This window comes from Urocampus carinirostris, chromosome 20, assembly GCF_059441175.1.
Source record: "Urocampus carinirostris isolate Australia breed hairy pipefish chromosome 20, RoL_Ucar_1.0, whole genome shotgun sequence".
Taxonomy (NCBI): domain Eukaryota; kingdom Metazoa; phylum Chordata; class Actinopteri; order Syngnathiformes; family Syngnathidae; genus Urocampus; species Urocampus carinirostris.
In genome coordinates, this window is record NC_142368.1 from 23,378,959 (window position 1) to 23,450,714 (window position 71,756).

General features: G+C 40.5%; 3 protein-coding genes across 13 annotated transcripts; 1 reads left to right on the forward strand and 2 right to left on the reverse strand.

Moving 5' to 3' along the window:
- The first annotated feature begins 247 nt into the window (after positions 1-247).
- On the forward strand, positions 248-27,751 carry ylpm1 (YLP motif containing 1). Of its 6 annotated transcripts, none has more exons than XM_088324902.1 (23): positions 248-1,050; positions 4,268-4,468; positions 4,552-4,740; positions 4,832-5,364; positions 5,500-7,301; positions 7,386-8,127; positions 8,198-8,318; positions 8,387-8,495; positions 8,572-8,652; positions 9,007-9,178; positions 9,263-9,286; positions 9,363-9,544; positions 9,696-9,853; positions 9,928-9,990; positions 10,086-10,205; positions 10,424-10,600; positions 10,667-10,750; positions 10,819-10,902; positions 10,967-11,041; positions 20,637-20,688; positions 25,936-26,063; positions 26,939-27,118; positions 27,528-27,751. In XM_088324902.1, exons 1-22 carry the CDS (start codon positions 526-528, stop codon positions 27,083-27,085), a joined length of 5,769 nt encoding a protein of 1,922 aa, XP_088181028.1. In that variant the 5' UTR covers positions 248-525; the 3' UTR covers positions 27,086-27,118; positions 27,528-27,751. The 6 variants fall into 6 exon arrangements, with proteins under 6 accessions (XP_088181028.1, XP_088181027.1, XP_088181023.1 ...); XM_088324901.1 differs by having other exon boundaries at positions 5,500-5,870; positions 5,952-8,127; XM_088324897.1 differs by having other exon boundaries at positions 5,500-8,127.
- Positions 27,752-32,037: 4,286 nt separating this feature from the next.
- Positions 32,038-39,734, reverse strand: LOC148346641 (prospero homeobox protein 2-like). 5 transcript variants are annotated; one of them, XM_088324907.1, is made up of 6 exons: positions 39,194-39,734; positions 38,581-39,094; positions 38,431-38,508; positions 35,902-36,003; positions 35,572-35,769; positions 32,038-32,281 (listed from the first exon to the last, which is right to left on the reverse strand). In XM_088324907.1, exons 1-6 carry the CDS (start codon positions 39,202-39,204, stop codon positions 32,120-32,122), a joined length of 1,065 nt encoding a protein of 354 aa, XP_088181033.1. In that variant the 5' UTR covers positions 39,205-39,734; the 3' UTR covers positions 32,038-32,119. The 5 variants fall into 5 exon arrangements, with proteins under 5 accessions (XP_088181033.1, XP_088181030.1, XP_088181031.1 ...); XM_088324904.1 differs by having other exon boundaries at positions 38,173-38,508; positions 39,194-39,733; XM_088324905.1 differs by having other exon boundaries at positions 38,173-38,508; positions 38,629-39,094; positions 39,194-39,729.
- A 4,848-nt stretch (positions 39,735-44,582) lies between these two features.
- On the reverse strand, positions 44,583-58,244 carry LOC148346642 (jun dimerization protein 2-like). 2 transcript variants are annotated; one of them, XM_088324909.1, is made up of 5 exons: positions 58,060-58,244; positions 57,088-57,131; positions 47,276-47,493; positions 45,670-45,774; positions 44,583-45,564 (listed from the first exon to the last, which is right to left on the reverse strand). In XM_088324909.1, the coding sequence occupies exons 3-5, from the start codon at positions 47,468-47,470 to the stop codon at positions 45,373-45,375; spliced, it is 492 nt and encodes a 163-aa protein (XP_088181035.1). In that variant the 5' UTR covers positions 47,471-47,493; positions 57,088-57,131; positions 58,060-58,244; the 3' UTR covers positions 44,583-45,372. The 2 variants fall into 2 exon arrangements, with proteins under 2 accessions (XP_088181035.1, XP_088181034.1); XM_088324908.1 differs by having other exon boundaries at positions 47,276-47,496.
- Positions 58,245-71,756: the final 13,512 nt, after the last annotated feature.

Sequence of the window (71,756 nt, forward strand, 5' to 3'; positions counted from 1 at the left end):
CAATATTTAATTTAATTCACGAGACTGTACTGGTAATTCCATTTGACGTTACGCAGTTTCGGCGAATTCATTGTACTGTATTTGCTTTTAAATGTTGTTCGCTATTGATTTGGGTCCATTAAAAAAAATAAACATCAGAAAATAACATTTGCCTCCATTCCCATGTTTGTGTATTGCTAAGTGAAAAATAATAAATTAGTTTGTTATAATTTCGATTACCGGAAGTAGCTCTGATCGAATACGTGACGACACTTGCGGCTGTGCGGGACGCAGCAACATTCACAGCCTCTCCAAATGACGGATGTAAAAAAATATACATTCTTAACATTAAAGTTCAACATTCCGTGTTTGGGTGAGACATAAGCGTGGAACTTGTCCGGAAAAGTCGTTTTTATATCTATACGTCGTCCTTTTGTGTAATAGAATGTAGTGTCTCACGTTTTCACCAGCTAGCTAGCAAGCGTTAGCATAGTTCGCATCGAGGCCCTGGCTGAATGTGAACACAAAGGCTATAGTCTACACGCCATGTACCCGTCTTGGGGAAACTACGGCGCTCCCCAGTCGCAGAACTACGGGGGCAGTGGCCCACGAAAGATGCCGGTCGGAGGCACCCCGGGTCCGACATCGAATTTCGGCGCCATGTCGGCCCCGACGAGCGGCTCCATGTTCTTGAGCCTGGAGGAGCAGCACCGCCAGCAGATGCAGCAGCTTCAGATGTTACACCAGAAGCAGCTCCAGAACGTGCTGCACCACGGTAGTGCACCGCCGGTATACGGCGGCGCTGGGGGACAAACTGGGGTTTACCCTACGCCGGGTTGGAATTTGGAACGCAACGCCGGGCCGCAGCCTCACGCAAAGGGGGATTCCGTCGCGAATCAATCGGACCACTCGCAACCTCCGCCGCCCCCGCCACCTCAGCAGTCGGATAAGATTGAGACTAAACCGGCACCACCACCACAGCCTCAGTCATTTATATCAGCCAACGCTGCCCCCCAAGCGAACAACGCTGAAGATGCAGCCGGTAAAGACGAGGACCATTCCAACTTGCAGGTAAAACCCTACAACTATCAATTCGTTACATTTTTAATCAGGTAAATTGTTTATATCAGCAGCATATGAAATTATATTTTCACATTATTTTACACTATGCAATTAGCGCATGTGCGGCACAGTTCATGTCATGGGTACCTCCTGCGTGGGTTCAAATCCAGCTCCAGACTACCTGTGCGGAGTTTGTATGTTCTCCATGTGCTTGCGTGGGTTTCCTCCGGGCACTCCGGTTTCCTCCCACATTCCAAAAACATTCATTTCAGGTGAATTGGCCGGTCCAAATTGTCCCTAGGTGTGAATGAGCGAGTGAGTTGTCTGTCCCCGTTTGCCCTGCGATTGGCTGGCAACCAGTTCAGGGTGTCCCCTGCCCACTGCCCGATGATTGCTGGGATGGGCTCCAGCACTCCCGCGACCCTACTGAGGACAAGCGGTGCAGCTAATGAGATGAGAGATGCAATTATTGCATGTATTACCTAAACTTATTTTGCTGTTGATTTTTGCAGAATTGCTTGTCCCGAATTTGGTCCTATTGAGTACCATCTCTCAGCTCCTTGGACACTATCCTCTTAAATGACCTGTATTGTTATTGTTTTGAAGCCTCAATGTGTAATGTTTGACCACTAAATGGCTCTGCTGTCAATTGCGAATAAAAACCAGTGCCACTGCAAGCAAAATGACAAACATTGCAGCAACCTTAGGTGTGGATTCCACTATATAGAACAAATAAAATTTTCTCGGCGTATGATTAGTTTTTTTTTTTAGATACAAATAAACATTTCTATAATTATTCATGTATTTTTGCCTGGTATTCAAATCAGTGCCTTGTTTTTTTTAACCTAATGAAAGTGTTTATACCAATAAGATGCACTAAATATTACACACTTCCTTTAAGTAAGAGATCCAAACTAGAGGTAAGATCGGGCCTAAAAACCCCGACCCAGGCCAATGGATATTAAAGCTCGATCTCGCCTGATCAATTGACTTGAAATGACAATTGCAGGAGTGCCTAAATGTAAAATGTAGTATTTTCCAGAAAAACACAATCAATTAACACTTCTGGATTATTCACAGAACATAAATCAGAAAATAAATACTATCAATGAAATAAATAACAGCCAAATAACCCTCAATGGATTCTTCACAGAACAAAAACCACAAAATGAATATCACTGTTTATCAAATAAATAATAACGAGATAACGCTCCTCGCTCTTACGTGGGTTTTAGATCAAAATAATAATACTAACAAGTTAGTAATAATGGTCTGTGGTCTGTGCAGCCCTTTGAGACTCCTTGTGATTAAGGGCTATACAACTAAACTTGACTTGACCACATGAGGGACCGAGCCTGAAGCAAACCAGAAATGTCATATTTTATTTGTAAGGACACAAGCCAACTACAACAATAGAACAATAAAAAAAAGTGAGCGGGAGATACCCTGCCCAAACCCGAATGCAATTATTTACATTTGAGGCCATATTCAAGGTTGGGCTCGAGTTTAAAATTGTAACTCTATGCTAAACCAACAAAAAAAGCACGAGGAGATTAATTGAAGAGATTGGAAAAAAATACACAATACATCTCCCTCAAATGCTTCCACTGTATTTGTAGAGTCAGACATTTTTAAAATTGTACTTGACTCAATTATTAAAGGTGGGGTGTGTTGGTGTCCTTAAAAAGTTGAAAGTTAAATATTTTAAAAGTCCCCCCCTTTTTTTCCACTGCACCTAACTTTTATCCTAATTTTAGCATAGCTGATCAGGGCAGAACACATTAGGTTCGGGAAATGGGGTGATGTTGAGTGACGTCATGCTCTGTTCTAGGTTCTGTTTTTATTTGTTTAAGCGGAACCTAAACACCAACCCAAACCCCGGGCATCATGAACTAACTGATTAAGCCTGCAATAATGGCACAAGCCAGGAGTTGTCGTCAACGAGTAAAAAAGTTCCAAATTCTGTACAGTTCCTCTTTAAGCATATCAAAACTAGTTATTGAATTTTGTTTTTTGTAGAAATATTTTTATGACCTTTTTCATGCTTTTATGTATTCTTGAGAGCCAAACCACTAAAATAATCATCATGGGGAGACGAAAACAAATACAGTGGAACCTCGGTTTTCGAACGCCTCTCAGTTCAAACAAATCGGTCTCCGACAAAAAATTTTGAGAAATTCTTGCTTCGCTGTTCGGTCAAAAATTGGAATTCAAACGCCGGTAATGCGTAAGTGCGTACGCTAGGGTGCGATGCTGAGCGGCGTACGGGGGTTTTAGCCCCTTAATATGCCTCCGAAGAAAGTCAGTGCAGGCAGCAAAGTTGCTACAGGTGAAAGAGGAAAAGTAGTGCGTACAACTATTGCATTTAAGAAAGAAATAATAGCCAAATATGAAGGAGGTGTGCGAGCGCCTTCTGCTGACCACCACAAAGGTAAAAAAATCCTATTCATAAGGATACGATAACGCGAACGTACGATTAGCCTGGGTTAGCTTTATGTTTACGTTAAACATTCAAGGTAAACGTTCAGGGTGTTGGAACGGATTAAAACGAGTTACATTATTTTTAATGGGAAAAATGATTTCGGTGGTCGAACAAATCGGTTTTCGAACAGGGTTCTGGAACGGATTATGGTCGAGAACCGAGGTTCCACTGTACTATATATAAAGCTCACGCAAATACTTCTTGCCTTCCTATCTTTCAGTGTCCATCCATCCGTTATCTGCACCGCTAATCCTCAGTAGGGTCGCGGGGGTGCTGGAGCCCATTGCAGTTATCTCCGGGCAGTGGGCAGGGGACACCCTGAACTGGTTGCCAGCTAGTAGCAGGACACACAGAGACAGACAACTGACTCGCTCATTCACACCTAGGGACAATTTGGACCGGCCAATTAACCTTAACATGCACGTTTTTTGAATGTGGGAGGAAACCGGAGTGCCCGGAGGTAACCCATGCGAGCACGGGGAGAACATGCAAACTCCACACAGGAGGTTAAATATCATGACCTCAGAACTGTGCCGCACACGCGCTAACCACTGCGCCGCCGTGCTGCCCTTTCAGTGTCCAATATATTTTAAATGTTGTTAAATTTAATGTTTAAATGAAAGAAAAATTGGGTGGAAATAAAAAGTTTTCCTGAAATAATTAGTGTGACTTTTTTCACAGATTATTGTTTTGTCATTTAATTTATGAGCTTGGTAAATATGAAAGTAGTTTATTTTCACACAGGATCAGCAACAAGTTTGGTACAAGCAGCATCTCGAAAATCTGCAAAAACTCAAGCAAGAGAAAGCCAAGCAGGATCAAACAAATGCCGAACCTCCCAAAAGTAATGCGAGTCAGCCTCCTCCTCCACCAGAGCCTCCAAAAGGTGCGCCTCCTCCGCCTCCACCGAAGGAGGAAAAGCCCGCCCCTCCCCCGCCTCCTGAGGTTAGTTTCTTGGCAATGTGTTTGTGGATTGCTTGCTTTTGCTTGACAGTACTCACATCGTGGGTCTTGGCATCTCTTTGAAGCCCAACAAAACTCAAGACCCAGAGGAGACTGCCCGACTCCAGCAGCTCCAAGCAGCAGCAGCTCAGTGGCAGCAGGTTCAGCAACAGAGAGTCAGCTTACATTATCAGGCACTGATGGCGCAACACGAGAAGCTTCAGCAGATACTCGAAAAATATCAGCCACTCATTCAGCAACCTCCAAATTTACAGGTAAGGGGAAAAACCCAAAACCAACTTCTATGATTACCAAAACTTTATTCTCTTTTGGGAAATCAATCAAATGCTATTTTTGCCTTTGCAGTCAATGCCAGCTGAGATCCAGCTGAGGCATTACGAAATGCAAAAACAGCAGTTCACACCTCTTTTCCAAGAGTGGGAGCTTACTTTTCGACTGTGGTCTGAGCAGTTTCAAACATACCCGCACAAAGACCAGCTGCATGACTACAAGAACCAATGGAAGCAGTGGCAGGATCAGATGAATGCCACTAGTGTCCACATTCATGAGACTATCGCCACCCTCTCTGCAATGGTGCCATACGCTGCGGTGCAATATAACAATCTAGCTATGGGGCAGTATGGCGCTTACCCTGGACAAGGCATGCAAATGCCACCGCCTCCGCCACCTTCAATGAACCAGCCACCAACACCTGCTGCAGTAATTGCTGGTACCACATCCCAAGGTCCACCACCTGGAACACCATCTGGTCCACCACCAGTTCCTCTGCACACTTCAACTGCTGGACCTCCACCTAGCGGAGGTGCCACCCCAGGAATTGGACCCACATGCCCTGTCAATATTCCGCCACCAAACTTCAACAATATGGGGGGTCCAAGGTGAGTAATTGTTATCAAAAACACGAGTAAATATATATCAGTCACTTGTTTCATGCTCATGATACCTAAACCTCTTTGTCATTTGTTATTAAAATATATTTTTTACTCCACCACCCCCACTCCCCAAAAAAACAGATTCAACCAGTCTTTTGATGGGCCTCCAAGATTTGATCAGCGTTTTGATCGACCCCCTCCATTTCCGCCACCTCAACAGGGCTTTGACGGTCCACCAAGATTTAATCAACCAGGGATACGCTCACATTTCGATGGGCCTCCAAGATTTAACCAGCGCTTTGATGGTCTTCCTGGGTTTGAGCGTCCTCCGTCACACCTTCCATTGGGCAAGCAGTCGAGATTTGACCAGCCACCGCCTCCCATTGAAGGCCCTTCGGTGCCATCACAAAAACACGAAGAAACCCCACCTCAAGCCAAACAAGACCCCAAACAACCAGCCAACAGTGGGGATTCTTCATTGAGTCAGACTAAAACTGGTAGCGCTAACGCAGGTAAAGATATGAACGACGATTCTTTGAAAAGTGTCGGATTCGTCATTCCCAATGAACCAATACCTCAATCTAACACTACAGGCACAGTGGTAGACAATTCTATGGATATTGGCAGTTCACCCAAACAAGCTAACAGTAATCCTGCCAAGCCTCCTGCTATTCCTTTGCAATTAAAACAGGTCCATACACCGAATTACCCTAAACCAAATGGCCCACCCAAAAACGGCACCCCTCCAACTGTGCTTCCAGTCTCCTTCCAAGAACAAAAAGAGATGAATCCACAGCTGCAGTCAAGACTGGAACCTGTAGGTCCCCCACCGGGTAGAGGACGAGGTCAACCCCTGGGACCTATGCAAGGTAGAGAACACGAGCAGAGAGGAGGTGGTGACTTCAGAGGACTAAACACCGGGCCACCTATGGGAGAGTTGGAGGAAACTTCTCATGATTTTATGCCCCCCAAGGAAGAAATTTACCAAGAGCAAGAGGAATGGCAGGGTGAGTGGCAGGATGCTTCATATGAGAATTTTGGTCACAATGAACCAACTGAAGAAATTTGGATGCCAGAGGACCCTCAGTACGAAGTAGAAGAGGAGTATTACGACGAACCTATAAATGGACCCCCTACTGGTAGAGGTGGACCAATGATCAGAGGATATCCTCGTATGAATTATGGAGCTGACCCAGATTTAGGCGAACACCCATTAGGCCGAGGCAGACTGCCAATGGGAAGGGGCAGACCGCCAATGGGCCGTGGTGGACCGCTAATGGGCCGAGGAGGGCTGCCAATGAACCGAGGTGGGCCTCAAATGTGGCGGGGAGGGCCACCATTTGGCCGGGGTGTGCCTTCCATGGGGCGGGGGGGGCATCCCATGGGCAGGGGAGGTCCCCCCATGGGCAGGGGAGGTCCCCCAATGGGCAGGGGCGGTCCCCCAATGGGCAGGGGCGGTCCCCCAATGGGCAGGGGAGGTCCCCCAATGGGCAGGGGAGGTCCCCCGATGGGCAGGGGGGGTCCCCCGATGGGCAGGGGGCGGCCACCAATAAGCGAAGATGAGCCACCTTTGGACCAAGAAGGGCCACCGATGGGCCAAGAAGGACCACCGAGAGGAGGTCCGCCCATGGGTAGAGGTCGTCCACCATTTGGGAGAGGGGGTCCACCATTTAGGAGAGGTGGTCCGGCAATGGGTAGAGGCTGTCCCCCCATGGAAAGAGGTGAACCTATGGAAGATGATTGGGAAGAAACTGAGCCACTAGAGTACTATGAAGGAGAGGAAACTGGTTGGCAAGATGGTGGACCTCCATTGAGAGGAATGAGACCGCCATTTCCACCTGGCCGTGGTCGTCCACCACGGGGCAATCCAGGTTTCATGCGTGGTCGAGGACATCCACCCCGTGGTCTGCATGGGCCTGTAGATGGCGAGTCATTCAGTTACGGTATGGACTCGGGCGATATGGGCAGGGATGAATCTGGTAGTTTCATGTATGAAAATGAGGATTCTCCTAACCGAATGCACCCAGGTGGCAGGTGGCCAACACCACAAGAATTCATGGATCCTGATGAAGAACCACTTCATCATGAAGGCATGGAGCGTGAGCACGATTGGGAGCCACCTTATGGCAGGCGTCCTCCAATGCCGCACGAGATTATTGAAAGGGACAGTGAAATGAGAAGACGACCTATGGGCCGTGGGATGGCAAGAGGCAGGATGCGTCCAGGCATACCCCATGGTCAGGAAGGAGGACATGGTTTTGATTTTGTTGAGGACTACAGCCGCGGGGATCACCAAAGGCCATATCCGTTTGATGACCCTCCTCGTGAAGGCAGATTTTTTGACCCTGAATGGGACAGAGAGCGTTCTCCACATGACAGGGACTATCCAGGACCACCACCCCCAGAGCACTATCGGGGTGGTCGGTGGTGTGAAGAAAGAGAACCAGGTCCCCCGCGTCCATTTGATGAATACGACCGTAGGCGAGGGGAAATCCGGGAAAGCGATTACACGGACGAGCCACCAACCCGACAGGAAGATTCAGCAGGTCCTCCACACTGGGATCGTCCATCAAGATATGACACACAACCAGAGAGAAGTTTTCCAGCCTATCAAGTTCACAGAGACAAACCTATGGAAAGAATCCCGCTTCAAAGTGAACCGGGCCTTAAAGAGAGTTCAGGAGACCATTTGGGTTCAAATGTGGTCGCGCTTTCCCAGCAGCAGCATGAAATAATCTTGAAGGCTGCCCAGGAATTAAAACGGATGAGGTAGGCTACTGTTGGCATTGAAACAAATTGGCATATTTATTTCCCAACCTTTTTTCGCTTTGGTTATTAGGGAATTGCAGGAGGTGAAGAGTGATATTACATCACATCCCACACATGCCGACACTTTATCAGAACTCCCCGCCGGACTCCTTGGTTTGGAGATCCCTCCTGAAGTCAGAAATGCACTAAAGGTAACTAATTAATCACTCATCTCACAATTTCATGTTTACTTTTTTTTTTAATATAAAATGTATTGCAGGGCATGAACGCATCTGCTCAACCTGCAAAAACGCAGTCTTGGGATACGAGTCGTATCGCCACTGCGTCTACTCTGGCTCCAAAGACTGTCGATTATTCTCATGGTCACGGTATGCGGAGGAAAACCAGAGTACGTTTCGTCTTCCTAAAGGTTGTCATGTGTGACGTAATCATGTGATGTTTTAGAACCTGGTAACACTGTGGAAAGGATTGCTTATGGCGAGAGGATTGTTTTGAGGCCCGACCCTGATAGGCGCTATGAAAAAGGTGGGTTTAACTTTGAAATACAGTGGGACCTCGCTACTTCGCGGTTCGACGTTCGCGGATTCAGAGCTTCGCGGTCTGTAATGGTAAAAAAAATATATATATTTTTTTTCCCTTTTTGAAGGGGCGTCGGTACTTCGCAGATTTTCAGTTTTTGCGGGTGGTTTTGGTCCCCATTAACCGGGTCTAAAAAATAATTTTAAAATTATTTTTATTTTATTTTTTGAAGGCGCGCCGCTACTTCGCGGATTTTCACTTATCGCGGGTGGTTTTGGTCCCCATTAACCTCGATAACCGAGGTCTTACTGTACATAAGTAGAATTTTCTATTTGATCATTTGTCCCACTGTGCCACTAGAACTTCTTCGAGATCCATACAGCAGGGATCCATATTATGACAGACGGCCAGATCCTTACAGGGAACGGCGAGAGTACAACAGGGAGAGAGAATTTTACAGAGAAAATCATCCACCAGATTACGAACAACGTTTTTCAAGGGAACGATACCCTCCAAGAGAAAAAGATGAAAGGTAATGTATTTTTACAACCTGTTAATCAAGTTTGTTCAGTTTATAAATAATCAATCCGTTTAATATTTTGGGGTCTTTTTCAAGCTCTCTATTGATGATTGACGAAAGGTACTTGGATCGTGGTTATGTGTAGTTTTGATTAAAACAAACCAGTGAAGCAAGTTTTATTTTTCTGTTGATTTAGGCCCCCTCTTCGCCCAGGCCAACGGGAAAGAGGCCACGACATCCAAGAGAGGGATCGAAGTGGCAGCCGCGACCAGGAGGATCCTTTCGGAAGACATGGTGGTTATGACAGGCCTCCCAATGAGCGCCAAGGACCTGAGCGTGGAGGGCACGAGCGCTATGGCCATACTTCATCAACTTTTGGTAAAGGCCTTTCCTACTGCACTTGGCACTCAGAGCACACGGACAGAAAATATATTAGTTTAGTATATGTTGCGAATGGTAAAAAAATATTTAGTTTAGGAGCAAAGTTACAGTTGCATTAAGTACTTGAAATTTTCAAAATATGTTCCAGAAGACAGAAAAAGTTACTCCACGGAGCATCGAGGGCTCCCTACCGCACCACCAATGGTGCCCCCTCCACAACCAGTGCCAATCGTGGAGAAGAAGCCTGAGATCAAGAACGTCGATGATATTCTCAAAATGCCCGGAAGGCTGTCACGGCCCGAGAGGGTATATATCGCCGCAATCTCTCTGGCAAAATTGCTTTCTTTTTATCTCCCATTTTGAAACTGTTGTCATGACAGATTGTCGTCATCATGAGAGGGCTTCCAGGGAGCGGAAAAAGTCATGTGGCAAAGCTCTTACGGGTGAGTAGTGTCATGTTTGTTGGTTTTTCATTCCAAGATCAATTCCAAACTGTGATTTTTCTTTAAAAATCAATTAATATTATTTTAATCTTTAGGATAAAGAGGTGGACTCTGGTGGTGCTCCTCCGAGAGTTCTGGTTCTGGATGACTATTTCATGACTGAGGTTGAGAAACTTGAAAAAGACCCCGACACGGGCAGAAGGGTCAAAAAAAGGGTGAGGTTCATTGGTTAAAAAAAAGGATGCATCTAAATAATCTATTTCAATTCAGGGTATTTCCTCATTTCTGCTATGAATACCAAAATCTGCCCACATTTTGACTGCTAAAGCAAAAACATTTTCTGTAATTTTGTAATGTATGCCAACTCAATTTTGTAATGCATAGCATTTTTGACCATTTTAGAAGCTTAAAACAATAACCTGTTGATCTCCAGGTTCTTGAATATGAGTTTGAGCCTCAATTGGAGGACACTTACCGCGCCAGCATGCTGAAGACGTTCAAAAAGACATTAGAAGATGGCTTTTTCCCTTTTATCATTTTGGACACCATTAACGAAAGGGTCAGCCACTTTAATGGATTTTGGAGCATTGCCAAAACAAAAGGTTTTGAGGTATGTCTATTTAAGGGGCAAAAAAATGTCACTTCCTATCCTAATGTTGATATTTCTTCTGTCAAGGTCTATATTGCTGAAATCACTGCTGACACTCACACTTGTGCAAAAAGAAACACCCACTCGCGCACACTTAAGGATATAATGAAGGTATGAGATAAATACATACTCAAGTGTTGTTCTGGATGAAAATAGTTAACAGTTAATCCCTAATGCAGATGTCCCACCACTGGGAACCAACGCCTCATCACATGGTCCGTTTGGATGTGCGAGCCCTGTTGCAGGACGCCGCGATAGAGGAGGTGAGTTCTTCAAGACTGCCTCTAGTCTTTGTTTGACCGTCAACTAAACTGGCCTCATCTTCAGGTGGAAATGGAAGACTTAAATCCGGAGGATGAGCCCAAGGAGGTCAAGAAAGAAGAGGAAGAAGAGGGTGATCTGGTAGGACATGATTTACATTGTAGTTGATGGATAAAGTTGTCAAGGAAAGAAATCACTATAAGGGTCACTGAATAGAAGAATATTTAAACACTGCAAAGTGTTAAATCCAAAATTGGAAACCTAAAACTTTAGACTAGTGGCAACATTATACCCTCATTTATATTATCACATTATAGTATGAATAAATTCCTGCTCTTTTCATGCAAAATAATAAGTTAAATATAGCGAATAGCTTCAAAAGGTCCTAAACGCATCACACATCACCAATATCATGCTTTACAATGCCACCACCTTGTGGCTCTTAAAGGCTTAATGTCAGACTCCAATGTGATTGTTAACTCTGATGGATTAAAGTGTGTTTTAAGGGGGTAAAAAGCTAAACATGAAACAAGGCAAAGAGTCACAGTATATAGAAAATATGATGAGGCAAAGAGCCGCATTCTTATTGGTCAAGAGCTGCATGCGGCTCTAGAGCCGCGTGTTCCCCGCCCCTGGACTAAATGATGACAATTCCATTAGTTGCTCATATTAAGCTTTTAAACCGCAGTACCAATTTGACTGTCAATGTTCAGTTATTTCAGGGACCCTTGTTGGCTTTTTATTGACAGAAAAGCAACATCACTTTTTTTCCCCACGTGTAGAGTCATTATGACTCATACTAATATTTGTCTGATGTTTTCCTAGAAAGTTTTGCATTATTATTCATGTGGCTATGACGGTTTTATTCAGGTCATCCAGGACTTAAGAGTTTCTTTAACAGCTATTGAAACAAGTGAATGACATCAACTTTTTTATTCACTACTTATCACTTGAAGCATGATTATTGTTATTTGTATTTAAACTATTAATTTGCCTGTTGTTGTGTTACTGTTCCCAGGTAATTATGTGTAGACTGGTAGTGAGTAATGTATCTGTAGATCTTTTAGTTCTGTTTTACACATGCAAACACGCTGACACAAAACTTCTATGTTTAGGCAAATACCCTGCTTCTTGTAATTGGCATCAGACATTTCAGCCCTTACTTATATATACTAAAAACAAAATTAGGATCCAAAATATGCCATCAATGACTAAAATCCATGTATGGTTTGCATCTTGCAAGGGCTACGAAATCAGGAAACGATTTTTTGCATAATATTCCAGCAAAAACAATCCTGATAAAATATGAAAATGTGCAATGAGCTAAAGGACGTTGTCTGAAATTATTTTTTCATAATTTAACAAATGTTACTGTCCATTAGTGATAAGTGCACTAGGGCTGGAATAGTTGAATGATAAATAACACTTAAGTGTCTTACTCTAACAATGAACAGCTCCCTTATTTTGTAGCCTTTTGACAAATTAAGTATAGTAATGATACAATGGTGGTGAATGGAAGTATGTACAAAAAGTAATGGAAATCAGTATTTGTTTCTGTCATTTGGAAGAACTACTCAATAACTACAGCTTAAGTGAAGGAAACCAATGCGAGAAATATAAAAGGCAATACTCTGCACAGTTCAATTGTATCAAAGATGTGTACTTTTAGTAACTTGTTATGACGTCATTAGCCTCAATTTGTGGACAAGCTTGTACATGTTGTTTGCGAAGCCTGGCCTGGCAATATATGAATGCAACCTTAAAAAACACGCGCACCCATTATCAATGCTCTGCCCCTCGATGCTCATTGCACAGTGTGTTCAGGCAAAAATTACTCCCAATGGTTGCTATGTCATTCACCTGGCTTTTCTCAGGTAGAAATGTCACCAAATATGACATGGGTCAATGTCTTGCTTAAATTATGTACCAAAGAAACAAATTGCAACATGAAACGTTATGCTTAAAAAGTTATTTAAACAATTATATCGGTCACGCCTATTGTATTTACACTTTCTGGTCAGACTGCATTGTTGATGCATGAGCAGACAATTACACAGAGGATGAGAAGTGCTTAAGCAGCTTTAATAAAAACTTTAACACATTTTTTAATTGGAAAAATCTCAAGGCACACCTCCCATGCTAAATGTTTTAATAAATGTACTAGCTCCAGTTTATTTAATATTTTAAATTGTAGCCTTAGTTGAATATATAAAGTTGTTCTCCTCAAAATGTCTTGAAAATAATTCATCATTTTTTTAAGGATATGGGTTATAGCTGTATGGGTGAGTTTTTTGATATGTTGTTGTCTTTTTTTTTTTTTTTTTTTTCTCACTATGTATTTTACCTGTTTATTTTCTAGTAAGATAGCGAAAAATACACTTATAATTTGCAAATGTATCTGCCTCCGCAACCCTTTCTTTTTTCTCATAAAATGAGATAAAAATAATTACATTTTAAATGGGATGATTTCCCATTTAAAATGTAATTTTGTACTTTAATTAAATTTTTTTCAGGACGGCAGTAGCTCAGGAGGTAGAGCGATCGCTTTAGGATTAAGGGATCCCAGTTCGAATCCCGGCTTGTCCGTGTTACATGTCGAAGTGTCCTTGGGTAAGACACTGAACCCCCAATACCCCCAATAAGCAGGTTAGCGCCTTACATGGCTGCACAGATCACGGCCGCTATTGGGAAATGTGAAGCACAATGTAAAGCGCTTTGGGAAGTCATTGACTTGAAAAGCGCTATATAAATGCAGATCATCTAATTTCATTTCTAAAGTGCAAACTCTTTTAAAATGCCTGATTTCAAATTCAGGCATTTTAAAGCACCTCTTACTGCCACACAAGGTTGTGCTTTTGACACAAACTTGATTATTGTATTAAGATTTGTCTTCTATATATTTGCAATTGTTTGTTCAAATACAGTGGGACCTCGGTTAACGCGGTTAATGGGGACCAAAACCACCCGCGATAAGTGAAAATCCGCAAAGTAGCGGCGCACCTTAATTTTTTTTTTTTTTTAATTCTATTAGTATTTTTTTAGACCTGCGAAGCTCTGAACCCGCGAACATGGAACCACGAAGTAGCGACGCCCCTTCAAAAATGCTTTAAAAAAAAATTATATATATTTTTTAATTATTTTATTTTATTATTATTATGTTTTAGGCCCACGAAGCTCTGAATCCGCGAACGTCAAAGCGTGAAGTAGCGAGGTCCCACTGTAAAAACATTTGAATCCTTAAAAATCATTTGAAGTATACAGTAATCCCTCGGTTATCGCGGTTAATGGGGACCAAAACTACCCGCGAAAAGTGAAAATCCGCGAAGTAGCGACGCCCCTTTAAAAATGCTTAAAAAAAATTAAGCAATTTTTATTTTAATTTTTTTTTTTTGGGGACCCGCAAAGTTCTGAACCCGCGAACGTGGAACCGCGAAGTAGCGAGGTCCTACTGTACTACGAATAGAGCAGGTGCATTTTAATATTTTTTATTGGAATCAAACAGACATTGATAACTAAAATGGTGCCTAACCTTTCGAATGTCTCCAACTTCGACTAATTTGACTTTCAGCTCAAATTTTCAAAAATTGCCTTTGCTCTCTTCTTAATTTCAGCTTTTGAGTCAAGCTGACCCTGCAGAAAATATATTAGAAATCTATTATCTTAAAAAAAAGAGGCAGCAAGGAGAATTTTGATTATGAAAACAAGGGCTTTGCTTTTAAAGCCAGTAGTGGGTTCTTTAAAACGTTTAATCAAAGAATTGGTATCCGTCATAAAAGACCCATTGTTCCACCTATAAGTTGTTCATGTCTGGAAGAGTAAAGAAGCACACACAAGGCTATTGTTACAGGTGATAAGAGAACTGACAGAGCTTGTTAATGACGAGCCTAGGCCAAACAAGAACAGTGTACCCCATAGCACTTGGTGTGATTCCGGCTGGTGGACAGTCTGGGCGTGCAAAAAAAGAAAAAGCTTATTTTGGAAACATTTTCATATACAGACGCTGCTCTATTTACTAACGAGACGATCGTTCGTAAGTTGAATTTGTTGCTTCAGTGCTATATTTTGTACGGAATGTATGTTTAAGGTTTATATAAGTATGTTTAAGGCTTGTATAAGTAACCTGTATTGTTTTGTACTAGAAAAATAAACATTTCATAAAATAATATGCTCTATAAAGATCAATAAAGTTAAGTTTAACTTACTTTTGAAAGATGGGCTTTAACAGTTAAGCGACTTCCTCCTCCAAAAGTGGCCGAAAAAAGCATTATAATGATTTTTCTCAACCACATAAAGCTTTCTTATTCCACTTTTATTTCAAAGGAAATGGCTAGCCTCTTCTTTACACTTTACAATAACCATGTGAATGTATGCATGAGATATTAAACTATAAAAAAATTCTTATTGTGCTGGAGATTGAGTACAGTATTTTTACACACAAACTAGGAAGAGGAAGCGGATTTCTTTTTCGGGGTGGATGCTGGGTGACCACACATTGGTAGAGGCGGAAATAAGCCCTACAGTAATGTCCTGTACTCGAAAAAAGGTGCAAACAATACAAAAATCAACTTACAGCAATGTCCAAGTATTTTTCGATATCCCGAAAAAATGTTCGAATCTACCTTTTTTCGTAACTCGAATGGTCGTAAGCAGGGGAGCTTACGACGCAGGGAATATTATGCAGCGGGCACAATTTGAAATGATCAAAAAACTTAAAATGTGGGAAAAACGTATAAGTCGACAGATACAATATTGTTAAGCACAACTTATTTTTTCCATTAATAATTATGTATGTAATACATAAATATCAAATGTATTATACTCAGGGATCAGAATGGAGATTTTCATTTTCAGCTGAAATAGCCAGGGTCCAGGAATAAAGCAGGGCGGAGCCTAACACAACAGCGGAAATCCGCGGAAAATTCTGATCCCTGTATACTAGCCTTTATTTTTTCACTCAACAGTGAACTTTTAACTAATTTAAACTTTTTTATATTAAGCAACTTTAAAGTCAAGCAACACAGACTCCCTGAAAAACAAACTACCGTAAAATCCGGACTATAGAGCGCACGTGATTATAAGCCGCACCCACCACTTTTTAAGTGATTTGCCCCTTTTGTACTTACACAAGCCGCACCTCTGTACAAGCCGCGTGCGCACGCATTAAAACTTGTGATACAATCACAAGTTTAACCCAGACCAGGCTGTAAGTTCCACGATTGTTTTTGGTTTGAACAAATTTATTGACACTGATAACGGCAAACAAACAATGTGAGGTCCGAACAACCCCCCTCGACAATCCCAACAGCAAACCAAGCATATTCACAATTTCGTTATAACTGACAATATGACATTTTAACAATTTTTCCGACATTTTTAACATCATTTAAACAATTTCGTAATATCATATCCCAACATAAATAAATAGTAGACAATCTAAGAACCACAATCGGCATGAATGGAAAATGATACCCGTGATTAACGTATGATGCAGACTTGTAAAGTCCGGGTCCCGTTGAAAGTAATCCAAGGAAACAAAATGTATATTTCCAAAGTTAAGGGTGGGAAAAATATATATCCACTATTGTCCTCTGCGACAACAGACAGATCTATCGGTAATTCAGCTTTACCCCTCTTCCCATCAGCCCGCGTTTGCTCCGCCCCTTCTTTTTGATTCGCTCGTAGAACACATAACAGAATAAATCTCTAAAATAAATACATTACAAAAATATACAGTTGCAAATACATATTACACATGGTTACACTTATTTACGAAGAATGACGGTACACCAAGATAGTTTTCAAAGCTTTAATAATAATAATATAACTTTCATCCCAAACCGTTCCTTTGAAAGGTACCAACACGCTAGTAGGATCACGTTCGCAATGCATCAAACGTGTCTGTCAAAAGAAAGCATCCCCTGATTGTGAAATTCACGGTAGATCGTCCTCAACTTCCTCCTCATAACTATCGCCATCAAGGGCGTCTTCCTCATTATCGGAACGTACCTTTCCTGTACAGGCAATGTATGCATAAACTTAAAGGTTGCAGTCTTTCTTGGCGCACATATTCTACTGGTCTTAATCATACCTTTTATACTCCAATGCCGCTGGTGGCCATTGGAAAAATTACATAAATTGGCCCCTTCACTGAATAAGTTGCAGGGCTGAACATTTGGGAAAAAAGTAGCGGCTTATAGTCCGGAATTTACGGTACTCAACAAAATTAAATTAGAAATATTAAATCCTTAGTGTTAAAAAAAAAAAATGAAATACAAGAATTTTAACTACCATATTTTCACGACTACAAGGCGCACTGGGTTATAAGGCACACCCCCCCAAAAATAGTTTTTGGTCCTATATTTTCCATACATAAGGCGCACCGGACTATAAGACGCTACAATGGGAACGTCAACAAAACAGTCAGACGGTTTAGTCAAATTTATTAACCCCTTAACATTCCGACGGCTTGCAAAGCAGCAACTACGTGTCTCAGACACGTACGGACACGGAGTCTGTTCGATGTCACCAAATACTCAAATGCGTCATTCCACATATCATTAGGAAGGTTAAACTCTAGGGATTCAAGAAATGCTGACAATTTATTCGTTTCTAGTTTCTTTTTCGCTGGCAACTGTGTGGACAGCAAAGTAAGAATTTCATTGTGCAGGGAAACGTGTTTTTTTTACTGTACATATGACAATAAACACCTTGAATTGAATTGCAAAATAGACTCGTCACAGAAACATCAAGATCAGTCTGAAACAAGATACTGGGAATATATAAAGCCGCGGTAGCTCACCAAAGTTTTCTTGCAGCCATCACGTTCAATAAAAATACGCAACCATGGTCCTCTTACATCCGTAAGTGTGGTAAATAGCTTGGGGGCCACACAATAGAACAAACATTCTGTCGAGGGCCGGACTACTAGATTAAAGAGAAAGAAAAAGAGATAAAGAAATAAGAGAAAGAGGGAGGGAAAAGGAGAGAGGGTGGGACAAAGAAAGAAAATGAGAGAGAGCGTGAGAAACAAAAGATAAAAAGTCGCGAGAGAGAGGGGAAAAGAAATGGAGAGGAGGAAATAAATCCAAAGAGAAATAGAAAGACAGAAAGAGAGAAAAGAGAAAAGAAAGTGCAAAGGGTATGAAGAGAGAAAGAAAAAAGAGAGAAAAGGAAAAAAGGAAGTTGGAGCAAAAGAGGTTAAAAGACACAGGGAGAGAAAGAGACAAAGAGCAACAAAGGAAGAGAAAAAGAGAGACACAGAGAGTGAAAGAGACAGAGTGGGAGAAAAGGGGTGGAAAAGAGAGAGGGAGAGAGAGAAATAAATACAAGTAGTGTCTTTGTGAGAGGCACCTGGCTTTGGCAACATCAAGTTGACATATTTTAACCTGCAGCTTGTTTTTCTCTTGCGCTTCTCTATGTGCTGTCGCATATTAGTCCAGATCAGGCCCGCTATGGGATTGAATCCGTCCCGCGGGCCGCCTGTTTGACACCTTTGCTGTAGAGCAACCTAAAATGTGATTCACATTCATCTTTTTCGGCAAATTGCAAGCTTTGTTTTGCCCCGCTTTAGTCTATCCGAGCCCGTTAATGCTAAAAAGGACCCGCCTCCTTTACCTCCGAATAACTTAAGCTTATAGTGACTGATTCAAATGATGATTGCAACATTGGTTGGGAAATGAAGCGCCGATATACATGTCCCAGCATACACCGCGGACTACTTGGCCTACAGGGGGAAATCTAGTCGGTGGTTGCTTGCCTTTAGTTGTGAGACCTTGCGACTCAATATTGATCCATATATAAAGGCCCACCATATTAAAAGGCGCATGGTCAGCTTTTGAAAAAAATAAAGGGTTTTAGGTGCACCTTATAGACGTGAAAATACGCTATTTACAATTCAACTTTTTACCGATCTTGACCGAAAAACACGCAAAATTCTAAATTAAAAAGTGTGTAACAAAATCAAAAATATTTTTAGTCTCTCCTGAATTTTGGCATTTAGGAACACAAAGTGCTGAGCTTTGATCGACCTATTCAGATTCTTCTGTCAGTAATTGACAATGCAGGATGGTTTGGAGCTCTTGATATATTTAAAATAAGTCCAAATATGGATCATTGTCCTGCTTTGTCTCATTTTTTTAAATTTTCCTTTTTGTCCTTCGTTTTGCAATCTGTCTTAAACCATACCTGTGCTCAATGTGCCCCCAAACCCTCCCTCCTCTGCTCAGCAAAAAAAACACAAAGACACATTAACCAATCTTCCACTTAATCAAAAGATAGTGAGAGGACAAAAATGAGTTTTTACATGGTATGGGGGACACAAAGTTTTTTGTAATCGTTTTGGAGTAAAATAGAGAGGCAAAATGAAACAAATAAGTGATCAAAGAATGTATGCTTCTGTAAGTGTTAAATTGCAATTAGGCCGGGTTATTTTTTTTTTGAAAGAAAATACGAGCCAATACTATAATTACAAATGAAGCCAAAAGTGCCTTCACACGCCACTTCAAAGGTATGTTAATGTCATAAAAGCAGTTTATCATGGTATTCTTATTTTTAATCATTTTATGTCTGTATATACGTAGCTGGGATGGGCTCCAGCACCCCCGTGACCCTACTAAGGATAAGTGGTACAGATGATGCATGGATGTATACACATATATATATATATATATATATATATATATATATATATATATATATATGATTAGGACTAAATTGTTGGTTACACACATGTTTTACTGAACAGATTAATGTGTTAACAGTTTCTTACGGGGAAAAATACTTTCAGGCCTCAACCGATTCAGATCTTGACCTGTAAAGGATTGAGTTTGAAAGCTGGAACACTACTGTACATATAGTAAAGCTTTTTTCTTTTATTGCACACATCATACTTTTTTTCCTTGAACAAATTTATTTGAATTCAGTCCCTTGTCTTCTAAAAATCATATTTTTTAATTGTTATATTGTCTTATATTGACACCCACCAAATATATACCTATGTTATGTTCTCTGGATTCCGACTATTGATCAATTTCGTACATGTAATTTCAAACGTCAATGAATATTTGTATTACCTGGTCCTTAATATATTAAAAGTGAGAATCTGTCTTCTACATTTGTCAAAACTATTTTTGGGGGGGACTTGTTTCATATTTCACAGTGGCACACATGTACTCAATTGAGTCACGTATCTTGCCCACACTTTGTATTGGATATCAGTATAAAACATTTTCAAACATTGTCAGTGATCTTCCAAATGTGTTTTTCACTTTACCTCTGACAGGCTTTTTGTCAGCTGTGATCATTTTTCCCACCAAAACTGTTTACATTTTGTGTACCGTTGCTGTACTTATCTTACTTTTACAAGTGTCAATGTTGACGACTCATGCAATTGATGTGTTTTTCTATATGTTGCCAGTTATACTTGTTATACTCAACAATGACATAAAACCAGTAAACACATTAAACAAAGGACAAGAAGTTACAAATAACTCCTCATTTAGAAATTCACATTTGCGTTGATTGCTGTGCTAGTAACAAAAATGACCATGCGTATTTCTTTCAATGTTTTCCCTCCTTATCTTGTTTGTTTTTTTAGCTCAATTTTTCTATCACTTGGCCTTATGGGCCAGTGTCTTTTGTTTGTTCTATCTTTTTTATCTAATCCTTTTCTTTCCCTCATGTCTGCCTTGTATTTTCAAAATGTCTAACTTTTGGAGTGTCTTTTCACATGATCTAGGGCTACATTCCAAAAAGCAAATGGGAGATGGACACATCGGAAGCAAAACTTGGTAAGTTGACCTGCATTAGTTTAGTTTTATTTCCATGACTGGCTTTTATGGTATAGCATTATTAGCAGTGAATGTGTTACAGACTAAACTATTACAACCATAAAAAATGTTTACATACACTGGAGATCACAATTAGAGAACAACTGATATTAAAAAAGGAATGATTTTGAAATAATACCATTGTCGCTGTTCTATAGCTAAATGACAGTTTATTGTGTCTTTATCACGGCACTACAACACTCTTTTCACAAAAAGACCAAGGGCATTTCACCCCAAAAATATTTTTCAGAAAACGATTTAAATTAGAGAACACTCTCTATCTATCTACCTTGGTCATATCCCTCAAGAGGGGTGACCAACAGCAAGACAAACACATACAATGACAAAGAAAATAAAAGAGAAAAGAAATAGCAAAAGACACGCACAAAAATCTTTTGGACCATGGCCAACCCAATTGCCCAAACACCGAAACAAGTTAGGCACCTCGGCACCTAAGGTGGTCATGCTTTCGTCCCTCCAGATGAAATGGGACACCAGAAATCGGCCTTGTCACTCGGGGAAATTGGAGAACACAATAGTCAAAATTAGAGAACAATGACTTTGGAAAGGAAAAATCTGAATTCTACACGTTTTTCTATGTGACGTTGAGCATGGTCCTGCATGAAGACTGCAGGCTGATTTAGCGATGACGCAAATATGCATTCACTCGGCCATGTAGCTGTACAAGAGGCCCTACTCTGGCTGCAGTAAACATACCCCAAACCATAACACTTCCTCCTTCACCTTACTCTAACTTTTTTTTTTAGACACTTTTGGTTTAGTTCTTCATTGTTTCGCCAAACAAAATGTCTCCCTTCAGACCCAAATACATTTCTTTTCATCACTGAAGTGAACTCTGGACCAGTTCTCTTCTGTCGCACAACATGCTCCTCAGCCAAGCTCAGTCTCGCATTTTGATTGTTTTTACTGATTAGAGGTTTGGCGACCGCAGTGTTGGCCTTTAGTCCAAATTTTTTTTAAGTCAAGTCATGTTTATTTGTATAGCCCTTAATCACAAAGAGTCTCAAAGGGCTGCACAGACCACAGGTTATTGCAAACCACTGACTATTATGACACTATTGCCTGATCTAAAACCTACATGAGGGCAAATGCTACACATACATTGTCAATATAAAATATAGGCTATTCATATGCTATAGAATAGAAGTATGTTTTAAGCTTAGATTTAAACAATTCCACTGAGGTTGCAGATCGAATCTCAGGGGGAAGAGCATTCCACACAGCACCAGTGCCCGGATGGAGAACGCTCTCAAACCTGCGGATCTCTTCTTGGCTCTTGGGATCATTAGTAGACCAGCTTTTTCAGAGCGAAGGCTCTGGACCGGAACATAGGGGGAAATTAAATCCGAAAGATATGAGGGAGCAAGTCCATGCATGATTTTGTATACGTGTGTTCTGCATTCTGGTTGGCTAAGAGTCTCTGAGAGAGTGTTTACTGTTCCAAAAACGTTTGTGGGACTATTATTACACCATCCCCTGATCTAAAACCTACATGAGGGCAAAATCCTCAACATGAGGATAATGAAGAAACCTTGAGAAGGGACCGCACCTGAGGTAATCCCCCTCCCAGGATGACCAGGCTGGAATGGATGTTCCAATAACAAATAATACACAGATATTGTTAACATAAAAATATAGGTTATTCATATGCTAGAGAATAGAAGTGTGTTCTAAGCCAAGATTTAAACAGTTCCACTGAGGTTGCGGATCAAATCTCAGGGGGAAGAGCATTCCACAGCACCGGGGCCCGAAACGCTCTTGAACCTGCGGATCTCGATCCTTACCATGTTCAGCACTCTCTTGTCTTTTTTTTTCATGGGCGATCATCCTTCTTGGGCGACTTGAATATGTTTGTAGTTTTGTAAAGATGTGATATTCTTGGGTCATCCCTTTCGCTTTTATCTGGGCAACCTGCTGTGGCTTTCAGTCACTTTAGAACAGCCCTACTTGGAATTCCAGTTAAATAGGAGTTGACACATAAATAAGGTAATTAGCACAACGTGCTATACAGTGCATCCGGAAAGTATTCACAGCGCTTAACTTTTTCCACATTTTGTTATGTTACAGCTTCATTCCAAATTGTATTAATTTAATCTCTTATCTCAAAATTCTACACAAAATACTCCATTATGACAATGTGAAAACGTTTTTTTTTACTTTTTTTGAATTTATTAAAAATAGAAAACTAAGAAATCACATTTATATAAGTATTCACAGCCTTTGCCATGAAGCTCAAAATTGAGCTCAGGTGCATCTTTTTTCCACTGATCATCCTTGATATCTTTCTACAGCTTAATTGGAGTCCACCTGCAGTAAATTCAGTTGATTGGACATGATTTGGAAAGGCACACACCTGTCTATATAAGGTCCCACAGTTGAGTGTGCATGTCAGAGCAAGTCAAAAGAACTGTCTGTAGACCTGCGAGACAGGATTGTCTTGAGGCACAAATCTGGGGAAGGATACAGAAAAAATTCTGCTGCCTTGAAGGTCCCAATGAGTACAGTGGCCTCCGTTATTCGTAAATGGAAGACATTTGGAACCTCCAGGACTCTTCCTAGAGCTGGCCGGCCTTCTAAATTGAGCGATCGGGGAAGAAAGGCCTTAGTCAGGGAGGTGACCAAGAACCCGATGGTCACTCTGTCAGAATTCCAGCGTTCCTCTGTGGAGAGAGGAGAGCCTTCCAGAAGGACAACCATCTCTGCAGCAATCCACCAATCAAGCCTGTATGGTAGAGTGGCCAGACGAAAGCCACTCCTTAGTAAAAGGAAGCCCGTCTGGAATTTGCCAAAAAGCACCTGAATGACTCTCAGACCATGAGAAACAAATTTCTCTGGTCTGATGAGACAAAGATTGAACTCTTTGGTGTGAATGCCAGGCGCCATGTTTGGAGGAAACCAGGCACCGCTCATCACCAGGCCAATACCATCCCTACAGTGAAGCATGGTGGTGGCAGCATCATGCTGTGGGGATGTTTTTCAGCAGCAGGGACTGGCAGACAAGTCAGGATAGAAGGAAAAATGAATCCAGCAATATATAGAGATATCCTGGATGAAAACCTGCTCCAGAGCGCTCTTGACCTCAGGTCGGGGCGAAGGTTCATTTTTCAGCAGGACAACGACCCAAAGCACACAGCCAAGATCTCAAAAGATTGGCTTCAGAACCACTCCGTGAATGTCCTGGAGTGGCCCAGCCAGAGTCCAGACTTGAATCCGATCGAACATCTGTGGAGAGATCTGAAATTAGCTGTGCACAAACATCTCCCATCCAACCTGATTGAGCTTGAGACTTATTGCAAAGAAGAATGGGCAAAACTGCCTAAAGATAGGTGTGCTAAACTTGTGGGATCATATTCAAAAAGACTTGAGGCTGTATTTTCTGACAAAGGTGGATTAACAAAGTATTAAGCAAAGGCTGTGAATACTTATGTAAATGTGATTTCTTGGTTTTCTATTTTTAATAAATTTTAAAAAAGTTAAAAAAAAAAACGTTTTCACATTGTCATAATGGAGTATTTTGTGTAGAATTTTGAGATAAGAGATTAAATTAATACAATTTGGAATGAGGCTGTAACATAACAAAATGTGGAAAAAGTGAAGCGCTGTGAATACTTTCCGGATGCACTATATAAGCACCATTAAGTGGGCTGCACCAAAAACTGTTCTCTAATTTTGATCAGTGCATTTTTGGCAAACAAAATGTCCTCAAACTGTTCAGCAGTGAAAATGGAATTTCTTTTTAGAAATATTCAATTGTTTATAAATTGTTCTGTAATTTTTATCTCCAGTGTATAATGAAAAACAGAGGTTTTACATAGATAGACAATGTTTTTCCCCTAAAGTAGCTTTTTATGCAGCAACAATTACAGCTTTTCTGTGGATGCAGTTGGACAGTTGTCAAAATGTATTATTTTACCCCAGAAAAATGTAGAAGTCATTTTAAAAATCCGTTATAACATGTTTGCTATAGTTGAACCAGTACAATATGCATTCATTTTTTATTTGTTTAACAATTTTTTTAAACTTATTTTTTACGAAAATTGAGAAATTGGAAAAATTACCATTTAATATCAATAATTTATCATTCTGATATTACAATTTACATTCACTCAGATGACAAAACATATCCTTATAATATGCATGTCAACAAAATTTTGGAGAAAATAATCAAAATCTGTGTGATGGGCGGGCGGCGCGGTGGTTAGCGCGTGCTCGGCATAGTTCTGAGGTCATGGGTTCAAACCCAGCTACCAACCTACCTGTGCGGAGTTTGCATGTTCTCCCCGTGCTTGTGTGGGTTTCCTCCGGGCACTCCCATTTCCTCCCACATTCCAAAAACATGCATGTCAGGTTAATTGGCCGGTCAAAATTGTCCCTAGGTGTGAATGAGCGAGCGAATTGTCTGTCCCTGTGTGCCTTGCTACTGGCAACCAGTTCAGGGTGTCCCCTCCCCACTGTCCAAAGATGCCTGGGATGGGCACCCCCCGCGACCCTACTGAGGATACGCGGTGCAAATAATGGATGGATAATGGATGTGTGATGGGCTGAATGGTCACTAAATTACTACCTGACCACCAGTGATTAGATAACATTTGAAAAGGCATTAGGTTTTATCTCATTATCTCGCTATTTTCAGTCATGGTGCCAGAATTTTAGAGAATGAAGAAAAATATAAAAAAATATAAATGAACGCGAAAAAAGCCCGACACGGGACACAACTCTTCGGTGTTTCTGATGATGAATTGCACTTCAAATAAATGCATCGTACATTTTCTTTTGGTACTGTGAATTAAAATGGTCTGATGATGAGATAAAATCTCGAACCTTCTCAAATGTTATTTATATTACTGGTGGTCCAGCGGTAAGGATTTGGCGCTCTCACCGCTGCGACTCTGGCCTAATTCCCATTGCATGAAGTGAAACTAAATTTTATATCGATTTTTGATTAAAAAAAATGGGGGTTACGAGTTATACTTGAGTGCGTATTATACTCTTAGTAAGACGGTACATTTTTATTATTTGGAAAGTGCATTGTTAAACGATAAACATTTTTGCATTGTTAAAGAATTGCTATTGAATGATTACATGATTGATGTAAATTCAACCAGGGACCCTACTCTACTTTTCATCAATAAATGCTAAGATGATTTTGCAAGTAGTAAGCTAATGAGAGACGGTCCATTTCTTCAGACAAGCTGGACGGTTTGGGGAGCGGCAGTAAGAGGAAGCGTGACAGCAGTGACTTGGCAGCCATGGAGGATTACCTTCAGCTGCCGGACGACTACGCCACTCGCAAGTCTCAGCCGGGAAAGAAGAGGGTAAATAAACATTGACATTACTGCTTATTAGGAAGCTTTATTAGGAAGACTGCTTATTAGATATTTGAGAAGCACTGCAGTCACCTAACTTGATTGCTAGCTGCCACTTTCAGCCACAAAAGTGCAGATCAAATTTTATGTTTCAATAAATTATTTTGGTTGAAGCCATGTTCAGACAAGTTCATGTTAACAAAAAGTTCCAGTCATGTTAACAAAGTTACACACATTTGAATCTGAATAGTAAGAGTTTTCTACTCACATATTTGGTTTATTAAGTCTTATTTTGGTTGTAATGTTATTTTATTTATCCATTATGGATGTTTTTTTTTTTAATCTCGTGTTGAAACATCTACCTACCTACCCTGGTCATATCCCTCGAGAGGGGTGACCAAAAAGAAGACAAACACATACAAAAACTAGAAAATAAAAAGGGGGAAAAGTAGCAAAAAACATACACGAAATTTTTTGGGGACCATGGCCAACCCAAATGCCAAAACACCCAAACAGGTTAAGCACCTCGGCACCCAAGTCGGTCATGCTTTCGTCCTTCTAGATGACACGGGACACAAGAAAGCGGCCATTTCACTCGGGTCAGGGTGACACAACACACTCTTCTGTTCAACAGCAGGGCCTGACAGCTTTCACTGGTTTACCCCTGCCGCATCATACGAGTGCCCTCCCCATCCCTTAGAACGCGTCCAACATCCCACTGTCTTTTCACAACACCTCCTCACTCATTCCTATCACCAACAAACCAAAAAAAATGGAATCAGTGAAATATTTTTGTAGAAAATCCAATGTCCCCCTAACTTAATGGAGAGTGAGATCCCTGTTCTTTGTTGTGTTTAATACATTTCACGCGTTTTACATTTTAGGTAAGATGGGCCGATCTGGAAGAGCAAAAGGATGTGGATCGCAAGCGCGCCATCGGCTTCGTGGTGGGCCAAACTGACTGGGAAAAAATCACAGACGATAGCGGCAGGCTTGCGCAGAAAGCACTCAACCGGACTAAATATTTCTAAAGGCTCGCCTTTTTTTATTTTCTTTATTTGAAGGTTTGTATCTCTTTTTTCTCTATCAAGTCACATATTCACTTGTAGCTGAAAGTCAAGGTGAGCAGCAAAAAGGGGTTTCAAGTATATCAATGTTTATACCATAGTACCGCTAAGATTCCACAAGATGGCGATAAAGTAATAATTTGAACTGTCATGGCTAAAACACACGAAATAGGAAATAGCTCCTACTTCGAGCCAGTAATTGAGAAAAATCAAACCGTTTTTGTTTTTTTATGATCAAAGAATTAAACGTTCACATTGCATTCGCTTAATTGAAATAAGTCATTTTTTGTTTAAGGCATGAAGCTTGTAAATATAAAAACAAATATCTATTTGTAGTGGAAGCATCGCAAAGTATTTGACAAATATTCCTGTGTCTGAGTCTGATTGTTTTTGTTTTGTTTTGCAGGTGTTGAGACCAGAAAACACAAATAAGATACTTCAGAAACTTCAGTCAGTCAGTTGTTTTTCCTCGACAAAGATGGCTCCAGCTTTTCTTTTCTTTTTTCTTTTAAGCTGTAGGTCAGCACCCTAGTAGTGTAACATGAATTTTTGGTGTTTTATATAACTGTATCTGCTTGTTTCTTGTCGACTGTAATGAAACAATAAAGTTTCACACACTTTAAATAACCACTTTGCAGACTCACAACAGTTTTTCCTTTTACTTAAGCTACTGCTCATCACAGAAAAGAAAATGACATAGTGGTAATGGGGGAATGTGACCTATGAAAGGTATTTACAGGTAACCATTTTAAGTTGTATACTAATGTGTACATATTCATCTCTGTGTATTAGATTTTCACCTAATGAAATTGCTTTGTGCCTCAGGATGAAGGTTTTCATCTAAAATGGGAATTCAGGTCATTAGCTGAGCTGCAATTACAAACATAGGAAAACTATGTGTATAGTTCAAATTATGTTAATAATTTTCTTTTGTCTTTTTAAATCTAATGGGGAAAAAGTGTACATGCTCATTTTGATGACTTGCCAGAAGGAATCATTCAAATTAGGACGGAAATAGAAAACACTTTGCATTTGCTGCTTGGTGAATTTACAAATTATTTTTAAATAAGCAGGATACAAAACACTTAATGGTCTGGCAATGAATGTGTATTGAGATATGATGATGTTCCCGAATATAAGTCTTAAAATTGGGTTGTTTTTCCTAATCACAATCGCCTCCTTACTTCTCAATACATCCTTTCTCTTTACATGATATAGTAATGCTATTGTCGTTAATATAGCGTGTTATTCTATGGCATGTCCGCCAGCTTCATGCTCAAACATTGAAGTTGTTTTTGGGAGTTGGGAAGCCGAGGTGTCCCCCTTCACTGAGACCTTTTTTTTTTAAACGAAGAGGACCACATTTTAGCACTGCAAACCAAATGGAACCTTTCAGAATTTTGTGTTGATGACCATCATTCCTTTAACGGATTGCTGTTTTGAAGCCAACCTAAGGATTTCGAAGACTGAAACATTTGAAGAAAATGTTTGAATAAGAATGAAGAAACCAGCAGAATTTATGTAGTTGGAGTATGAACGTGGAACCGATTTTGATAGTCGAGCATTTTTGGTTAGGTTTTACTGTTGTGACTGAGTCTATCCAGATGAACTATTTCTTTAAAGGAACATTGTTAGACGTGTGACCTTGGTGAGCAAAAGAAACCTCTTCAATGGCGTAGTTTTTGAAGGCATCTTTGATCTTCTACAATGATGGACCACTTAGTTTGGACAACAGCATGCTTTCTTAAAACAATGTAGAGCAGTAGCAAGATGAAGAAACTACAACATTCTTTCAGGTTTCATCCTTTAATTTATTGTAAATGTCATTAAATTTTCAACAAGCGTGTGTCAGTGTTTTTTTTTTGATTCGTCGAGATACCAATGGAAAAAAATACTTGATCTACTTCGCTTGTTTTTTTATTAATTTTATTATTTTAGGTGAATGTGCTAGATACTGCACTACGGAATGGAACTAATAGGTATTGGAGACAGAACCTGCTAGTAGAAATGTTGTGAAGTTATAAAAAAACCAAGACACGCACACTTCTGATGTGTTTTGGACGGTTTACATTAAACTCGAAATTTAAGTGTTTTTTGCCAATCTACGTTGCAAAATTAAAGTTTTATAAGCAAATGACTTTACTGACTTTACATTTTCTGCAATGTGTTAGCATTGTTTTTCTACTACCAAAATATTCAAATGAGCCAAATTGATGTTGCAGACACGTTTGCATTTTTTTTAATATCCTTAAAATTAGGTATTTCTAATTTATCTTTTGCGGTGGACTGCAAGTTTACAAAAAATGTTCTGTGGTCTGGCCTTTAATGGGCTACTATAAGCATGACTTTGTCTTATTTGAATTGAATGTGATATATTTTGTTGTTGTTTTGCAGTTGCTGTGTGGGTAACATTACGTATTCATGTGTTTATCAAAATATGTATTTGCCATTATTAATTCCCTTACAGGAACTGCTGATATTTTTTTACACTCCAAAAAGTGCAACTTGTCAAGTCACATTTATTTATACAGCCCTTAATCACAAAAATGTCTCAAAGGACTGCACGGGATTACAAGTACACCATTACCTGATCTTAAACCAACATGCGGGCAAGGAAAAACTCAAAACCTCAGCATGAGGAAAAAAGAAAACTTGAGAAGGGGCCTCAAAGTGGTAATCCCCCTTCCAGGATGACCAGGGTGGAATAGATTTGGCATTGAGTTACAGTACACAAACAATAGTAAACATCAATATAAGAGAACACTAGGTAACATGTTAAAATTTGTCCGGAAAGTGTATGACAGCAACGACGCCCCCAGCCTTATCAAATAAGTAACACGTATTTTCCAGTTCTGTTTTCATTTAGCAACAAATAACCTCTAATCCAACTTCAATTTACTACCCATTTAGAATGTAACAAAAATTGATCAAGCAGTCATCACAGCACAATATAAAAAGCAACACCTCTGATTTGATTCTGGGAGTTCTAGAACCTTCTGGTGGCTATGGTAATTTCATTTGATGCACGACTGTTCGGGTAGTTCAATTTCCAATAGATCAATCATTTGTGATGTTCTTAAAAAAAACTTTTCCCCCCTTTTTCAGCTTAACACAGTATTGTGGACTACGTATTAACACTGTTAAGCAAATAGATCATCATATGGTGATTTGTTACAGTTGTTATGGTCAATTTCCCATTATCAATGCATTTTGATTGTGTTTAACAATTTTTGAGCATCAATCTGCAAACAGTATAGTGATAATTGTACCGTGATTTCACATTGTGAAAGTTATTTGTATCAAGATTTTCGATACTTCATCATGGCATACAGTCAAAGCTATTATAAACAAAATACCAACCTAAAATATTACCATACAAAATTATAATTAGCTGTGACTAGTTGTCGAGTTGTTAATTTGTGTAGCCCTTAATCACAAGGAGTCTCAAAGGCCTGCACAAACTATTGCAAACAAGACTATTATTACACCATCCCCAGATCTATAAACTACATGAGTTGTCTGTATCATTCCGCATTTGTGCTGTCATTGCTGAAAGCCCATCGTTCTTATTGAAAACGAGAATTATTTAAAACTCTGCCATGCCTCTTCATCCCTGACCCTGAGCCCCGGATCCCCCCCAAAGATGTGTGCTGAGTCCTCTACTGTTCAACCTGTATACCATGGTCTGTTCACCAAGTCATTCTACCAACACAATTATGAAATTTGCTGACGACACCACCTTGGAGGAACTTGTCTGATTGGGAATAAATAGCAAACAGGAAGGAGGTGGAGATGCTGACGACGTGGTGTTCGAAAGATAAAATATTTAACACCAACAAACCCAAGGAAGTAATCCTCGACTTCAGTAGGGCAAGCACAGACCAAGCTCCACTCATCAACCATGGAGACTGTGTGGAGAAAGTTCACTCTTAAACTCCTGGGTGTGCACGACTCCAATGACCTCTCCTGGTCCCCCAACACCAGGGCTGTGGTAGGGAAGGCCCAGCAGTGTCTTCAATTCCTAGGTTTTTCAGGAAAAACAACCTGGGCCAGAAGTCACATGTGTACTACAAGGTCACAGTGGGGAGCATTTTGGGATAAGGCATCATGCTGGGAGTATGGACAGGAAAAACATAATCAACTCAGCCCAAAAGATCATTGGCTGCTCTACCCGGTCTAGAGGACATTACTGTAGCCAAGCCATCAACAGAATAAAAGACTTCACGCCCTAGCCACCACTCCTTTGACTTGTTGCCATTTGGGGGATTTTGTTGCTGCCTAATGTTATTTCACTTATTTTCATTGCACTATTGATAATGAAAAAAAAATGTATATCCTCACAAACATTGCACGGTTACTATATTTAAGACAGCCTGCTAGTTCTACATTGAGCAGGTAGTTGCCCTGCATGGCTGACGCTGCTATCGCTTAGTGTTTGTAAAATGGAAAGTGTGAAGCACATTGTAAAGCGCTTTGGGAGGTCTTCATTGACTTGAAAAGTGCAATATAAATGCAGAACATTTACATTTATATATTTTCTTTCTTCTTTTTGTCCTCTTTACATTCTTTAATACACGTTTACCTTGGAGTGTCATGTCTAATCTTGTAGCATACAATGACAATAAAGACAATTCAATTCAACTGTTGTCATATTTCATTACACTAAGAGGTTTTAGCGCTGCATTTGATGCATTAAAGGAAACGATGGGCTGACTAAGATGTTCCCAAACAAAACTAATATGCAACCTTCATGCCCCTGCACGTAAAAATCATAGTAATTAAGGAAATAGATTTTACGATTTAATCTATGAGTATTCTTAATTGTCAATTTTGAGGTTGCAATTTTTGCATCTTATCCAGACAGCAAAGTGCAGTTCCTTTTCATTTGTTTTCCATATATTTTTGGGAGGAAAAAACCTGGAGAAATTACATTTATTCGTTTAGTTCTTAACAATATCCAATATTAGAACAAAAAAAAAAATCGTCCATTGTGGTTTCTTATCCATAAGTCTTGAACTGAACCGGAACGTCGGAATCCAGTTTACAGATCACTTTGTAGATGGCCTTTTTCCAGGACGGATCTCCGTCTTTGCCTCTGGAAATGGCAGTGTAGAATTCCCGCAATGTAATTTCTGCCACTTCGAGGAAGCCGTTTGGAACCTGTTTAGAAAGTCCATCAAAATGAGATTTTTAGTATTGTGGCATATTGTTGGTTTTCTGAGTCTTTTTTTTTTTCCAATGGGGCTGTTGTTAAGGTAAGTAAATATGAATCCAAGATTATTTTGTTATTTGTACATGGCCTGAATACAGACAAGGGGTACCTTTCCATCCAACACTTGTCCTAATGTTCTACACAGTGACTCACATGCCAAGAAAATGTTGCAGCCACAATCCTAAAAAAAAGCCTTCTACATTGAGCATTAAGACATAAATAGAAAAAACAACAACAAAAAAACACCTTTAAAGAGGTGTTAGTAGGGTGTTGCCTGATATTTAATCACCAACATCAATGACTGAACCAGAAGATATCATTTAACCCCCTTTGTAGCTATTTTTTGCTCTAGGCTAATAGCAAAATTATCCCTTACATGAAATTGTTGAGATGAATCCTTCAATTATCTTAAAGCAAAAAAAATCAATAGTACTGAAATGGGAGAATGGTGAAAAACGCTTTCAGCAACAACAAAAATCAGCAAATTTAATAATCTATACAAGTTGTAACTGCAGACCTGAAGTGTCTGATTTTCTCTTGCAGAAATGTCTTTTTTTAAATTTTGAATAAGTCTCTCCTTCAAGAAAACATGGAATATGGTTAGGCACCTCTACTTCAGTCCACTCCCTTTGTGCACTTTATTGTGTATTATATTGTTGTATTGTGAAGCTGTTTGTGTGCAAATATTGTGTTTCGTTTTTTTAATTATTGCTTAATGTTGTTTTTGTGACACAAACACATAACTGCACCATGTACATTCTTTGCCAGCAAATGCGACCATTTAGGAGTAGCCGTGAAAGCTGTTTTGGAATTTAAAATGTTAAAATTGTTCTTGCACACTGTTCAAATGCAAAAAAATAGGCTTTAGAGGGAAAAACGCAATATTTATTCTTGCTCTAATAATATGCATTTGACAATTTATATCTCCTGTTAATTCAAGTAAAAGCAAGTAATTGAAATGTGGTTGCACAAGTGTGCAGTGTTTTAAAACGGTGCATGTGTTCGAAATCAACCTGCTGCCATGATAAGTTCGGTTGGTCTAGTTTTCCTTATATCGTTGTTGTCACATCCTAGACTGCTATCACAGCAACATATCTCATTGTTCACACCTATCTATAAATGTAATTAGTTTATCCTGAAAACAACCAATGTTCAGTGGGAGTGCACAATTTTGCTATTTTTTCAAAGTAATTTTAGTTAACATCTTGAATTTTCGGTTTGATTTTTTTAGTGTATGCTACAACGTTGGACATATTTACTTGGTGAGCTTTGCATAAAGGTTTAAGTAAACGAAGGTACAGTAATCCTTCGCTATAACATCCTTCACTTTTCATGGTCTCGCTGCTCCACAAATTTTCATCATGCATTGTTTTCTGCATTCTGATTGGCTGTATAGGCACTAAATGGTAAAAAAATAAAGTGTACAGGCACAGTGAGCACAGTACTTTTGTTTGTTAAATGTTTGGGGCTGTAATCAAAAGGATTGTTCTTAAGTGTCTATGTATAGTATAATATTTAATAGTGTATAATTTTAACAAAAACAAGGTGCTACTCTGGTTTCGCCAACCATGTTTTTTGGCGGGGGAATCGACAGTGTCAGTCTCAACAAATACTGTGCCTGCAAACCAATATAAAACTTCATTGATACAGTATATGCTTGGTTTGAACCTGCTGTATTTAACGGGTAGCAGGCAGAAAGAGAGTTCACAAATATGTTTGAACGCAACACATGAAGACAGACAATATGTATCCATCCATTATCTGCACCAATTCTTTTCAGTAGGGTCGCAGGGGTGCTGGAGCTCATCCCAGCTGTCTTTGGGCAGTGGGCAGGGGACACACTCAACTGGTTGCCAGTCAGTCGCAGTGCACACAGGGACAAACGAGTCACTCGCTCATTCACACCTGGGGACAATTTGGACCGGCCAATTGACCTGAAATGCATGTTTTTGGAATGTGGGTAGAAACCGGAAGACTGGGAGCTAGATTGGATCCCATGACCTCAGAACTGTGCCGCGGACGCGCTAACCACCAATATCTTTTTACAGAACAATAACCATTGCACTATTGTTCTGATGCACTTACAACTTAGGGTTGTCACCAATCACTACATTGTTTTATCCTGGCATTCTTTTTCTCTTTGTTTTCTCTTAAGTCTTTATCGTTTGTTTGTTTGTTTGTCTGTGAGCGCCATTAAAAATGGCGTTGTAAACAATGTTCACTAATTAACCCCCACCATATTCGCATATTGTTGACCTAGTCCAGGGGTGTCAAACTCATTTTAACTCAGGGGCCACACGATACAACAAACATTCTGTTGGGGGCCGGACTAGTAGATTAAAGAAAAAGAGAGATAAAGAAATAAGAGAAAGAGGGAGGGAAAAGGAGAGAGGGCCAGACAAAGGAAGAGGGAGAGAGCATAAGAAACAAAAGATAAAAAATTGTGAAAGAGGGAGAGGAAGAAAGAAATCCGAAGAGAAATAGACAGAAGGAGAGAAAAGATCAAAGAAAGCGCGAAGGGTATGAAGAGAGAAAGAGAAAAGAGAGAAAAGGAAGTTAGAGCAAAAGACAGAGAAAGAGACAAAGAGCAACAAAGGAAGAGAAAAAGAGACAGAGTGGGAGAAAAGGGGTGGAAAAGAAAGACAGAGAGAGAGAAATACTAGTACAGTGTCTTTGAGAGGCACCTGGCCTTGGCAACATCAAGTTGACACATTTCAACCTGCAGCTTGTTCTTCCCTTGCGCTTCTCTGAGTGTTGTCAATGCAGCTAAAATGAGGACTAATATCTGTTGATAACAAATTCATGGTATTGGGTGGTAAAGTAGTTGTGTATAACATACTCTCACCGTAATACACCTTAGCCTTCACAGACTCCTCCGCTATGCTGCAAGTGACATAAGCCATGTGAAAAAATGAGCGGTGTGAGGAATCTAATGGACTGAACCATTTCAATTGCAGGTGACATAAGCCATGTGAAAAAATGAGCGGTGTGAGGAATCTAATGGACTGAACCATTTCAATTTATTATATATATTTTTATCTAGTGTTTTTCGCCATTTTCAATCCTATCCTGGTCTTTACTCAGGAAAAGAGTTTTACATTTTTTTAAATATTTGGGGAGGCATGTTTTTATTTATAAGGTTTTTGTAGAAAGGTGTTCAAAAACGATGAACTGCACACCCAATTTGTAAATACCTTCAGTTTCCTGACACTAACAGGGATGACATTTAAAAACTCACCTGGAAGTCACCCCCTTTATTGTAGTGTCCATTGAGGGCTCTGAAAAGTTGCGACTCTCTCCCCACAGACAGCAGCACCTCGCCATCAGACGCCCCCTCTACAACAGCGTGGCGTGCAAACTTCTCTATCTGAATATAGTAGAACTCCCGGAAATTACTGAACCACTTGATGAGCTGGGATGCAATGCAGCGTGTGAACTTCCAGGGAGAAAGGAAATAAAGGTAAGTGAGATCAAAAGTATTTGTGTCTAACCTGTAATTTATGTAATAAAATGAGCATATTATATGAAAGATTGGTGCAGCCTCCTTGTGTTTCTTTCACGGTCTCACCTGCACGTCACGAAAACACGTTTTCAGCACTTGTGAGCTTGGATAGCGTGTGTAGAAGAACATCAGCTTGGCTTTTTTCAGATGTTTGGTGGTCAGACCTTCCTGAGTGGACCCCAGGTAAGGAAACAGAGTTTTATATATATATATATATATATAAAAATTTCACAGGAAACATTGTCCCAATTTGGAATTTGGTGCCTTAGGGTAATTTTTGTTTAAGCCTATTTCCTGTCTAAGGTGTTACTGTGATGTTAGCATTAAAGCACAGGTTTCAAAGAGGCGGCCCGCGGGCCGAATCAGGCCCGCTAAGGGATTGAATCCGGCCCGCGAGACAACACTCAGAGAAGCGCAAGAGAAAAACAAGCTGCAGGTTAAAATATGTCAACTTGATGTTGCCAAAGCCAGGCGCCTCTCACAAAGACACTACTTGTATTTATTTCTCTCTCTCTCTCTCCCTCTCTCTTTTCCACCCCTTTTCTCCCACTCTGTCTCTGTCTCTTTCACTCTCTGTGTCTCTCTTTTTCTCTTCCTTTGTTGCTCTTTGTCTCTTTCTCTCTCTGTGTCTTTTAACCTCTTTTCCTCTAACTTTTTTCCTTTTCTGTCTTTTCTCTTTCTCTCTTCATACCCTTCGCGCTTTCTTTTCTCCTTTCTCTCCTTCTGTTTTTCTATTTCTCTTTGGATTTCTTTCTTCCTCTCCCTTTCTTTTCCCCTTCTCTCATGACTTTTCATCTTTTGTTTCTCACGCTCTCTCCCTCTCTTTTTCTTTCTTTGTCCCGCCCTCTCTCATTTCCCCTCCCTCTTTCTCTTATTTCTTTATCTCTTTTTCTTTCTCTTTAATCTTCTAGTCCGGCCCCCGACAGAATGTTTGTTCTATCGTGTGGCCCCCGAATTAAAATGAGTTTGACACCCCTGCATTAAAGGGACAGTGTGTAATCTTTAGTGCCTCCTAACGGTAAGAAAAAAACTTTCATTCAGTAAAAAAATAAAATACATTGATTTGAATACTAAATAATACTAAATCATAAATCATTAAAAAAAATCATGGGTCAAAAAATGTGTATTTCTTTGACATGAGTGGAACCCCTATTTAGGTCGCCGCCATGTTTGTCTGCCGTGTTGTTCCTTGCTGTGGCACCAGTTCTCGTTCATATTAGACAACAGTACCGTCTAGTGGTCAAATATTACACACCACATCTTTGGGCCAGTGGACTGTTATTAGAAAAGAAAAGGTGCTTTTTTTTACATACAACAATATCATTGTTTTGTGTGATAGTTTTGCACTTCATATAAACTGGGGGAGACAAAGTAGTAGGTACCTTTTTTTTTGTAGCTTTATATTATACTTTACAATTTTGTGAGTATTTAATATCTATTTTAATATTTGTTAAATGGACAGTGTGTGTTATTTGACTACTAGATAATGGTGATTTGCAACCCAAAATGAGTGCTAAAAATCCCAAGGAAAAATACAAACTATGGGGACTCAAAGTAACCAAACTGCACCATTTTCCTTTTTTTTTTTTTTGACCAGCTGTTTGGAGGTGTAGAGGTACTTATAGCAGCAAGATGGTAGACAATTATGTCAGCCCCATCTAGGTGAGGCTCATGCTCCGTGAAACACATCCTGTCCCTTTTAAGCTAGTGTACTTTCATAAGACACAAGGATATATGTATTTATAATGCACTGCTTATCCTCAGTGGGGTCACAGGGGTGCTGGAGCACATCCCAGGCATCTTAGGGCTGTGGGCAGGGGACACCCGGAACTGGTTGCCAACCAGTCACAGGGCACACAGAGACACACAACTCACTCGGTCAGTCACACCTCGGGACAATTTAGACCGGCCAATACACCTGACATGCATGTTTTTGGAATGTGGGAGGAAACCCACGCGGGCATGGGTAGAACATGCAAACTCCTCATGCGGAGGCTGCGGTAATTGGAATTGAACCCTGGAACTGTGCACCGCTGGGCTACATGCTAACCACCCATCTGCTGCGCCGCAGATTGTTAAAACAGAATTAACCATTTTTTGGTAGATTATGTATAAGCCCAATTATTTCCAGGCAAAATGTGGTTGTTATAATTAAAACTTTTAAACTGTTTGAGGGATTTTAAAAAATACCCTATTTTTCGGTTTGTGCAAATAAATGTGTCCTTTAAACCATGTTGTGGCCCAACTGTTCTATTCTTTGATACATGGACAGTATTGACAATTGGCACAAACACAGAAAACTTGTCATGAGGTGTGACAATAAATGCGGAAGGATACGTTCAGGATATAAAGATGACTTTTAAGAAATCCGCTTGACTCGAACTTGACCCGTGGGAAGCAAAAACTTCCCATAAGTGTCGACGGGCTCCTCAGGGATCTAGGCTCAACCCGTGATCGGACTTTGACTGACTTCCACGGTGCATCCAATTTGACTTGTTCTGATCCCGACTCTGAGCCACAGACTTTTTTAGTATCATGATAAACTGCATTTTCGGTCTTGGCTTTAAGGGTGGCATCCAGTGTTGTTCTGCAAACCTCTGATCTGAAGTTGTCCACTCCTCCTTGAGGGTTTTGGACCACCAAAGAAAGAGCTTGGTTTTGATTGTGGAGTACCTGCAGTTCATTGCAAAGTAATGACCTATTGTTAGTATGTGGTAAAAACTCAGCTGTTTCTTTTGGATTTACCCAAATGAGCGGCATGCTTTTGAAAACTGAGTCAACGCTGTTACTCACAGCTCTGGATAGTTGGTATTTCAAAACATCTGCCATCACTTCTTCAGGCTTGACTAAAAAGTTCAACTCTGTCTTATTGCACTCAGGGTAAATACCACCTGGGGTGCTTTCATATTCCCTGTAAGATTCTGCAACACTTGTATTCATTTTGATTGAGCAGTTCCTCAATGACGGTCTTTCCCCCGAAAGAAATTCCAATGGTTGCCACTCCTGGCATACCTCGCTTCTTTGGACCAAATCTCGTTTCAAGTCCTTACACTGTGATCCACTCATTTCTCTAATGATGTTCTCTACCCGGGCTCGCTTCACTTGATGGCCGCTCCATTCTTGACTTCCATTTTCCAAAGAGGTTTTAGGAGGTTTTGGCTGAGAGGGTCGGTGCTCAGAAGGAAGGAGTGGTCCTGTAATGTGTTCCGCCAGGTGGGTATCGTAACGTTTAGTTTTATTCCTCGTGGTTTGATTCATGCTGCTTAGAGACAAGTGGCAGAAGATAAAATGCATATCATATCCAATTCAACAACATTATAACTGAATAAGCAAATGATCAATAAAAATAAACTAATACCTGATATCCATCTGGTGTATTCGGAAGGCTTCTCTTTAAGGACGTCAGAAGCTGTGACTCAAAATTTCCCATGTGGGCTCGTTTAAAAACCAAGGGGTGCGGCTCACCGCTTGTACCGTCCCCTTTTTAGCTCACATCAAGTAGCACACAACAGTTGCTATACCTGTCAAATGATTTGGTTACTTTTCCTTTATCTGTGGGTTTATACTACTGTAGTTAGCTTAAGCTTTTATCCCTGTGAACTTTATGACTCCTATTTTGCGCCAAATTAGTTCATTTCCCCCAAGCATCGTTTGGCCTGCCTCAATTCAGGTGAGTCACTTAATAGCTCGCTACGTTGTGTTTTTATATTTATTTTCTTATTAATTGTATCATTTAACTCGTTGTGATAGTTGTATGCTGACAGAAGCCCACCAAGCCAGTTGTTCTGTTATACCTGTAGGGGAAACCTCTTGGGAACTGGTTTCACCTAACACAGCAAGTAAAATCTCATGTCAATACAGAGTAAGAATAAAAGGCGGAAAATCAAGCAGTCAAGGCGATTATACTTTTTAAAACTGAAGTCTGGATTTCAATAAATAATAATGTTGAATGAGAGCCCAGATATATTTACTAACTTTTTTATTGATTAAAAAACAGGTCTTTTGAGATCATCCGCCATTTTAAAAATTCGCAACTAATAAGTGAAAGAAATCAGATTCAAATTTGCTAAGAAAACTAACAAAATTGGGCATTTTGTTTTATATTTTCACACTTAACCTTATTACATTATCCTTCATAAAATATACTGGGCGTTATTTTAGATTTGTTGAGAGCAACATAATTTCATATTGTGTGGTGATTTTTTTGGGGGGTCAAAGATTCTAGTCAACAGCAAACAAAATCGGGGATGTGTGAGCACAGATATGTATAGAACACTAAATACGAAACATCCTTTAAACGGCGTGCGTATTACGAGCCCATGCTAGTCGGGTCAAACTATCATATTCTTCCAGTACATGTGGACGGAGCAAAAAAATCTAAAACAGAATGCCGACTCATTGTGCTCCTTATGGATGCACTCAATGACGTATCACAGAGCCCAGGATAGCTGGAATAACCTTTCGTAGGAAAAATGTTTTTAGCTCCATTTTATTCATTATTTAGTCTTGTTTAGGGCTATATCGTGTCTCAAACTAGCAGCCTGTGGCGTGATAGTTTGAAGCCCCAGCCTCATTATACAAGTCTAAAGGGAGAGTGTGGATTTTTAAGTGCTTCCTGGTGTAAAAATATAATTCAATGATCAAATAATGATTTGAAAAAGGAGCAAAAATACACCAACTATAAAATAAATGCTGTCTCTAACTTGTTTGGGCATTTGGGTTGGCGATGGTCAAATTTTTTTGTTTTTTTGCTACTTTTTCCTTATTTTTCTTTGTTTTTGTGTATGTGTTTGTCTTGCTGTCAGTCACCACTCTCGAGGGGATATGACCAGGGTAGATAAATGGTCTGCATTTATATAGTGCTTTTCAAGTCAATGAAGAGCTCCCAAAGCACTTAACAATGTGCTTCACACTTACCCATTCACACACACACTTGCACACCAATAGGGAGTCAGTCATGCAAGGCGCCTACCTGCTTATTGGGGGCATTAGGGATTCAGTGTCTTGCCCAAGGACACTTCGACATAACACGGAGGAGCCGGGAATCGAACCTGCGACCTCTTGATCATGTGTGTGTTCGCAGTTTGACGGCGCCTCGGAAACCTACGACGATGTAGGTTGCAGAACCTGAACATCGTCTTCACCACTTTTTTCTTCGTGGAGTCCATAAGTATAGAAATTTGCATTTATTTTTCATAACATTAGCGTGACTTAGATGGAGCTGACATCGTTGGCGGGCCATCTTGCTGCTACAGGTACTCCTAAAAAAATAAAGAACCGTCTTTTTTCCTTTTCCATTTTCTTACTTCCACAAATTTTTCTTTTTTTCTTTTTTGTCTTTTATTTCCTGTTTCCCTTTTCATTTTTCATTTTTTTCTTTCTTGGCAAAAGGCTGTGCAAAAAAAAAGAATGTGGTTTGTGTTCTGTCTTTTTAACACTTGTCTTCATTGACTTGAAAAGCGCTATATAAATGCAGAACATTTACATTTGTTTTCGGTTGCACAGAACAATAAAGCAACATCTAGTGGTCAAACAAGACACACTGTTCCTTTGATGTAAATGCACTTAGTGTATGTGCACAATTTATTTATTATTTTTAGATCTTATTTTGTTAAAAAAATATATTTAAGAAAAGTGGATTTTTTTTTTCAATCAGGTTTTCTAGTGAAAAACCCAGACCCTAGCTCCGGCGGCCCTTAAGCAGGGATCAGAATTTTCCGCGGATCCGCGGATTTCCGCTGTTTTTGAACCCCAAAGGCATTCCGACTTTTTCACTTTTTCTCTTGCGTAGCAAACAAATTCAAAATCCGACTGTCTCACTCTTTCCTTTATTGCTCTGGCGCACCCTGGCGGCCGTTAGAAAAATTGGCCGCATTGTTTCGCCCTGCTTTATTCCTGGACCCTGGCTATTTCAGCTGAAAATGAAAATCTCCATTCTGATCCCTGCTTAAGTCAATTGAATTTGAGACATCTGCTGTATACGGTCACTTCACTAGACAGGATTATTATTTTCTTAACATAGACTGACAAGTGACTTTATATGGTGTACGCGTGCGTGTCTGTTTTTTATATATATATATATGTATATGAGGGTCTGAAAACATGGCACTTGTCGGCTCTACATGGCCCACTGACCAGAGCTTCTCCACCTCTTTCTTTGCCGTCACGGCACATTTTATCTTGTGCCAAATTCTCCCCAGAGCCAATGCATCCTGAGTCTTCAAAGCGAATATTATCTGCCCCGCTCTCGAGATGCCCAAAATAATGAGACCCTTTTTTTGGCAAAGTCTTGAGGGTTGCTTGGTCCTTTCTGCTACTGCACAAACACAAGCTTGAGTGCATGCAGCTGCCAGTGAACACCCCTCCAGTATTTGTGTTTACTTTAATAATCACGGGGATTTCATTGTGGTGTTGGCAGGACAATGAAGCCCTAATGTACGTCTTTGTTTCAATGATAGCACCTAAACAAATATCTCGGGTAGCAAAAACACGGAATTCATTGAGGTGACACAAAAAGGCGGAATAAGAGATTACCATGAGAATATTGCGGCTTGAATAGAGGGAAAACAATTGCTCAAGGTCTGCTTTTAATTCAATTATTTACTTCCAGCACTGCTCAAGATTCCATTCGCGTTACGTAGATGATGGTAATTGGCAGCGTGCACCAGTGGGATCATAGAAATCTGAAGGGTTCTTGGCTTGGTTTTGTTTCGTCTTTAAACATGCGGCCAAATCTGTGAATTTGCAATAAGTCGTCTTTGTGTGTATTCACATAAACAGATATCAGTGTTTGTTTTCATTAGTCCACATCAGAGGCATCATTTGCCTAAATTATTCCCCCACCTCCCGTCTCTTTATTAAATACACAATTACACCAATGTTAGTCTAGGGCAGGACTCTTTAATACACCCTAAAATGTTTCAAGAGGACCCTTGCTTTTTAGCTTAAACAAGTTCATATTCTTCAAAATTGGCAGGACTGGTGTAAACGTGTGCGGAAAAAATTAAATTAGGAAACCTGTAGGAGCAAAATGTTGTGTTCCAATGGCAGAAACCTATTTTTTAACATAATTTTTTTTTAAATTATAAATCGAAAACTAGCTTTTTAAACATTTGACAGTGAAACGTAACCTGTGTTAAGATTACTTTTACACTTAGCAGACTATTTTGCTAATTTTAAATATTCTCATTTTACCTTAATTTTTATATATTATTTGTATATCTATCCATCCATCCATTATCTGCACCGGCTATCCTCAGTAGGGTTGCGGGGGTGCTGTAGCCTATCCCATTTTTTTTAATGTAAATTTCAATTATGATTTTATTGAAATATTTTGCTAAAGGCTGTTTTTATCAATTAAATGCTCATTTTAAGATCGTTTTTAATAATGTTTGTTTTAAGGCAGTTTTAATTGAATGAATGTTCCTCTTTTTAAACTGAATTATGGCACTCATAGAGGTTCCATAGTATAATACTCTCACAGTAATACACCGGGACCTCCGCAGAGTCCGCCGCTATGCTGCAAGTGACACTAGCCAAGCAAAAGAGGAGCAAGAGTGGTGCTTGGAATCAAATGGACTGAACCATTTCAGGGCAATGGAGTACTGTATTTCCGATGCTTTGGTGTTCACATTTTTGTCTTTTTACTTTTCTAATATTTTAGCCAGCGTTTTTCATGCTATTTAAGTCTACTCTGTCCTCTTTTAAGAAAATGTTTTAAAAAGGCTATCATTTTGGGGACGATTGGCTTGATTAATTAGAGAGTGCTTCACCAACCCTTAAAACGAGCTGAGCCATGTACAAAGGTGACTATGTTTTCATTTATATAAGAATCTTTGTATAATTTTTCTTTGAATATAAATGGTAAAGTGTTTTCTGTTAATTCATCAACATTTACCTGACTTTCTTCCTAATAAAAATGCATTATAAGAGCTTGCTGCTGTTCCATTCATTCAAATTCCTCCTCCATAGCTAAGTGGGTCGGCTTTTGGTAGAAAACTCCCAGGCTGAAAAACAGGCCCACTCTGACCCTACATACAAAAATTAGCTGCATTTCCATCCATCCATTATCTGCATCACTTATCCTCAGTAGGGTCGCGGAGGTGCTGGAGCCCATCCCAGTTGTCCTCGGGCAATGGGTAACGGACACCCTGAACTGGTTGCCAGCCAGTCACAGGGCACACAGGGACAGACAACTCACTCATTCACATGTTCGGGACAATTTGGACCAGCCAATTAACCTAACCCGCATGTGTTTGGAAAGGGGGAGAAAACCGGAGTACCCGAAGGAAACCCACGCATGCATGTGGAGATCATGCAAATTCCAGCATGTAGCTGAATTAGATCCATGACCTTAGAACTGTGCCTGGACACGCTAACTGTAAACCTACACTAAGACAAGGATTGTCTTAATGGTAAATGGTTATATTTCCATTGACAAGTTATTGTAAAATGCAAACTATATCAAATAATGCATAATAAATAAAATATACCAATGGATATTTTTAGTAAGTCTGTTCACCAATTTAGTTTCCAAAGTGGCCAGCAGATGGCGTAAAACACCAACATTTACCCTTAAAATAATGCAGATTAATGTCGCCATAATAGTTGCTATCAGATTTTCAGGTTTCTACAGCTCAAGTGAATTTTACCCTTCATTCAACCAATACTGCCATAAACACGACGGTGTCTATAAATAGCTTCACAAATGAATTAGGTTTCAAAGAAGTGACTAGAAAGACCAGCTCTTGACGTTAGAAAATATACTTTAATCTACACAGGGTAACAATATCATACATGGCAGATACATGTCCAGACATTGAAATACTGCTCAGCTGAGAAGAGAAAAATATGCAATGCATGTGTTCACAGCTGTTTGACAGCGCAACATGACAAGAAACATTGTCGTTTAAAGTATCACATCAAGTGACATTTCAGTTCAACGCGTTTGAGTACAAAGCTGTATAAAACAAGTACGATAAATGGACAGACATGGGTGTAAACATAATTCATTTTTGCCTTATGTGCTATTTTATGACGCCAGCGTCACCACGAAACGGATCAACCGGTATCTGCCGTCGTTAGGAGGCAGCCTATACGAGCCATTACAAAAAAAAAAGAAAAATATGCTAAAAGTCTACACCTGTATATTAGGCCAGCATACCAAGGGAAAAGCGGCCATGGCACACGCAAAAAAGCACTGTCGTGAGATCAGTTGTTGCAGTCCTTTTCCATTAGTGCCCTTTGGTCCCTTTTTTTGTGAATTTTCCTTTCGTATGTGGCGCTGGTAATTAGTGACGAGGCACAGCAGGTGTCATCAACAACACGGCCAAGAAACTGGAGATGATGCGGGGGTATTTCCAGTCTCGCCAAGAACAGAGCCAGCTCCTGTAAGCAGGACTCGCGGACAACCGCGGGTCTGTGGGCAGAATCTCCAAAAGTATCCAGCTTGGAGCTCAAGTGCTTACTTAGTAATGTGGAATTGGCACGAGGGGGACGTGTGCCAAGCGGACTCGGGATTCCCCCTCCCGCCCCTTTTCACTTGGCCTCGTTGGACAGCTGCTCCAGTAGAGGGTTGGCCTCGTTCTCGGGGGTCTTGACACTGTCGGTCCTTACGATGCAGGTCGGGCGGTGGAGGTTGAGCATCACCATCAGTTGCTGCCTCTCCAGGCGGAGCGCCTCAATCTGAGCCTTAAGTTCCGAGTTGACCATCTCCAGACGCTCCGATTCCTGATCAAACACAAACAACATTGCTTGCAATGCCAGATGCAATCTTGATCATGTGATTGATTTTTGGCTAGGTCTCACTTTTGTGGTGCTGTGTCATGAACTTACCCTTTGAAGGAAGTCTGTTCGTTCCTTCTTTTTATTTCGGCATCGAGCCGCCGCCACTTTGTTTTTCTCTCGCCTTCTTTTTCGACGCTCTTCGTCTTCATCCATCTGCAAAGATGCAAACACCCCATCCATTCATTTTCCATAGTGCTTGTCCTTATTAGTCTCTGGCTCCACTGCATCTTTAGCTCAAGAATCACAAATTGTCTCCAGCCATTCACAATGAACCCTTCGTTTTAATCCTAAAATTATTAGATTCACCCAGTGGTGCCTGAATCAATCCAATCTTCAATAACAATTTTATGGCTCTAAAATATTAAATGCAGCTATAGCCACACTTGCCAATATTAAACCCATTTGGGGGGGACAAGAACATAGCAGTGAAATCAAAGATCAGACTTATGCAGGCGCTATTCCTCTACGCTTGCAAGACAAGGACTCGCACAGCAAAATTGGAAAAGAAAATCCAGGCCATGGAGATGTGATGCTACAGGAAATTTCTAGGCATCAGCTACTTAGTGCATGTGACAAACAAAACGGCGCGCAACACTATCAGAGGGCACGTTGGAACCTACGAAGAACTGTTGACAACTGTGCGCAGACGGAAACTTCAATGGTATTGTGTTGCACAAGATCATCGGGACTGACCAAGATAATTTTCCATGGCACAGTCCAAGGTGAACCGTGAACTGTTGCGACACATATGAAAAAGCATAAATAATCTTTTAAAATCTATTTAGGAATGTAACCACATTTTACTCAGCAAAAAATATTATATATATAATATAAATATCGGTGCACAAAATCTATTCTCCTTCCTTTCCTCCAGAAGATTTCAATTACTCTGTCTTATAGATTTTCCATGCATTTCAGTTAAATAAAAAAGTTGTTTTCTATCGCCATCAAAGCTAAGGCTGAAAATCTGTCCTGTCGTATTTTTGGCATAAATTTTCATTTGATTTAGGGCTGGGAAATTTCTATTTGACAGAAGCGGTGGGCACTGAGATATTTCTCTTGACATTTTCGTTGTGATAGTTTGTGAAACCGCTGACGTTTACCAAGGGTTGCTAGTAGGCCCTGGCCTGCCAACTCTATATTTAATTGGCTAAACCAACAGCTTATTGTCACTTATTTTATGCCTCAGGGCCTGCAGAACTGATTGTGAAGGACTTCGGGTAGACATCTGAGCCTGGCAATAAGTAATGGCTAAAATGGGATTGGTTAAATGCTTAAATATGTAAGCAGACATCAGGAAGCAACACAACCAGGGGGAAAGCAAAGAAAGGAAGCTGCCTAACAATTTGGAGTATTCATTGACAAAATATAAATAAATAAACATCACATTATTCTGATATTTTTAGGTCAGCACACATGGCCTTGGAGGCTCAGACGACCCACCACTGGAATCAACATTGTCCTTTACTTGTTGCTCTATAAATACAGCTGACTTGATTAACTGTACACTCATCTTCATTTTTGCTTCCATTTAAGCTTTCAACACAATTAGCTTCTGCTAACTCAAGCTTTTTTTAGGACTTTTGCTTATTAAAAAAAAAAAAGAAAATACGCCATCATCAGCCCCGCTTCCCCTTTTTCTCTTCCGTCTTACCTCGGTCTTGATGGTCAGTGGCCTTTTTCCCAGTCTCCCAAGGAAGTGCAGCGGCGAGAACATGGCACCCAGCTGGTGGAAGTCGGCCAGCTTCAACTGGTCGGTGAGCGTGGTGGCCGAGATACCTGCCAGCGGGCCGAGGCAGGGCAGGGAGCCCGCCGCCAGCGAAGGGTCCGGTATCTGTCCCGGCATCATGTCCGACCCGGCCGACGCCGCCGCTGCTGCAGCAAGAAAGAAAAGAGCGTTTTTTCATATAAACGTGTCGTATATCCAAGTGAAGTTTTATTATAATGGTGGTGACGTTTTGATTGCTCTTCTCATTTTTGTCAAACATTTCCACAACAACAACATGCTGGCCTGTGAAAGAGATGATCAGTGCATACTTCGAATCAGCACTTGATAAAGTGACAAGTCCAATTCATCATCAGATACACCAAAGAGTTGTTCGCCTCGATGCTTTTCTTCATAGCTTTCAAGACGATTCTGTTTTCTCCATTCTCTAACAAATCCTTTTCGTATGTTACCTATATCAATGGTTAGGATTATATGCTCTCACTGCCGCCACCTGCCGTCGATTCCCGTCACATCCAATGTTTTGCGATTGTTGTCAGCGATAATTTCGACTGATCCATCATTGCACAAATATGTTAAAATACTACCTTGTGTGTAACATGCACCCAAACTTAGAGTTATTTTTATGTATCAAAAAAAATGACATTTTACACAAATAAGTAGGTACTTTTAGGTGACTTGCTAATTACTCGCAGGACCTAATTAATTAATGCCACACTCATTTAAAATCATTCACTGCTAAATTCATGTTGATCAAGTAAATGTACAGGATCAATGTTCTAAAAACCTGTGACAACCGTTAATTCAACTTAAGTGTTGTGTATCTTTAAGTGGCAAATTTGTTAAAAAAAAATGTGGTCAAATTCCAAGTAAAATGACCTTCAAGGTGTTTGCTCAATCAGATTCCACACCGCCATTTCATTCCAGAGGAGGTTAACGCTGTGACTTAACATCGCCAGTTATCTCAATTGTCCCCCTTAACTTATTTTAGCGAGCGCTTCCACGCCCGGGCAGGTTGAGCGGGAGCCGAACAAAGCCCCACTCAGATGGAAGAAACAAAGAGTGTCATTGTGCGTCGCTCTCATACAGCTGACTGTGCTGTGGGCCGATGAGCTGACAGCCGAAGATGGATGGTAAGTCATACCAATTTTTTTTCTTCCTGCCGCACTATAGGGCTTGATCTATGTATTTCAAAAAACAATAAGCCGTAGAGGTAGATTATGTAACTCGAGACGTTTGTTGTACTCCACCCTTGCATATGGAGTGCTCAAGTGTTTTTACAGTTGGACTGCAGAAGAAATTGATTCTGACTCAAAGTGTCAGCTGAAAATGTATTCAGAAGCAAGCTAAACTCAAGACTACCATTACATATGTTCCCTAAATATGAGCTTTTTTGCAATACAAGAATCACTTAACTGTCCACCTGTGCTGGCAACCTCTTTTGAGGTATTCATCCTGCATGACTTATATACTCCAAGGACAAGTTGGATCGCAGAGCTAGTGTCAAATGAGGCATTTCATGATTTAATTCCTCCCTCCTTTCCCCATTTTTTTTTCGGACTTCTTCCTCTCGCCCACTTCATGTATACCTCCCATTTACACGGCACTTGGCAGCGGCCTGTTGTTTTTTCTGGAAAGGAAAAGAACAAGACAGCTCTGGTAAAGATCTTTCTTAGACAAAATTGCCTCTCTCTCACAAAACTCCTGAGAGGGATGTCAGAACAGTAAGTGCCAAGGAATTTTCACTTTGTACAGAGCCCAGACTGCCTCGTATGGTAGCAAATGCAGAAGGAGGTAAGTGCTACTAGAAAGCAGCCAGATGAATGAATCGATGCACTGTCAAAGCATCAAAGAGCATTTCAACCTAAAATTTCTTCAAACTCCCATAAAAACATCACAGGCCACATGAGTGAGAATTTACCCTGAAACAGCCTACTCAACTACTTCTGCCATAACCAGAAAATATTGACTATGTTTTGTACACTCATGAATCTCTACTTGCTTAAAGAACACATATATTTTGTCTAAAGCCCTTTCACACAAAAGTATGAAGATTAATCAGATAAAATCTTAATTTCAATGCAATGGTAAAATAATTTTCTTATAAAATAGTTTGCTGGTGGACAATTCTCACCTGGAAGCAAGGTGAAAACTACGCCTCTCTCAGGCAGAGCAGTCAGTCATTTTCTGCCTTGTACTGCTGAGCATCCAATAGCTTTTAGCCTTGCGTTCAAAGACCAGTCTTGTAGTCTGGATTTTTAAATATTTAAAGCTCTGGCCTCAGATTTTTTTTTTCAGTTATATTCCAGATATTTTTTAATGTGTTCCACTTGACAAAATGCTAATTGTATTACACAAGAGCCAGGCTGAGATAGAAAATGCACAATGAAGAGCCCCAACGTTGTACACAGTTATAAGTGAGGAGTGCAAGAATGTAACGGAATTTTCAGACTGATCAAACACGTTTACTAGGTTTCATGTGAAGAATCAGCATCTTAGTTGATTTAGATGACTGTTTCCTTTAAACCTTCAGTAGCTACAATCCTCTATTTCACCAAAAATAACTTTTAAATAAGAAGAACTCAGCAAAGTATCGTGTTAGTCTATTGAGATTCCACTTTTGCCAGAGTGAAGCATGATGCAATCGTCAGCCGCCATCTTATTTTCGGGTGCTGCATATGGAAATAGAATACATGCTTGGGAAGATTGTCTCATATGGAAACACTGACTGTTTTCCGTCTGCAGACAATTAGTGTTAGACAGGACAAAACAAGGCCAAATATAAGGAAAGTCACTTTCTGTTTACAAACATCGCATTTTTTTTATGCCAGTTGCAGATGACGATACATGAGACAGCTGCCAATAACCACAAGTGAGTTGTTTTTTGTTCCACTCGAGTAATTGACAAATCATAAAAGTCAGTCCGTCAGAAAACGGATATGACAGACCTTCCAAGATTTTTTATTGCTTCGTCCGTCACACTTTTCCCTGAATGTTATCCCTTTCTGAAGTGAAGATATTCTTTGCGTCAGGCCGTCGCAAGATTTAATGTGAAGGGTGTCTATTTTCTCCCGCAGTCAGCAGCAGGCAGGATAAGCGGTCAGCGTTTGATGATGCAACAGCGTTACTGTGCTTTTGCAGCCAGGCAGAAAAAGGCCCACACCGTGCCTTTAGTGCGCACACACGCTAGCCCCAAACAAAGACACCTACACAGGCTGGTGTGGGAGGACTGACCAGGGAGGACGCCAACAGGCCGGACAAGAAATGTCATAAATTAGCTGTGAAATATAGGAACCCTGCTCAATGTCGTTTCTGGAAGAAGCCCAAAACCAATCTGGCTTTCGTGAGCCGACCTGCACACGCGCTTGCACACTGCATCTTGTATATACCTTCAAGCCGCTCGCCAAACCTCGGCCTGCTTTCAGCGCGCTCCATTTCCGGAGTCATTCCTGAGAACAATTAGTAGGGCTGTGGAATTCCTTCCCCAATAGCCGGCAGGACCACTGGCGGCCCCTTATTATCTTCATCTCTTTTAGGCATGCTGAATAAGAGGGGCAGAAACGGGGGCAACAAGGAACTCTTTCAAAGCAGTGTCTTTACTTTTAAATACTTTTTAGGAAAATTGGTGTAAGGACTCCTGCATCAAAGGCATTACTCGGTGATGTTTAAAGTTTGGTGAAGGGGTCATTTTCGGCCAGCCGAACATATTTCAGTGGTCCACAACATGTCCATAGATTGAAACTTGTGTTTTAAAACAGTACAACTCAACTTAAGTTGCAAATTGTATTTAAAGTTACATAATTTATTAATCTTTTATTTTTTGTAAAATTAATCACTAACCTTGTCAAAATGCATTTGTGTTTCTTTTTAAACAAAACCAATAACTTCAATAACAACCAATTTCCATCAGTCAAAAGATGAATGTTTTCAGAACCTATTTTTTTATTGGTGCTTTGTTTCCTTTTGGCCTCTCTAAAGAATTGTTTTATTGATTTTCTTTTATCTTTTTAAGTGCAATTTCATTTACTTTTTTATTTAAGATTTTTCTGTCATGAAAAAAACAGACACCGATTTAATCCTCTTAACAAGGAATTATTCTTAATCAGTACTGTCTTCCCCCCAAAAATGAAAAAAGCCTGAAGACAGAAAAGAAAACTTTCTAAAAAAAACAAAAACATTTCAATAAACAAAAAGAAAAATTCACGCTACCCTATTAGTATAAATTCCAGTTTAAAATATTCTACACCAACCTCGTCGAAGGTCTTTGCGTTTCTTTTTAAAACATAAAAATCCTACAGTTTTTCTTGTGTTTTGTTACAGAAAAGCATTGCAATCATTCTAAAGATAAAGTGTTTCTCAGAAACGTATTTATGGGGGCATTTTATTTTAGCCTTTTTAGAGCGTTTTTTTTTTTTTTTTTTTTTTAAGTCTAATTTCTGCGATGAAAACAAAATTTAAAAAGAGATCCAATCATAATTTAGCTACATTTTTTGCCAAGTACAGCGGTACCTCTACTTACAAATGTCTCTCCATACGAAAGTTTCAGGTTACAAAGTACCTTAACGGGAAAATATTGCCTCTAGTTACAATAGCGTTTCAGGATACTAAGTCAAAACTACAGTCCAGTACGTGCTAGTATTAGCTACTCCCAGAGTTTACCGAACGTAAACAAAGGGGCTGTGTGTATCCCAGCATGCTCTTCGTGTCACCTTCACAGCTCAGAGACCGGGAGGAGGAGTGTTTCCAGCAAGAGAGCGGAGGAGGAGTACACGGCTATCATTTGATCAACAATGCCACCACCAGGGAATTTATGGAAAGGTATAATCCGTGTGTCGAAAAGTCGGGATATCGTTTATTATGATGTATGCCTCGCGCATTTCTGACAGACTGTCAAAAGCCGGCAAAAGCAGATGTAATTGGATCAGTTTTTTTAGAAACACGGGGCAAAGGGGTAAATTAATATTTTTCCTATTTCATGTATTTGGGGTTCTTTTTTAACATTATGTACCCTTCGTTTTATATTTATTGTGCGGTAATCTAATTTAACATGTTTTCGTTTCATATTCTGATGCTCTTATGATTTGTTAAAACAATATTATACTGTACTTTTCAGGGATTGTAACAGACTAGCGCATTTCAATTCAAAATGCTCCTCTTCTTACAAAGTTTTTAATTTATTAAGCTACTCCCAGAACAGATTAAATGCGTAAGTAGAGGTACCACTGTATTTTAAATGAAAGGGGGCTGAGAAAAAAGGCCTTGAAACATGGTGCACTACTTTGGACCAGGAATTTAGTAATATGTTCATTTTGGTATGACCTCGAGACAGTTTTTGAGTGCCAAACGCCAGAAGACTTTCCTAGATGGAATTTGCTAATGTGTTTGACTCGTGTAAAATTAAATAAATTTAAAACAAATCAGCTTTTATGAAGGCCATACAGCACCATATTGGTGAATGAAATGTTCCAAGGGGCGAACTGTAAGCGTCAGGGCCGGGGGCCAGAGCACGCTCTCTCCCAATCTCCGGCCAAGGTCTCAACCATCATTATTACCATCTGCGTAGTCAGCCCACATGTTGACTTACAGCCTTTTGCAATACTCTGAGGAAAACGGGGAATTTGTCTTGAGGACAGGACGAATCCAAATATACAAGACCTGCATTCTGGCCGGCCTATTTTCATTGGCGCGTCAGTCAGGGCAAGATAGATGCGGCTCCAGTCTACTTTAGACAATAGGTGTGTCGGACGAAAGGTGGGGACGGAGGCAACTTGTGGGCGTCCAAGTTATTAACAAAAAAATGCTATTCTCTTTATATTCACCTTCCAAGTCATGGTTTGGCACTAACAGCTGCCAGTTTTAGAAGGCGACGGATGACTAAACCTCCCCATGAGCAATCTCACACACACAAACATTAAAATGGAGTCTTGTGATATTATAAATGAAGGCAGAATCATTTCACTATGCACGCTTGGTGCATTCAGAGCAGGGGTGTCCAAAATAAAGCCTGTGGGTAAATTGCAACCCTCTGACCATATTTTCGTCTTCCAAAGCGAATACTAAAAATGAGAGAATTAGTCATCCTTCCTCCCCGTGGGTACCAATATCAGATACAGACACCATTCATGCGTATTGATGCAATTCCCTCCACCAATAAAATGACAACTTTAATAAGAAACATTGTAACCACCATAATATTTTCATTTAAAACACATGGAATGAATAACCGTATATTGTTGTAGTGTCTAGTTTCAAAATGGCAGATGATACTACGATCCACAACCACTCAAACCATTACCAATGCCTTAATGCTAAACTGTGTAATAATTGACCACTAGATGTCACCGTATTGTGTTGTACAATCGAAAACAAGAACAGTGAATAAATCATCCTACGGTTTGGGTCCCTTAGGTGTGTAAAAATAAATGCTAATATCTCGACCCTAGGGAATATTTTAAAAAAACATGTTTAAATGACAGTATTTTTTTGACATGTATTTTTGCTTATTTTTAAATAAATATAGTCTTTTTTTTTATATTAATTTATTTTACCAATAGGAGGGGGCCAATTAATACACGATGTCCCTTTAAGGTTTGTATCGGCTTTGACATTGATACTTGGTATCAAGTTATATTTGCAGCTAAAATATTTTGTTATACAAGTAAAAATGTTTACAATGACCAAACATCAACTAAGTAGGTTAGCAACCCTTGTTTTGGGAAAACAAAAACATATTTTTAACCACTTTAATGGCTAATTGGGTTCCTGTTTTAAAACTAAACCAAAAAGCATGGCCCTATAAGAAAACTGGCCCTTATATCTTTCAATTATTCTGTTTGTGACCATCAGGGGAAAAGGTTTGGACATAAACCGATGTAGAAATTACCGTAAATTCCGGACTATAAGCCGCTACTCTTTCCCAAATTTTCAACCCTGCGGCTTATTCAGAGATGCGGCCAATTTATGTAATTTTTTTAACGGCCGCCAGCGGCGCTCGAGTATGTAAGGTAAGATTCAGACCGGTGGAATATATGCGCCGAGGAAGAACACAACTTCTGAGCGTAAACATACCCTCACCGTGCAACTTGCACATAATAAGGCTCATGACGCATCTTCCAAGTTAGAAGCAAACGGGCATATTGCTGGGGTGTGTTGAAGTAAGGGAGGGTGGGACGACGTCATCTTGTTAAAGTTTCTTTCCGACATTGAGAAAGACAACTTAGATGTCATTAACTAGGGGGGAAAAGCGGATGGTCTGCCGTGAGGGGGGGATTTTGTAAGGTTTATTGTTCTGTATTCTTTATCAATTATCCATTATCAATTGTCGGTCAAATCATAATACGCTACAAAGCCAAGGGGCTGAGACACTTGCTCTCAACCAAGAGGCCGGGTCAAGGTCCTAGCCACAGAGCCATGCAGTGATCAGTGCGAAAGCACCGTTCCCGGAGGTACTGCAATACCGGGCCGATGCGTGGCATGGACAAACATTATTTCCTTAACAGACTAATTTGCTGGTATGCGAGCGTGTTGTTAGTAGTTCGAGGCTACCTCCCAAAGGCACGGTTTAGGATCAAAGTTATATTATTATTATTAAAGCTTTGAAAACTCTCTTGATGTACCGTCTTTCTTTGTAAATATGTGTAATATGTATTTGCAACTGTATATTTTTGTAATGTATTTATTTGTATTTATTTGAGACACTTATTCTGCATGAGCAAATTAAAAAAGAGGGGCGGAGCAAACGCGGGCTAATGGGAAAGTGGGGACCGGTAAAGGTGAGTTTTTGTGGACACGGCGGACAATAATGGATATATATTTTTCCCACCTTTACCTTTGGAAATATACCCTTTTTTTCCTTGGATTACTATCAACGGGCACCCAGAATCTGCAGGTCTGCAACAAATTTTAAGTACCTATATCCAGGGATCAGAATGGAGATTTTCATTTTCAGCTGAAATAGCCAGGGTCCAGGAATAAAGCAGGGCGGAGGCCCCCACCCCCCCCCCCCCCCCCACGCGTTTTTCAATTTTTCTAACGGCCGCCAGGGTGCGCCAGAGCAATAAAGGAAAGAGTGAGACAGTCGGATTTTGAATTTGTTTGCTACGCAAGAGAAAAAGTGAAAAAGTCGGAATGCCTTTGGGGTTCAAAAACAGCGGAAATCCGCGGATCCGCGGAAAATTCTGATCCCTGTATATCATTTTGCGTTCATTTTGGCGGCTGGGATTTTTGGACTGTGCTTCAGTAAAGAACATTTAGTTTCAATCACGGGACTTGAAGTTTGGCTTGGATTAATTTCGTGTTTTTTTTTTATGTGGGTGCATGCGGCTTATATACAGGTGCGGCTTGTGTACGGACAAAATCGGTTTTCCCCTTGAAATGTGATGGGTGCGGCTTATAATCAGGTGCGCTCTATAGTCCGGAATTTAAGGTACTTGAACTAACCAAGGCGAAAAAAACAAAACTTTTCTCGCCACCACAACTTGAAACGTTAAGGCGTGATATGTGGCTTCATTACTGCCTATTGCTTCAAAGAAACCCATTTTTAGCATCTTGGGTGGTCCTGCTCGATTTTATAAAATTACTGCGCCTCCGGGATTATGTAAGAGGTTGCTGTCAATTCAATGCTGTCTCACACTTTGTCCATTGTTCCGTCATTTTGATCGTGGAGGTCAGGGTGATGCTCGCATTGCGATATTTGGAGGGGGGAAAAGAAGGCAGGTTCATGTCCTTACAGGACATGTGGAAAGGTTTACGGGGCCAACAATGCCACAATGATAATAATAATAATAATAATTTCCTTGTATTGTCATTCTGTGTAACAATGTACACAGAACGAAATGTCGATGCGATACCCTCAGCAGTGAATGTAGGATGGGGCATTCGGGGGCATTCTCTCTCCCTCTCTCGACTGTACTGTTTGTATCCCCGAGCTTGCTGTTGCATAGTTGGCTGGCTCGCCTGCAATGCGTCTGCACTCTGTGCACTGCGGTGCAGCCCAGCAATTCCAGATCCCCACAGACGCACTGGAAGGCATTTCTACTTAAAATAAACCTTGCGCGCACACGCGCCCACGTCCAGCCTCTTAGTACCTTCAACCTCAGCATTCACATATTTTTAAATGCCAAAACTAACCTAGGGATGGCCAGACGATTGAGCCGGCAGCCTTTAGACATGCTCCACAACACAAATGAACACACGATGATGAGAGCAAGCGTCACACGATCGACGCCACCGCGTGGCAGCTGGAGAGTCGCGCATTTGCAAATTTGGAAAACACTGAACCTTTGAACTTGCAGGGCGCATGCCTGGCGTCGACATCATTTTTCCCGTTACACTATTAGCCTCAGCTATTTAGGCCACTAGGGTCAGAGCACTGGCCTCAACAGCATTAAGTTCATTTAGACCAGGGGTCTCCAATTATTTGTAAGCTGACTTTTCGCTTGAAATGCACTTCTGAAATAACAACTCATCATGTTATTACTATGTTGTTACTATGCTATTACCAGTCTAAATATTGGAAGTAGAGTTAAATAGACTCAGTTAACCTCTAAAAACATTTTTTACTAGAAAATCACAAAAACCCAGCACCGGTGAGATATTTACAGAATATGTCCGTGGACACCACATTGGAGACCCTTAATTTGGACAAATCAGTGTAAAAAAATGTTGTCTTCCCTTATTCAAAAAACTCTCGTGTTTTTTAACCTATTGAATGAAAAACATGACGGATTCGTAATACTCACTCAGAGAGAACTTCTTCCGTCAATGGTGCAATTGTGTTCGCACACTGTGGAGAAATAGGATGATTTATTAGTTTTTAAAGTTTATGCTGCAGTCAAAAGTTTGTCGTTTTTAAGCTATTTGTGTGCTCATAAAACAAAAAAAAGGTCAAAGTGGTAATTGCACTGAGGGGGGCGTCGTTTTATTTATTTTTTGTTTGTTTGTTTTTGGGTTTTTTTTGCAATGAAGGGTGCTCTACTTTAATGTGAAACCTAATAATTGGTTCCCATCATGGTAAATTACAACTGTTCCGTAGGCGGTACATGCTCTTACAAAATCATGTCGACTCAATACATGAGTTGATGAGAGGAAACAATCTGTTCAATCGTAATTTGAAGAAGCGATGCAATCGCTTGAAAGCATTCCTTCCACATAACACGTTTTAATAACAGAAAAAGGCTAGACGACGCAGCCGAATGCGAGATAACACATATCTCCAAATCTGGGACGCTACAACAATATAAGACCGCAAAGGAACTCCATGTTGTCGTCGCATCTGAATGTGAAACGGGTGTTAAGTGAACGGAGTTCGGGATATAGCGTGGAAGTTCGTTTGCCGTCATCCTGCGACGTGTTGGCGTTACGTAACTTGTCGCGCATTCACAAAATCAGTTTTGAGTACAATAGAAATGAAGCCCCGGGCAAAAGATCTAATCTAGTTATTCAAAAGTAACAGGATGGGGGGGAGTTACATCGTGCAAGACGGACATCCTCGTGACACTTGTAACGACTATGTAACATCGGAAAGTTTACAAGTCGTAAATCAATGGTAGTTGTAATGTATCGGACCGTATTTGATTTCGCCCACGGGTATTATTTATAAGAAAGGTAAAACTAAAAAATATGTTTCAAATCCTGACAACTACAAAACGACATGGCGATTTTATTTTAAGCTAGCGACACAAGGCGGTGGCGGCGGCGGATCGCGCGCTTACCTGTTGTGCGCCCAAATAGATAAAAATCAAAACAATCCGGACAAATTGAGCAAAATGCGGGAATCGTGTACACTCCTTTCTTTTTTTTTTCAAGAGTCGGCAATCGAGTTTAGGGACTAGCCCGTGTCGTTGCATCAGCCCTCTTAAGTAGTGGGCCAGGTCTGGGAGAGCTCCGGAATGCGGAAGTGGCCCAGCCAGACGTAAGCGTGCATGAGAATAATGAAGGAGGACCAGAGGGCGGGGCTAGATTTGGCCGGCTCCGCCCCCTAGCAACCGAAAACATACACAAGCGGTGGAGGAAAACTTTCGACTGCGCGTGCAGAAGAGATTGTACTTGGAAACAAGCTACACTATCAGATTTCCTCAATAATGACACAGGAGCACTTATGCATAGCTTACCTCCACATATTTTGTAACTACGAGGTTAATATATTTGTTTATGTTGTGCGCATTGATGATTTTTGCTTCGTTAGCATAAAGTTGTGCATTGAAAAGTATGAATATCAAGTACAAACATGGTGTTTATGGCCAGTGTTGGGGGTGTTACTGAAAAAAAGTAATTCATTACAGTTACTAGTTACTTCATTTAAAAGTTAATTGCGACACTCAGAAGTAGCGCGTTACTCTGAAAGTAATTATCTAGTTACAAATTAACGTGTATCCTCACATTGAAGCTGAGCCCCTTAAAACAGGGCCAGACACTTTGCAGAGACAATCCATATCCATTTTTGGCTTCAAACCACTTAATTCCACTCAACTCAATTTCAGGGTAATGTCCCAGAGGTTTTCATGTCTCCAGTCATGCTGTATTGCATACCTGTCAACCTCCACGGCTCCATGCCTGTACAAACAGACGTATTTTCCCGTACAAAATACAAAATAATCGTACACCATATTTTTTTTTTCTCGAAATGATGCATGATGGGAAATCCCCAGGCGGTAATCGCATGCGCACAGTAGCATCAAACCGCTTGCTTCGTTTGCAACGTAAAACGATACCGAGATAACGGCTTTGACTTGATTGATTTGCCGTTTCGGGCAGCACGGCGGCGCAGTGGTTAGCGCTTGTGCGGCACAGTTCATGTCATGGGAACCTGTCGTGGGTTCAAATCCAGCTCCAGACTTTCTGTGCGGAGTTTGTATGTTCTCCCCGTGCTTGCGTGGGTTTCCTCCGGGCACTCCGGTTTCCTCCCACATTCCAAAAATATGCATTTCAGGTGAATTGGCCGGTCCAAATTGTCCCTAGGTGTGAATGAGCGAATGAGTTGTCTGTCCCCGTGTGCCCTCCGATTGGCTGGCAACCAGTTCAGGGTGTCCCCTGCCCACTGCCCGGAGATGGCTGGGATGGGCTCCAGCCCCCCCGCGACCCTAATGAGGATAAGCGATACGGCTGATGAGATGAGATGAGATTTGCCGTTTCGTGATAGTCGGTGTACACCAGATGGTACCCATAATTAACATATTTGCGTTTTTCCGTACAGATTTCCATGTACGTGGTACTCATCTTAAAATGCATAAAAAACGTACTTTGTACGGCAAAACCGTACTGGTTGACAGGTATGTGTCTTGTAATAAATAATCTTATAAAAAAATAAAACCAGCACTCTTTTACCGTCAATTCTGTGCTCCCGATTGCCGCAGGTCAGCGCCTTGCATGGCTGCCTGGCCGCTATTGGTGTGTGAGTGTGTGTGTGAATGGGTAAGTGTGAAGCACATTGTAAAGCGCTTTGGGAGGTCTTCATTGACTTGAAAAGCATTACTGTGGAACCTCGGTTTTCGAACGCCTCTCAGTTCGAACAAATCGGAGTCCGACCAAAAATGTAGAGAAATTCTTGCTTCGCTGTTCGGTAAAAAAATCAGAATTCGAACGCCGATAATGCATGAGTGCGTACGCTAGGGTGCGATGCTGAGCGGCATACGGGTGTAGACCGCTCTTTTCGTGACCAACTGTTATCGCGTGCGGACGTGCTTCCTTTTGCTTTCGCTTTTAATATAGGTGTACGAAGTGTTTTAGCCCCTAATTATGCCTCCGAAGAAAGTCAGTGCAAGCAGCAAAGTTGCTACAGGTGAAAAAAGAAAAGTAGTGCGTACAACTGTTGCATTTAAGAAAGAAATAATAGCAAAATATGAAGGAGGTGTGCGAGTGTCTGATCTTGCTAGGGAATACCCCACTGTCCACATGCGTCTTCTGCTGACCACCGCAAAGGTAAGAAATCCTACTCATAATTATTTTCTTTATCCTTTTTTTTTTTTTTTACACGTTCACGTTGGCGTAATCTTTCGTACGGAAGATTACGATAACGCGAACGTACAATTAGCCTGGGTTAGCTTTAGTTTACGTTAAACATTCAAGGTAAACATTCAGAGTGTTGGAACGGAGCCCAACATTCAGGGTGTTGGGACGCAGCCCCCTTTCCAATGAACCGCTCACCACTTGTTGTGGAGACCCGGGTGCAATGACTTGTAAACGACCTGATTTTTTTATTTTTACACGTTCATATTGGCGTAATCTTTCGTACGGAAGATTACGATAACGCGAACGTACGATTAGCCTGGGTTAGCTTTAGTTTACATTAAACATTCAAGGTACACATTCAGGGTGTTGGAACGGATTAAAACGATTTACATTATTTTTAATGGGAAAAAGGATTTCGGTGATCGAACAAATCAGTTTTCGAACAGGGTTCTGAAATGGATTATGGTCGAGAACCGAGGTTCCACTGCATATAAATGCAGACCATTTACCATTTACCATTTGTTGTTCCACGTATTGCCTACTATTCGCTTTTGGAGACATACAAAACACTTGTGCATTTAAGCTGACCCCCTAATTTCAGTATTTTACTTTATTGTTGCGAATACAGCTAGGATGCAGGTATATGTGCCAGGGAGAATATCAATCAAGATCATTTTTTGTTCTGTGCTTGTGATGGTGCCACTGTTACTATATTGAGTTGTACTTTGCGAACCATATATACATGCCAACTCCACTTCTTCCATCCATTATCTGCGATGCCTATCCTCAGTAGGGTCGCGGGGCTGCTGGCGCCCATCCCAGGCATCTTCAGGCAGTGGGCAGGGGACACCCTGAACTGGTCGGCAGACAGTCGCAGGGCACACAGAGGCATGCAAGTCACTTGCTCATTTACACCTAGGGACATTTTGTACCGGCAACTCCACTTCTATTTTCGTGATTTGAGTAGCGGTGTGATGCTGGAGGACTAAGGGTTCAACAAGCAGTGTTGAATGAGGGGGGAACAGGTACCGGTTAGATGGCGTTGACATTTAGTGTTGTTAAATAATAAGCATAGTAACACAACATGTTGAAAAGACATTTGATTTACACATTTTTATTAACAAGAAAAGTAATTGCGTTCCAGGAACGCGTTACTTTGTTACGTGTGGCTCCCAAAGCTCTTTACGACCATCACTATTAAAAAAGTATGGTGCCTTATTTCAGTTTGAACTCAAATATACAATTGTTATTGCTGGCCCGAGAAGTGTGGGTTCATACATCCCCTCTAATTCCCGGCTGCATGTAGCATTTGACGTGTTACACAAGAGTTATTTGACTGACTTTTTATTTTTCTTTATTTAACCCTGGTAGCCCTGACATGGCCCTGTGCCCCACGCTGATATTTGTCGCGGGCCTTTCATTGACTGGCACAGACGACCTCCCATACAGTTTTAAATCATGTTATTGCAGCTGGCCCACCAACTTTCATGCTATAAATCTCACAAGGGCATATTGAACTTGTGTCCAAAACTCCATCTTTATTTGTCTTTAAACACCCCTTTTGTAGTATTTTGCTTGAGACACAAATCTGTGTTGTTTTGAAAACATAATGCGACAGTACAATATATTTCTGTCAAAAACTTAAAAAGAGAGGAAACGTTCAAGAAAGTTCCATGAGTGCAACGTTTTGTCGCTCTGCTTTCCTCTAGTGTTGAGACATGGTAACGCTAACAAAATATCACTCCACTGCTGCGATTCATCATGAAGAAGGCATGTTGAATAGGGCACTTCTTCGTAATGTAAAACACTTGCCATGTGTCTTCATTAAGGGACTCTGGTTTAAGTCAGACATGTAATTGCGTAGATTGGTGACTATTCTAACACCCCCCAAAACGTTAATGAAAATGACCAATTGTGAATGAATGAATGGCCTTTATTTGTAATTATACAGAAGTAAGAGATTGAAGGGCTTCTCCCCTATCAATGCTAAGACGAAGGGGAAAAAAATAAATTGTGTAAAAAGATGAAAATGTAAAAAAAAAAAAATACACAGACACCACTCTTCTGACGACCAAGTTCGGGACAATCGTTCATAAGTTGCTTCAGTGCTATATTTTGTATGTTTAAGGTTTATATAAGTATGTTAAAGGCTTGTATAAGTAACCTGTGTTGTTTTGTACGAAAAAATAAACATTTAAGAAAATAATATGCTCTATAAAAATAAATTTAAGTTTAACTTACTTTTGGAAAGTTGAGCTTCGAGAGTTCCCGCTCCGTGGTAAATAGTGGCTGAAAAAAAGCGATAGAACCATTATCTGAACAGCCTCAAGCTTCCATATTCCACTTTCATTTCAAAAATAAACGTCTCGCCTCTTCTTTACACTTTACACCACATGTGTCAAACAGGAGGCCCGCGGGCCACATCAGGCCCGCTAAGGGATTGAATCCGGCCCGCGAGACAACACTCAGAGAAGCGCAAGAGAAAAAAAAGCTTCAGGTTGAAATATGTCAATTTGATGTTGCCAAAGCCAGGTGCCCCTCACAAAGACACTGTACTTGTATTTATTTATCTCCTTCTCTCTCTCTCTCTCTCTCTCTCTCTCTCTTTTCCACCTCTTTTTTCCCTCTCTGTCTCTTTCACTCTCTGTGTCTTTCTTTTTCTCGTCCTTTGTTGCTCTTTGTCACTTTCTCTCTCTGTTTCTTTTAACCTCTTTTGCTCTGACTTCCTTTGTTCCCTTTCTCTCTTTTCTTTTCTTTTCTCTATTCATAGGCTTCGCGCTTTCTCTTCTCTCCTTCTGTCTTTCTATTTCTCTTTGGATTTCTTTCTTCCTCTCCCTTTCTTTTCCCCCCTCTCTCACAACCTTTTATCTTTTGTTTCTCACGCTCTCTCCCTCCTCCTCTTTTTCTTTCTTTGTCCAACCCTCTCTCTTTTTCCCTCCCTCTTTCTCTTATTTCTTTCTCTTTTTCTTTATCTTTAATCTACTAGTCCGGCCCCCAACAGAATGTTTGCCCTATGGTGTGGCCCCCGAGTTAAAATGAGTTTGACACCCCTGCTTTACACCAACCATATTGAGTGGATGCACGACATAATAAACAATACAAATGTCAAAGTTCTTAGCGCGCTGGAGATACAGTATAGAATGTAGGAAGAGGAAGTGGATTTCTTCTTCGGGGTGGATGCAGGGTGAGCTCTCACAGCGCCACACGCTGGTAGCGGCAAACAGAAGCACTCCAGTACTGTCCCATACTGGGAAAAAGGTGCACACAATACAAAATCTAACTTACAGTAATGTATTTTTGATATACCGAAAAAAATGTTTGTATCTACCGTTGTTCGTAAGTCGAATAGTCGTAAGTAGGGGAACGTCCGTGTATATATATAAATATATATATATCTCATCTCATTAGTGGCACCGCTTATCCTCAGTAGGGTCGCGGGGGTGCTGGAGCCCATCCCAGCAATCATCGGGCAGTGGGCAGGGGACACCCTGAACTGGTTGCCAGCCAATCGCAGGGCACACAGGGACAGACAACTCGCTCGCTCATTCACACCTAGGAACAATTTGGACCGGCCAATCCACCTGAAACGCATGTCTTTGGAATGTGGGAGGAAACCGGAGTGCCCGGAGGAAACCCACGCAAGCGCGGGGAGAACATACAAACTCCGCACAGGAAGTCCGGCAGCTGGATTTGAACCCACACAGGAGGTTCCCGAGACCTTAGTACTGTGCCGCACACGCGCTAAGCACTGCGCCGCCGTGCTGCCCATCATATAGATATAGATATATAGATATAGATATAATATACTGTGTTTGTTTAAGACTTGTGTTGCTATCACCTTAACCATTCAATGTCCTAAAACAAGGAGCTAATGTTGTCATATTTAAAAACACTCAACAGCACTGCTTTCAATATTGTCCCCCACTTTCTTTTTCTAGTCGGGGTAATATCTGACACAGGTAAATCTCTTGGGTGATTTAATTTCCAAGGTCTGTGAATCATAATTGATGCAAAAAAGTGTTGATCTTATATAAATGCAGTCGAAAAATCACCTTGTGGCTCATCTGTTCCTTTTGCAGGATACCTGTCATATGTCAACCAACCAATTACAACTTTAGAGAATTCTATGCATTTCTTTCATTTTTATTGTCTATTCCTCACTATTTTACTGTTTTCATCAAACATTTCTTCAAACCTTTCATCCGTGCTCAATTGTTCCATTCTAACCATGCTCACCGGGTTACTCCAGGCTCTACCACCCCAAAAAAATACCCCACTCTGTTCTTCTTTTTTAAGCTTCTAATTTGGCCCTGCTGTGATTTATGTCTCGCGTCTGAGTGGGGAGTTGGAGGGGGGGTCATGAGCGTGCGTCACAGTCACTCCAAACATAGCCGTGGAACACATTTGAGAGGTGGCAAGCGGGCTTAAGAAAGCAGAAGTCATCATAAAACGGGCCTCATGCACTATAAGTCAGTGAGGACAAGATGGTCACAGGTAGGACTTGGCACCTGAAGTGAAACAAACCTTGGCAAAAATACAACTATTTTGAGTTTTTGCAAGTTTTCAAAATAAGAATGCAATAAATATAATACTGAAAGGTTTTGTGGTTTGCTTGGACACAACACAGATTTCATTTACAATGTTTCTGTTTCGTGTTTGCTGGAACATTCTCACTGTTCTTCCCAGAAAAGGCACGTGTGTGTCGGCCTGTGAGTAGGTCAGATCATATTTGCTTCCTGTCTCCTTTCTGCCAGTTACTACAGTGATTTTGTAATGTCTTTTCTGCTGAATGGTCAGCTATCACCTCTCTGGGAAATACCCGGCGTGCCAGACACCGTCCTGCCCCATCCTGACTCACTTGTCAATTTTCACTCCGCTGCAGACACAATAAGGCGAGCGATTTGGTTTAATTTCCTTCCTTCCCTCTTGTTGTTCTCCTTTCGGGATCATCTCAGACGCGTGTCCTGTGGTTTGCACATTGGGAAATGTTTTTATATTTCATAAGAGTGGTAGACGGCGGGCAAAATGAGAAGTTGGCCGGCCAGTTTTTAATCAATGACTGCTGTTTGCCAACCTGGTCGAACTATTATGTTTCTTATTAATTCCGATCCTCAAATAAATCCAGTTTAATATGAACAAAACATGGTTGTGCATAGAGAAATTATTTGCCGTGTTTCACCTTTACCACATTTCCAAAATTGGAAAATTGAGGTTTTGATGTCTATAGCCATTAGCAGTGATTGTGTTTATGGAACATTTTTTCCTAATGTTATTCTCTCTCTCTCACCCTCTTTCTCCATATATATATATATATATATATATATACATATATATATATATATATATATATATATATATATATATACATATATAAAATGGATGGATGGATGTATACGTATATATTGATGGATGTATACGTATATGTAGATGGATGGGTGTATACGTATGTATGGGTGTATACGTATGTATGGATGTACAATGGCTTACGAAACTATTTGGCCTTTCTTGAACTTTGTGACCTTTTGCCACATTTCAGACTTCAAACATGAAGATATAAAACTGTAATTTATTGTGAAGCATCAACAATAAGTGGGACACAATCATGACGTGGAACACACTTGATTGGATATTTTAAACCTTTTCAACAAATAAAAAAAAAACGAAAAAGTGGGTGTCCATAGGACAACAATCAGTCATATACTGCACAAATTTGGCCTTTTTGGAAGAGTGGCAAGAAGGAAGCCATTTCTTAAAGATATCCATAAAAAGTGTTGTTTAAAGTTTACCACAAGCCACCTGGGAGATACACCAAACATGTGGAAGAACGTGTTTTGGTCAGATGAGACCAAAATCGAACTTTTTGGCAACAATGCTCAAGACGTTATGTTTGGCGTGAAAGCAGCACAGCTGATCACCCTCAACAAACCATCCCCACAGTCAAACATGGTGGTGGCAGCATCATGGTTTGGGCAGGGACAGGGAAGATGTTTAAAATTGATGGGAAGATGGATGGAGCCAAATACAGGACCATTCTGGAATAAAACCTGATGGAGTCCGCAAAAGACCTGAGACTGGGACGGAGATTTGTCTTCCAACAAGACAAAGATCCAAAACATAAAGCAAAAGCTACAATGGAATCGTTCACAAAAAACATATCAAGGTGTTAGAATGGCCAAGTCAAAGTCCAGACCTCAATCCATATGAGAATCTGTGGAAAGAACTGAAAACTGCTGTTCACAAATGCTTTCCATCCAACCTCACTGAGCTCAAGCTGTTTTGCAAGGAGGAATGGGCAAAAATATCAGTTTATCAATGTGCAAAACTAATAGACATACCCCAAGTGACTTGCATCTTTAATCGCAGCAAAAGGTGGCGCTGCAAAGTATTAACTCAATGGGGCTGAATAATTTTGCACACCCACTTTTTCGTTTTTTATTTGTTAAAAAAGTTTAAAATATCCAATAAAGTAGGTTTCACTCCATTATGGTGTCTTACTTATTGTTGATTCTTCACAAGAAATTACAGTTTTTTATCTTTATGTTTGAAGTCTGAAATGTGGCAAAAGGTCACAAAGTTCAAGGGGGCCAAATAGTTTTGCAAGCCACTGTATACGTATGTATGGATGTATACGCATATATGTATTTCTGTATACGTATGTATACATATGTAAACGTAAATATATATATATATATATATATATATATGTATATATAAATAAAGAAAACTATGCTTTGTACATTTCAATGTTCTGACGACTGCTAACATGTTAAGAATAGTGCTGCTTTTAAAGGGACAGGGTTTATTATTTACCTATCTATACCAGAAAACAAAAGCAAGAGCAAGCCTGACATGGAAGTGGACGACTTATTGGAAATTTCAAAGGAAGTGATGGACAATGACCCGGCAGCCTCTGCTGTTGGCACTGTCCGTAAAGGGACATCGTGTATTATTTAGCAACTTTTAGTTGTAAAAAATAAGATGTAATTACAATAAAAAATAATGTTAATTTGAATAATAGGATGAGATACATTAACCATCACATAAAAATACCTGTATGTCAAGAAATATGCTTTAATTTTACATAAGATCAGCCTCACCTAGAGGTAGCTGACATAATTGTATGCCATCTCTCTGCTACAGTTCCCCAAAAACCTCATGAAGGGTCAGGCAAAAAAAAGAGATACAAGTTTTGACACTTTGACACCGCATAGTTTGTAATTTTCCTTTTGCTTTTTGTCTCATAGATTTGGCTGCGCTACGCAATACAGCCACATCTAGTGGTCAAATAATACAGACTGCCCCTTTAACTATTCTATTCTCCCTCAAGTCTCTGAGACAAGCCAAATTGTCAGTCACTTCTTAGTTCAAGCAATTGTCTTCATCTTCTTCTGCATGTCTCACATTATTCGTCACTCTTTCCATGTCGCATTATCTCATCCTGATGCACATCGCCAAGCACGCCGTTTCCTGCTTGCTCTTATAGTCCCAGGGAAGTGCTGTATTTGCACGGATTCATCAATGTCATGGGCCGTGGAACACTTGCGAACAGAGGTCACCTGATGCTGAGACGTGATACGTGACGTTCGCCATGGCGGATGGCGTCGGCGTGTACCTGAGTTTGTAAATCTCATGGATTTATTGTCACCGCTTCCATGGTTTGCTCAGAACATCCACGTGAATTTACAGTGCATCCGGAAAGTATTCACAGCGCTTCACTTTTTCCACATTTTGTTATGTTACAGCCTCATTCCAAATTGTATTAATTTAATCTCTTATCTCAAAATTCTACACAAAATACTCCATTATGACAATGTGAAAAAGTTTTTTTTTTTAACTTTTTTGAAATTTATTAAAGATAGAAAACTAAGAAATCACATTTACATAAGTATTCACAGCCTTTGCCATGAAGCTCAAAATTGAGCTCAGGTGCATCTTTTTTCCACTGATCATCCTTGAGATCTTTCTACAGCTTAATTGGAGTCCACCTGCAGTAAATTCAGTTGATTGGACATGATTTGGAAAGGCACACACCTGTCTATATAAGGTCCCACAGTTGAGTGTGCATGTCAGAGCAAGTCAAAAGAACTGTCTGTAGACCTGCGAGACAGGATTGTCTTGAGGCACAAATCTGGGGAAGGATACAGAAAAATTTCTGCTGCCTTGAAGGTCCCAATGAGTACAGTGGCCTCCGTTATTCGTAAATGGAAGACATTTGGAACCTCCAGGACTCTTCCTAGAGCTGGCCGGCCTTCTAAACTGAGCGATCGGGGAAGAAAGGCCTTAGTCAGGTAGGTGACCAAGAACCCGATGGTCACTCTGTTGGAATTCCAGCGTTCCTCTGTGGAGAGAGGAGAGCCTTCCAGAAGGACAACCATCTCTGCAGCAATCCACCAATCAGGCCTGTATGGTAGAGTGGCCAGACGAAAGCCACTCCTTAGTAAAATTGAAGCCCGTCTGGAATTTGCCAAAAAGCACCTGAATGACTCTCAGACCATGAGAAACAAATTTCTCTGGTCTGATGAGACAAAGATTGAACTCTTTGGTGTGAATGCCAGGCGCCATGTTTGGAGCAAACCAGGCACCGCTCATCACCAGGCCAATACCATCCCTACAGTGAAGCATGGTGGTGGCAGCATCATGCTGTTGGGATGTTTTTCAGCAGCAGGGACTGGCAGACAAGTCAGGATAGAAGGAAAAATGAATGCAGCAATATATAGAGATATCCTGGATGAAAACCTGCTCCAGAGCGCTCTTGACCTCAGGCCGGGGCGAAGGTTCATTTTTCAGCAGGACAACGACCCAAAGCACACAGCCAAGATCTCAAAAGATTGGCTTCAGAACCACTCCGTGAATGTCCTGGAGTGGCCCAGTCAGAGTCCAGACTTGAATCCGATCGAACATTTGTGGAGAGATCTGAAATTAGCTGTGCACAAACGTCTCCCATCCAACCTGATTGAGCTTGAGACTTATTGCAAAGAAGAATGGGCAAAACTGCCTAAAGATAGGTGTGCTAAACTTGTGGGATCATATTCAAAAAGACTTGAGGCTGTATTTGCTGCCAAAGGTGGATCAACAAAGGCTGTGAATACTTATGTAAATGTGATTTCTTAGTTTTATATTTTTAATTAATTCAAAAAAAGTTAAAAAAAAACAACAACTTTTTCACATTGTCATAATGGAGTATTTTGTGTAGAATTTTGAGATAAGAGATTAAATTAATACAATTTGGAATGAGGCTCTAACATAACAAAATGTGGAAAAAGTGAAGCGCTGTGAATACTTTCCGGATGCACTGTACATTAGCCTGACAATTACTAAGGGAGAATGTCTTATTTGGCTCTTCCGAGTGGTAAAAAACTGAAATTATGATAAAAGCAATATTTATTTAAATAATTACTGTAACCAGAAACTACATCGACTATCGTTTAAACGTGCATTTTTTTGAAATACTCATAGTTCAAGGAATTTTCATTTATCATACATATCGTGAGTCCCACGTCAAAGGAGCTGACATCCTTGTCCGCCATCTTGCAGCTACAGCTACCCAAAAACCTTGCAAAAGGCTGGGCAAAAAAATAAGAAGAAAAATGGTGCAGTTTTGTCACTTAGAGTCCCTCTAGTAATTATTCTTTCTTGTATTTTTTAGCACTGGTTTTCGATTGCACGGGACATTACAGCGACATCTAGTGGTCAAATACTGCACAATGTCCCTTTTAAACTAGACTTTTTAGGATACATAAATGCAGAACATTTACATCACACAATTGTTTCCTGCTACAAGTGCTAACTCAGTAAATGCTAACATATATCCAAACAAATTTGGTGTCCCATTTTAGTATATCATGTGTCAGAACCTAAACAGACAAAGGACCCAGACGCGTAACATTTTCACACAAACTTTATATTACGGGAATGGGGCTGTCATGCGCGTGAACACAAACGCCAGGGATACAGCGATCGCTGGGCGGAAGAAGTGAGACAGAGAAGTCAGACAGAATAGATCGAGGCCGGACGGAACAAATGGGATCGATACCGGACAGGACAGACGGGATTGATACCGGATACTGGAGCAAGATACCGGACAGGATGAGACAAACAGGATCGATGCCGGATACCGAAGACTGGAGCAAAATACCAGACAGGACGAGAGAGGCGGGATCGATATCGGACTCTGGAGACTGGAGCAAGATACTGGACAGGACGAGACAGAAAGGGTCGATACCGGACACTGGATACACGAGCAGGATACTGGACAGAGTCAAAGCACAAGTCTTGCACGTGAAAAGATTGGTTGACAGACTGACTAGGAGTGAATGAGAGCACTGAGTTTGAATAGGAGGGAAGTCAATCAGGCAACGAGCCACAGCTGGCGCCAAACGGGCGGGGCCAAGTGAGGGCAATGGGCAACTGTGACATTATGTAATTTCTCATTAATCTGATTGACTTCCATTTCCAACTAAAGTGCAACATTAAGTTTATAGTTTTTGGCCTTTGTCATTAAAAAAGCTATTTGAGTGAAGAATAATTAAAAAATGCAGAAATAAAGTTTCACAAGAAACAGAATTGTATTACGGTACCTTTAATATCCAAACAATGTTTTCCATAAACACAAGGACACTTTGGTTGCAAAATAACATTTTATTGCATGAACACTGAATTTATACATGAGTGATGCATGAACTTTGCAAGAACCATTGAGCGCTCGATGCTTTCTGGTGACGTGATCACATGATTTCGATTATTCGGGGGGGGTGGCTCCCACACACTTTCAATCATAGAGGAAGCAAATCAACACTAGGAACTGGGGGCTAATCGATGTGTGATTTATAATACTGAAATAATTCCCACAGGCTTTATACTTATTAATCAGCATTGCCAAAGCCTTTAGAATAAATGAAAAAAATAATGAAACAAACAAGATGTATTTTTACTTTTTGACACTCGAGGAAAATGCTTCTTAAAAGTGCACATGATTGCACTGAAGGGGTTAAACAAAACTTCCAAGCTCATTTCAAATGTGAGCTTGTACACATGTTCAATGTTCAGCTGTATTAGCCTTTTCTGACATTTTTATCGTCCCATCTAACGAGGCGTAGGCTGCAAAGAGCTTCGATAGCGTCAATATCTCATCGATAATGCCGACTTACCCAAATCACATTCCACTTGTATCATTCAAATCAAATATTTTGTGATTTGTTTATCTCATCTCATTAGCTGCACCGCTTATCCTCAGTAGAGTTGCGGGGGTGCTGGAGCCCATCCTAGCAATCATCGGGCAGTGGGCAGGGGACACCCTGAACTGGTTGCCAGCCAATCGCAGGGCACACGGGGACAGACAACTCACTCGCTCATTCACACCTAGGGACAATTTGGACCGGCCAATTCACCTGAAATGCATGTTTTTGGAATGTGGGAGGAAACCGGAGTGCCCGGAGGAAACCCATGCAAGCACGGGGCGAAC

Coding starts and splice junctions, on each gene's coding strand:
- ylpm1 (XM_088324897.1), top strand. CDS start 526: ATGTACCCGTCTTGGGGAAACTACGGCGCTCCCCAGTCGCAGAACTAC. Junction 4,469..4,551: donor CCCCTCCCCCGCCTCCTGAG/GTTAGTTTCTTG, acceptor ATCTCTTTGAAG/CCCAACAAAACTCAAGACCC. Junction 8,653..9,006: donor TGATAGGCGCTATGAAAAAG/GTGGGTTTAACT, acceptor CTGTGCCACTAG/AACTTCTTCGAGATCCATAC.
- LOC148346642 (XM_088324909.1), bottom strand. CDS start 47,470: ATGATGCCGGGACAGATACCGGACCCTTCGCTGGCGGCGGGCTCCCTG. Junction 45,775..47,275: donor CACTGACCATCAAGACCGAG/GTAAGACGGAAG, acceptor GCATCTTTGCAG/ATGGATGAAGACGAAGAGCG. Junction 45,565..45,669: donor GAACAGACTTCCTTCAAAGG/GTAAGTTCATGA, acceptor GTGTTTGATCAG/GAATCGGAGCGTCTGGAGAT.
- LOC148346641 (XM_088324903.1), bottom strand. Junction 35,770..35,901: donor CGTGTTTTCGTGACGTGCAG/GTGAGACCGTGA, acceptor TCTCCCTGGAAG/TTCACACGCTGCATTGCATC. Junction 32,282..35,571: donor ATAAAGGGGGTGACTTCCAG/GTGAGTTTTTAA, acceptor CTTTCTAAACAG/GTTCCAAACGGCTTCCTCGA.